The 72,089-nt window shown below is 42.1% G+C and overlaps 3 protein-coding genes and 1 pseudogene across 4 annotated transcripts; 2 read left to right on the top strand and 2 right to left on the bottom strand.

Annotated features, from left to right (window-relative positions):
* LOC102175203 (olfactory receptor 7D2) lies at positions 16,484-17,437 on the top strand. Its single transcript, XM_005682332.3, has one exon. The coding sequence runs from the start codon at positions 16,499-16,501 to the stop codon at positions 17,435-17,437; it is 939 nt and encodes a 312-aa protein (XP_005682389.2). The 5' UTR covers positions 16,484-16,498.
* LOC102179376 (olfactory receptor 7D4-like) lies at positions 29,931-30,869 on the top strand. Its single transcript, XM_005682435.2, has one exon. The coding sequence runs from the start codon at positions 29,931-29,933 to the stop codon at positions 30,867-30,869; it is 939 nt and encodes a 312-aa protein (XP_005682492.2).
* ZNF317 (zinc finger protein 317) lies at positions 42,585-56,158 on the bottom strand. 2 transcript variants are annotated; one of them, XM_005682330.3, is made up of 7 exons: positions 55,964-56,158; positions 48,556-48,675; positions 47,657-47,799; positions 47,108-47,234; positions 46,558-46,653; positions 45,999-46,081; positions 42,585-45,491 (listed from the first exon to the last, which is right to left on the bottom strand). In XM_005682330.3, exons 2-7 carry the CDS (start codon positions 48,653-48,655, stop codon positions 44,172-44,174), a joined length of 1,869 nt encoding a protein of 622 aa, XP_005682387.1. In that variant the 5' UTR covers positions 48,656-48,675; positions 55,964-56,158; the 3' UTR covers positions 42,585-44,171. The 2 variants fall into 2 exon arrangements, with proteins under 2 accessions (XP_005682387.1, XP_005682388.1); XM_005682331.3 differs by having other exon boundaries at positions 48,556-48,696; positions 55,964-56,136.
* Positions 70,443-71,350, bottom strand: LOC102180844 (annotated as a pseudogene).

The raw sequence follows: 72,089 nt of genomic DNA, 5'->3' as shown, positions 1-72,089 counted from the left end.
ATTGTTGGTGGGAATGCAAACTAGTAGAGCCACTATGGAGACCAGTGTGGAGATTCCTCAAAAAGCTGGAAATGGAACTGCCATACGACCCAGCAATCCCACTGCTGGGCATACACATCAAGGAAACCAGAATTGACCTTTATCCTGGAGCTGGTGGCGGGGCTTGGCGTCTCGCTCCTCTCCTTCCCCCGTTCACCCGGCCTTCAGAGGGGAACCTGCGCAGAAGTCTGAAAAATTCTTTTGCAGAGTTCTAGGATGGAGACTGAAGGGTATCCAGAGATGCAAAGAGATGGAGAAGTCCAGAATGATGAAATAAGTTCACCACCAAATGAGAGGATGGCTGAGGAGCCAGGAGGCATCCTGATTGTGCTGCTGTAGGTCTAGGTTCCACCAGAAAGCCTCGATGAGGACTCTGAAGATGGCCTGGAGACCATGCCCTGAAGGAGTCCTCTCAACCCTGCAGCCTCCAGGCAGAGGTTCTGGGAGTTCCACTATGAAGATGCAGCTGGGCCCAGGGATGTCCTGAGACATCTCCAGGAGCTTGCTGGACAGTGGCTGTGACCTGATATTCACATAAATGAGCAGCTTGTGGAAATGCTGGTGCAGGAGCAATTCCAGGCCGTCCTCCCTGAGGAGCTCAGAGCTTGGGCACTGAGGTGTCAGCCTGGGGTCAGAATCACTGGCTAAAATCTCACTGCTTCTTTTTCAACCTACATATGAGAAGTGACCAAAGGCTCTCTTTGTTGCAAATCCAACTACAGTCATGAGAAATCTGAACCTTGATTTTCTTTGAGCTTGCCTTTGCTAGCTGTAATAAGAATCAATGAAAGTCTTTTTTTTTTTTTGCCTGAAGCAGCTCTATTTCCTGGCACTGTGAACTCCAAAATGAGTTTCCCTTCCCTCTTGTAAGGACAGTCAGTCTGCTGCTTGTTTTTGCTCTGATGAATGCCTCCCTTTTTGCACTTTGTGACACGCTTTAATATATAGTTTTTATGTATCCAAAGAGATGATTGCTTCAACTTTAATATTCTTGATTCTCGCTGTGGTGGCTTGAATGGAAGCTTCTGTAACCCCCCCCCCCACACCCAGTAACTCAATTGGGGTGTCCTTGAAATATTAAAGTTTGATTCTTAATTTTAAAAAAAAGGAAACCAGAACTGAAAGAGACACAAGTATCCCAATGTTCATCGCAGCACTGTTTACAATAGGCAGGACATGGAAGCAACCTAGATGTCCATCAGCAGAGGAATTGATAAGAAAGCTGTGGTACATATACACAATGGAGTATTATTCAGCTATTAAAAAGAATACATTTGAATCAGTTCTAATGAGGTGGATGAAACTGGAGCCTATTATACAGAGCGAAGTAAGTCAGAAAGAAAAACACCAATACAGTATACTAATGTATATATATGGGATTTAGAAAGATGGTAACGATGACCCTATATCAGTTCAGTCGCTCAGTCATGTCCAACTCCTTGGGACCCCATGAACCACAGCACATCAGGCCTCCCTGTCCATCACCAACTCCCAGAGTTCACCCAAACCCATGTCCATCGAGTCAGTGATGCCATCCAACCATCTCATCCTCTGTCATCCCCTTCTCCTCCTGCCCTCAATCTTTCCCAACATCAGGGTCTTTTCCAATGAGTCAGTTCTTCTCATCAGGAGGCCAAAGTATTGGAGTTTCAGCTTCAACATCAGTCCTTCCAATGAACACCCAGGACTGATCTCCTTTAGAATGGACTGGTTGGATCTCCTTGCAGTCCAAGGGACTCTCAAGAGTCTTCTCCAACACCACAGTTCAAAAGCATCAATTCTTCAGTGCTCAGCTTTCTTCACAGTCCAACTCTCACATCCATACATGACCACAGGAAAAACCATAGCCTTGACTAGATGGACTTTTGTTGGCAAAGTAATGTCTCTGCTTTTTAATATGCTATCTAGGTTGGTCATAACTTTTCTCCCAAGGAGTAAGGGTCTTTTAATCATGGCTGTAATCACCATCTGCAGTGATTTTGGAGCCCAGAAAAATGAAATCAGTCACTGTTTCCACTGTTTCACCATCTATTTCCCATGAAGTGATGGGAGAGGATGCATGATCTTCATTTTCTGAATGTTGAGGTTTAAGCCGACTTTTTCACTCTCTTCTTTCACTTTCATCAAGAGGCTCTTTAGTTCCTCTTCACTTTCTGCCATAAGGGTGGTGTCATCTGCATATCTGAGGTGATTGATATTTCTCCCGGCAATCTTGATTTCAGCTTGTGTTTCTTCCAGCCCAGAGTTTCTCATGATGTACTCTGCATAGAAGTTAAATAAGCAGGGTGACAATATACAGCCTTGACATACTCCTTTTCCTATTTGGAACCAGTCTGTTGTTCCATGCCCAGTTCTAACTGTTGCTTCCTGACCTGCATACAGATTTCTCAAGAGGCAGGTCAGGTGGTCTGGTATTCCCATCTCTTTCAGAATTTTCCACAGTTGATTGTGATCCACACAGTCAAAGGCTTTGGCATAGTCAATAAAGCAGAAATAGATGTTTTTCTGGAACTCTCTTGCCTTTTCGATGACCCAGCGGATGTTGACAATTTGATCTCTGGTTCCTCTGCCTTTTCTAAAACCAGCTTGAACATCAGGAAGTTCACAGTTCATGTATTGCTGAAGCATGGCTGGGAGAATTTTAGGCATTACTTACTTTACTAGCATGTGAGATGAGCGCAATTGTGCGGTAGTTTGAGCATTCTTTGGCACTACCCTATATGCGAGACAGCAAAAGAGACACAGATGTAAAGAACAGACTGTTGGCCTCTGTGGGAGAAGGTGAGGGTGGGATGATTTGACAGAATAGCATTGAAACATGTATACTAACATATGTGAAATAGATCGCCAGTCCAGGTTCGATGCATGAGGCAGGGTGCTCAGGGCTGGTGCCTGGGATGACCCAGAGGGATGGGATGGGGAGGGAGGTGGGAGGGGGGTTCAGGACAGGGAACACATGTACACCCATGGCTGATTCATGTGAATGTATGGCAGAAACCACCACAATATTGTAAAGTAATTAGCCTCCAATTAAAATAAAAAGAAAAAAAAAGTGGCTAGGAATAGGAAAAAAGACAAATCACTGTTTTGCCTAATTAGGGCTTCTCTCATAGCCCAATTGGTAAAGAATCTGCCTGCATTGCAGGAGACCCCGGTTCAATTCCTGGGTCAGGAAGATCCACTGGAGAAGGGATAGGTTACCCACTCCAGTATTCTTGGGCTTCCCTTGTGGCTCAGCTGGTAAAGAATCTGCCTGCAATGGGGGAGATCTGGGTTTGGTCTCTGGGTTGGGAATGTCCCCTAAAGAAGAGAAAGGCTACCCACTTCAGTATTCTGGCCTCAAGAATTCCATGGACTGTATAGTCCATTGGGCCTAATAAAGATATGAAGAAAGGATATAAAGGTAGTTCAAAATACTCTATTCTCCATGGACTAAGACAAGTTTTTAACAGTCATTACTTTCTCATGTATTTAATCATTTACTTCATATCACCATAGTGAAGCCATTTACAGATTTATAACTGCTTCATGCTTTTCCCTCTTTTAAAAAATGGTCCAAGCTTAGAATATTTCTATTCAGCCAAACCCTCCTCTGTTCGAAAAATGTGTTTCAACAAACTTTCAAATTTTTATGTGCTCTAGGTGGTGAACTGTTCAAATCCAAAATGATTTCAAATAGTGAAATGCTTTTATTGTTTTCTCTTCACCTCTTTTTATTAGTTTGCTGTCACTGACCAATATAATGCTAAATATTGAAAAGCAGAGACATCACTTTGCCAACAAAGGTCCGTCTAGTCAAGGCTATGGTTTTTCTAGTGGTCATGTATGGATGTGAGAGTTGGACTGTGAAGAAAGCTGAGCACTGAAGAATTGATGCTTTTGAACTGTGGTGTCGGAGAAGACTCTTGAGAGTCCCTTGGACTGCAAGGAGATCCAACCAGTCCATTCTGAAGGAGATCAGGTCTGGGATTTCTTTGGAGGGAATGATGCTAAAGCTGAAACTTCAGTACTTTGGCCACCTCATGCGAAGAGTTGACTCATTGGAGAAGACACTGATGCTGGGAGGGATTGGGGGCAGGAGGAGAAGGGGATGACCGAGGATGAGATGACTGGATGGCATCACTGACTCGATGGACGTGAGTCTGAGTGAACTCCGGGAGTTAGTAACGGACAGGGAGGCCTGGCATGCTGTGATTCATGGGGTCGCAAAGAGTCGGACATGACTGAGCGACTGAACTGAACTTACGTGCTATGTGGTAAAATCTTTTTTTTTTTTTTTTCAAATAATACAGAAACTTTAAAGTAAAAGTCAAGGGAATTCTCTGGCAATCCAGTGACTTGGACTTGGTGCTTTAACTGCCATGCATGCTTGTGCACTAATTCACTTCAGTCGTGTCCAACTCTTTGCAGCTAGGTCCCAGCAGGCTCCTCTGTTCATTTATGGGATTCTCCAGGCAAGAATACTGGAGTGGGTTGCCATTTCCTTCTCCAGGGGATCTTCTCGACCCAGGGATTGAACATGCATCTGTTATGTCTTCTGCATTGGGAGGTGGGTTCTTTAACACTAGTGCCACCTGGGAAGCCCGTTAACTGCCATGCCTCTAGTCCAGTCCCTGCTTGGGAAACTAAGATCCTGCAAGTCACATAAAAAAAAAAAGTCAAGTGATCACCTCATCTTTTCCTCTCACTTTATTTGGTAAATAGTGTTAACATTTTGGTGAGTTTATTTCTAGATTATTCTTTCTAACTAGGCATTTCCTGCCATAAGGGATTAGAAACAAACAAACCCGAGTGACATTCATCTGGTGTGGAAAAGCACAGTGTCCCTATGCACCATAACACTTCCATATCTCTGGCAGATAGCAGCTGCCTGATGTACCCCATGTATTCCCAATGATCCAGAAACTAGAGGATTATTACCTGCAGCCTTCAGAACTTGGGCAAGCCTGTGTCTATGCTGCATTGTTAACTAGTTGAATATCATACCTTCTTAGTTTGGCACTTTGCTTTCTTGTGCTCCTCAGTGTAAATCCCAGATCACCACCAGCATGTTGAATGCCTCAAAGTCCTGCTTCTCAGGTTCTGCCTTAATACAGAGTATTTGGCAGGTCTGAGCAGAGTGGTGACCATAGATCCTAAAAGGAGAAGCACTTTCTCACTGAGTGCTTCTGCCTCCCTCACCACCCTCAGGTGAGTGGAGAGATGGAAGGAAAAGGGAAGCTTGGAGACTGCACTTCCAGGGCCACTTCTATGTGGCCAGGAAACAGCTCCTGAGGCTTCCTCTTGGCTGTCTCCCCTCAGGGATGCTCTAAGATGCTTTTTTCCCCTGTTCCAACCCCCTACCACAGTACCCTTGGCATTTCAGCACTTCTGGTCTCTAAATAATGGACAACTTGCTTCTTGTCTGACAACAACGATGGCTATTGAATATATCAGGCTATTGAATAGTATCAGGCACTCTAATTCACTTTCCTGATAGTACCTCATTTAATCCTTACCACAGCTCTAGGCAACCACTTTATCCTCCATTTTAATTGAGGTACAGGGAGGTCAGATGAATTCTCTAATGTCACACACCTGGTATGATACAGACTGGGGATCTGATGCTCAGCAACCTGGCTTGCACCTCCCATCAGTGGATATTCCAAAGTTCCACAAGTACTAAAACTTGAGCAGTTTTACTAAAAATGACAGTGAATATATGGGCTTCCCAGGTGACTCAATGATAAAGAATCCCCTGCCAAGTAGGAGATGTGGGTTCTATCCCTGGGTTGGGAAGATCCCCAGGAGAAGGCAATGGCAACCCACTCCAGTACTCTCGCCTAGAAAATCCCATGGACGGAGGCACCTGGTAGGCTGCAGTCCATGGAGTCTCTGAGAATCGGACACGACTGAATGTCTTCACTTTCACTTTTCACTTTCATGCATTGGAGAAGGAAATGGCAACCCACTCCAGTGTTCTTGCCTGGAGAATCCCAGGCACAGGGGAGCCTGGTAGGCTGAGGTCTGTGGGGTTGCAGAGTCAGACACGACTAAAGTGACTTAGCAGCAGCAGCAGCAGCATGAAGAAATAAGCCAGGAGAAAATTCCAGCCATAGGTTAAAATACATTCCATTGTTCATAATGTTCCATTTGAAGTGATTTTGTCCTTAGGGATACAACATTATCTAGAAGAAAGGAAGTCCTGGCCTTTGGAAACAATAACCCTTTTAGGTTATTCAAAATTACCAACGTGTCTGATTAAAAGTATTACTTGTCACATTTCTTGGGAGCACCTTAGAACTAACACCCCAAAAAGATGTCCTTTTCATTATAGGGGAATGGAATGCAAAAGTAGGAAGTCAAGAAACACCTGGAGTAACAGGCAAATTTGGCCTTGGAATGAGGAATGAAGCAGGGCAAAGACTCATAGAGTTTTGTCAAGAAAATGCACTGGTCATAGCAAACACCCTCTTCCAACAACACAAGAGAAGACTCTACACATGGACATCACCAGATGGTTAACAACGAAATCAGATTGATTATATTCTTTGTAGCCAAAGATGGAGAAGCTCTATACAGTCAACAAAAACAAGACCAGGAGCTGACTGTGGCTCAAATCAGGAACTCCTTATTGCCAAATTCAGACTTAAATTGAAGAAAGTAGGGAAAACCACTAGACCATTCAGGTATGACCTAAATCAAATCCCTTATGATTATACAGTGGAAGTGAAAAGTAGATTTAAGGGACTAGATCTGATAGAGTGCCTGATGAACTATGGAATGAGGTTCATGACATTGTACAGAAGACAGAGATCAAGACCATCCCCATGGAAAAGAAACGCAAAAAAGCAAAATAGCTGTGAAAAGAAGAGAGGTGAAAAGCAAAGGAGAAAAGGAAACATATAAGCATCTGAATGCAGAGTTCCAAAGAATAGCAAGAAGAGATAAGAAAGCCTTCTTCAGCGATCAATGCAAAGAAATAGAGGGAAACAACAGAATGGGAAAGACTAGAGATCTCTTCAAGAAAATTAGAGATACCAAGGGAACATTTCATGCAAACATGGGCTCGATAAAGGACAGAAATGGTATGGACCTAACAGAAGCAGAAGATATGAAGAAGAGGTAGCAAGAATACACGGAAGAACTGTACAAAAAAGATCTTCATGACCCAAATAATCATGATGATGTGATCACTAATCTAGAGCCAGACATCTTGGAATGTGAAGTCAAGTGGGCCTTAGAAAGCATCACTATGAACAAAGCTAGTGGAGGTGATGGAATTCCAGTTGAGCTGTTTGCAGTCCTGGAAGATGATGCTGTGAAAGTGCTGCACTCAATATGCCAGCAAATTTGGAAAACTCCTCAGTGGCCACAGGACTGGAAAAGGTCAGTTTTCATTCCAATCCCAAAGAAAGGCAATGCAAAAGAATGCTCAAACTACTGCACAATTGCACTCATCTCACATGCTAGTAAAGTAATGCTCAAAATTCTCCAAGCCAGGCTTCAGCAATACATGAACCGTGAACTCCCTGATGTTCAAGCTGGTTTTAGAAGGCAGAGGAACCAGCTGGATCATGGAAAAAGCAAGAGAGTTCCAGAAAAACCTCTATTTCTGCTTTGACTATGCCAAAGCCTTTGACTGTGTGGGTCACAATAAACTGTGGAAAATTCTGAGTGAGATGGGAATACCAGACCACCTGACCTGCCTCTTGAGAAATCTGTATGCAGGTCAGGAAGCAACAGTTAGAACTGGACATGGAACAACAGACTGGTTCCAAATAGGAAAAGGGGTACGTCAAGGCTGTATATTGGCACCCTGCTTATTTAACTTCTATGCAGAGTACATCATGAGAAACGCTGGACTGGAAGAAACACAAGCTGGAATCAAGATTGCCGGGAGAAATATCAATCACCTCAGATATGCAGATGACACTACCCTTATGGCAGAAAGTGAAGAGGAACAAAAGAGCCTCTTGATGAAAGTGAAAGAGGAGAGTGAAAAAGTTGGCTTAAAGCTCAACATTCAGAAAACGAAGATCATAGCATCCAGTCCCATCACTTCATGGCAAATAGATGGAGAAACAGTAGAAGCAGTGTCAGACTTCATTTTTTTGGCCTCCAATATCACTACAGATGGTGACTGCAGCCATGAAATTAAAAGACGCTTACTCCTTGGAAGAAAAGTTATGATCAACCTAGATAGTATATTCCAAAGCAGAGACATTACTTTGCCGACTAAGGTCCGTCTAGTCAAGACTATGGTTTTTTCTGTGGTCATGTATGGATGTGAGAGTTGGACTGTAAAGAAAGCTGAGTGCCAAAGAATTGATACCTTTGAACTGTGGTGTTGGAGAAGACTCTTGAGAGTCCCTTGGACTACAAGGAGATCCAACCAGTCCATTCTGAAGGAGACCAACCCTGGGATTTCTTTGCAAGGACTGATGCTAAAGCTGAAACTCCAGTACTTTGACCACCTCATGCAAAGAGTTCACTCATTGGAAAAGACTCTGATGCTGGGAGGGATTGGGGGCAGGAGGAGAAGGGGACGACAGAGGATGAGATGGCTGGATGGCATCACGGACTCGATGGACGTGAGTCTGAGTGAACTCCGGGAGTTGGTGATGGACAGACAGGCCTGGGGTGCTGCGATTCATGGGGTCGCAAAGAGTCGGACACGACTGAGCGACTGAACTGAACTGAACCACCACCTGACAGGTGTTTTCTGGCTGGTTATTTCACTCACTAGTAGTGAAGGGCTACACACTCCATGAATGATTTTTTAATGCAATAATGTAACATTATAATGTCTTTATATAAAGTACAAGTTACAGTGATATCATGTACACTGTAGTTGGTAATTACACTGAAACTATTATTTTAATTATAGTACATTTATTTTTCTAGTTTAGAAAATAAGTATGGGACTTCCCTGGTGGTCCAGTGTTTAAGAATTTGCCTGCTTAAAAAAATAAAAAATAAATTAAAATAAAATAATTAAGAAAAAAAAAAGAATTTGCCTGCTAATGCGGGGGGTACTAGTTCAATCTCCAGTCCAGGAATATCCCACATGCCTTGGGGCAACAAAGCCTGTATGCCACAACCACTGAAGCCCACGTGCCCTGGAGTCCATGTTCTGCAACAAGAGAAGCCACGTCAGTGAGAAGCCTGACCACCACTGAAACTAGAGAGTGGCCTGCTCACCAAAGCAATGAAGACCCAGCAGAACCAAAACCAAAATAAATTTTAAAACAAAACAAAAAAAATACAGTGATGGCAAAGATATTTTTGCCATAATGGAATTGTTGCTGTCTAAAACTATTTATTGAAAGGAATGAAGAAATTCCCTACATAATATTTTTTAACATAAATTTATTTATTTTAATTTGAGGTTAATTACTTTACAATATTGTATTGGTTTTGCCATACATCAACACGAATCCACCACAGGTATACACGTGTTCCCCATCCTGAACCCCTCTCCCTCCTCCCTCCCCATACCATCCCTCTGGGTCATCTCAGTGCACCAGCCCCAAGCATCCAGTAACATGCATCAAACCCAGACTGGCAATTCGTTTCATATATGATATTATACATATTTCAATGCCATTCTCTCAAATCATCCCACCCTCTCCCTCTCCCACAGAGTCCAAAAGACTGTTCTATACATCTGTGTCTCTTTTGCTGTCTCGCATATAGGGTTATCATTACTGTCTTTCTAAATTCCATATATATGCATTAATATACTGTATTGGTGTTTTTCTTTCTGGCTTACTTCACTCTGTATGATAGGCTCCAGTTTCATCGACCTCATTAGAACTGATTCAAATGTATTCTTTTGAATGGCTGAGTAATACTCCATTGTGTATATGTACCACAGCTTTCTTATCCATTCATCTGCTGATGGACATCTAGGTTGCTTCCATGTCCTGGCTATTATAAACAGTGCTGAGATGAACATTGGTGTACATATGTCTCTTTCAATTCTGGTTTCCTTGGTGTGTATGCCCAGAAGTGGGATTGCTGGGACATAAGGCAATTCTATTTCCAGTTTTTTAAGGAATCTCCACACTGTTCTCCATAGTGGCTGTCCTAGTTTGCATTCCCACCAACAGTGTAAGAGGGTTCCCTTTTCTCCACACCCTCTCCAGAATTTATTGCTTGTAGACTTTTGGATCTCAGCCATTCTGACTGGCATGAAATGGTACCTCAATGTGGTTTTGATTTGTATTTCTCTGTTAATGAGTGATGTTGAGCATCTTTTCACGTGTTTGTTAGCCATCTGTATGTCTTCTTTGGAGAAATGTCTATTTAGTTCTTTGGCCCATTTTTTGATTGGGTCATTTAATTTTTTGAAATTGAGCTGCAGGAGTTGCTTGTATATTTTTGAGATTAGTTCTTTGTCAGTTGCTCCATTTGCTATTATTTTCTCCCATTCTGAATATTGACATCTTGTATTTATAGTTCCAGTGGCTCTTGGGTTATACCATTGAGTTTACATATCTTTGTCAAGTGATATATATTGGGTTGGCCAATATATTCGTTCAGGTTTTTCCATTAAAATCTTACAGAATAAAGATCTTAAAACCCAATACACAGTAGAAAACTGATAATTCAATGATGGTATTCTTGGTGATGGGAGGTTACTTTAACCCATGAAACTTGTGATAACACCACATCTTTAATTTCACTGTTCTAGTTTTATTATCAACTGATTAAAGATGACTGATTACTTAGGGAACTCTGAGAGTTGGTGCCTGGTGTGCTGTGATTCATGGTGTTACAAAGAGTTGGACACAACTCTGAGCGACTGAACTGAACTGAACTGAACTGATTACTTAAAACTAAGATAATTTATAAAATAAATGATTCATTCACTTAGAAATATATCAGATATCATTTTCATTAAATGACAGAGTACCAATTTAATTTGCTACAGTCAAGTGAAGCATTTCTTTTGCCATCTAAATACTTTCTCAAGTCTGAAATGGAAAAAAAAAACCCCACCATATGAAACAATTGTCTCTTTCTTTCCCTTTACCACCAAAATTCTTGGCAGAATGTTTTAAACTCACAGGGTCAAATTCCTCATTGCCACATCACTCCCAAGCTCTGCAAACAGACCCCTCCCCAGCACTCTACCAAAATTGCTCTTTCCACTGTTTCCATGTCACTAAATCTACAGGCTATCATTCGCCTTTGTTCCTTGACCTCCATAGCATCATTTAACACAGTTGATGACCCTGTCTTGAAACCTGACTCTTGTCTACATTACAAATATCCAATGTCAGGAGGAATTCACTGAGACAGATGTGTCTGTTTTCTTCTGTATTACTTTGTGACCCTAAGTGGTGTGTCTACAGGGAGATCAGTCTTTACATCAGAGACACATTCCTGAGGGGGAACTTCTTTACCTCGAAGCCAAATCAAAAATTATGAAAGCTTTTCCAGGAAGGAAGAGGGTGGTAATGGGAGAGAGATCCATCCAGCCCCAAAGCTGCCTTCCTGGAGCACACACCATTCTGTTCTGCCATTTCCTCTCCACCCAGAGGGAGCTGAATAACTTCAAGAGCACAGCACCAGAGGAACAATTTCTTTAATGATGAGTGGTGAGAATTCTTCCCCCTGGGGCTGGAGAAACTGTAAATACCTCCCTAGCAGCCTCACCCTAGTTCAGTGATGCCTGACCAGGAGGAGACCACACGGGTAACTCCCACACTCATGGCTTTGTGACAGGTTCCATCTCCCTGGGAGAATCTGTCTTCAGCATCCAAGAGACAAGTGAAGAGGCTGCACGAGCATTTTGTTGAGCAATCCCAGCCAAGGGGATCATGCCATATGAGTGAGTGCTGCGTATAAAAAGGAGAATCAAAACAGTGGTGGTTCCCAGGAGGTAACAAAATAGATAATAACCCAAGATGGTTTCCTGTTAAATTTCTAGAATTTATTTTCCTGGCTATTTATGTCTTTTTTGATTCCATTACAATTGTTTTCCATCTGCCTCAGCCCCTCTAGAAACTAGTGACTTTCTCAGTATCAAGAATTGCCACTCTCTCAGACGTAATAAGTGTTTTCAATCCACCTGCTAATACCTTTTTTATTCTTCTCTACTACAGTAGCTCTCAGGCTTCCCTGATAGCTCAGTTGGTAAAGAATCTGCCTGCAATGCAGAAGACCCTGGTTTGATCCTTGGGTCAGGAAGATCCGCTGGAGAAGGGATAGGCTACCTATTCCAGTATTCTTGGGCTTCCCTTGTGGCTTAAAGTAAAGTGAAGTCTCTCAGTCCTGTCCAACTCAGCAACCCCATGGACTGTAGCCCACCCGGCTCCTCTATCCATGGAATTTTCCAGGCAAGAGTACTGGAGTGGGTTGCCATTTCTTTCTCCAGGGGATCTTCCTGACCCAGGGATCGAACCCGGGTCTCCTGCATTGCAGGCAAACGCTTTACCCTCTGAGCCACCAGGGAAGCCCTTGCGGCTTAGCTGGTAAAGAATCCACCTAAATGCGGGAGACCTGGGTTCAATCCCTGGGTTCGATCCTGGGGTTACAAAGATCCCCTGGAGAAGGGAAAGGCTACCCACTCCAGAATTCTGGCCTGGAGAATTCCATGACTATATAGACCATGGAGTTGTGACTTTCACTCACAGTAGCTCTGAAAGTGGGGCTCCTGGAGGAGCAGAATATCCCCAGGAATATGACAGAAATGCAGATTCTCAGACCCTGCTCAATCATAACGTCAGGAACTCATGGGAAGGGACCCAACAGTCCATTTTAACAAGCCCTCCAGGTGATTCTGATGCAGGCTTTCATTGAAGAATCTCTGCTTCAGCAAATATCTGCTTCTCTACCTCACCCCCATGGTCACTTGCTTTCTACTAGATTGTGTATACTCTTTAGGGCTTCCCACATAGCTCAGTGGTAAAGAATCCCAATGCAGGAGACACAGGAGACCTGCATTCAATCCCTGGGTTGGGAAGATCCCCTGGAGAAGGGAATGGTAACCCACTCCAGTATTCTTGCCTGGGAAATCCCATGGGCAGAGGAGTCTGGCAGGTTACTGCCCAAGGGGTCTCAAAGAGTCGGACATGACTGAGCGACTAAATAGCAGCAGCAGCATACACTCTTTGGTTTAACAAACATGCATCAAACCCCCTTTCTGTGCCAGGTGTGCCTATATGTCACTGCTATTATGAACAGTCACTCTTTTTCTCTTATCTTTTGTAATGATTATTTGCAAATCCAAGAAACCTGATGACACTGATTAGTTCAAATTCTATTTAAATTGACCTTCTTTGGTGTCTCAAGTAGGCAATCATATCAGCAACTGATAGTGACCAGTTTTGTTTTGATTTCCTAATATTATATCTTGTTTATTTTTTATGGTGTTTCTTCTGAATTAATAGAAACAATGTTAAATAGTTATAACAGTTGGCACAATTTCCCCTTCCTGCATTTTATTGGTTGGTTTTGTTTTTTTTTTTAAGTTTTAATGACTCTCAGACTCCCATGGTGGCTCAAACAGTAAAGAATCTGCCTGCAATATAGGAGACCCAGTTTCGATCCCTGGGTCAGGAAGATCCTCTGGAGAAGGGACGGCAACCCACTCCAGTATTCCTGCCTGGAGAATTCCAAGGACAGAGGAGCTTGGTGGGCTATGGTCCATGGGGTCTCAAAGAGTTAGACATGACTGAGTGACTAACACTTTCACTTTCTTGCACACTCAATTAACATAGTTGTACTTTATCATCTGCAGGCAGTACTCTTCTGTTCTTAGGTGACTGACGTTTTGCTCTGTTCCCTCCCCATCAATGACTTAAGTTTTGTTAAATGAAACTTGGTTTGAAACTTACCATTATTTTATGCATTGATCTATTGACATAAATACGTTGTTATCTGACTTACTAATATTAAATATTTTTGCACTCATCAGATGGATATTAATTCATAATGGGCTATGTTGGATTTTTTCAGATTAATTTTTAATGTATTTATTTTAATTGGAGGGTAGTTACTTTACAGTATTGTGGTGGTTTTTATCAGATAACTTCATACTACTCCTTTTTTACCTTGGTGCATCTACAGTCAATGTGAGGTTAACTTGTAGATTTCTCATTTCTGTTATATATAATGATATTTGTTTTCAACCTTCATTCAGTTTTCCATATTCTTTGATAACACAGCAATGAGGATACAAAGGTGAGTAACGTGTTATCTGAACTTGTGTGATTTATGATTCAGTAAGAGGAACAGCTCAATTAGTTCCATAAGTAAATGCAAAAACATAACTATGATTTGTTTAATGGAGAAAAATAGAAAGGGTTTTAAAGGCATGGACTAGTGAACTGCAGCTGGTGAGCAGGGAGGATTCATCTGAGAGATGAGGACAGGAGTCACCACAAGATGACTAAAGTAGGGAGGAGGATCTCATCAGAGAGGGCAGGACTTCCACAGGCATACCTGGGAGAAGAATTCTAGCATTTTTAAGACTCCTAAAGGCAAACATGTTGGGGCTTTGAGAGTGAAAGGCTGGCATGATGCTAAATAAGACTGGGAGGTTGGGAGGAGCAACGTGTACAGGAAAACCTGGAAAGAGTGTTAAAAGAAAGAAAAACTGCAGACCTTCTCCCTTCTGGAGACTGCAAAACCATCTCCCTTCTTGACATTGAGGAGAAGATCCTGGGATGAAAGCACTTTCCAGAGCAGATGTGTTTGCTTCTGCTTGGGACCTAGGGTACTGTTCATCGGGGACCATTTTAGATTAAGTTCCTCAGGCTGAGGTTTCTAGGAGAGTGTGACTGTGGGCTCCAAAATCTGTGAGTGGTGACCCCAGCTGCAGTGCTCTTTGAAAAGTGAAAGTGTTAGTAGCTCAGTTGTGTCTGACTGTTTGCAACCCCTTGGACTGTAGCCTGACAGGCTCCTCTGTCCATGGAATTCTCCAGGCAAGAATACTGGAGTGGGTTGCCATTCCATTCCCTTCTCTAGGGGATCTTCCCCACTGAGACTGATCCCTAGTCTCCTGCATTGCAGGTAGATTCTTTACCATCTGAGCTACGAGGGAGTCTAACTCTTCTGACTGTCTAACTCTTCTGACAGCATCTCACAAAGGGTTTTCTTCTTGTTTTTCTGCCCTGTACTACTGGGCATAATGTGAAGGGGATACTTTTTAACTTTTGATTTTAACCTCATTTAGATTTAGAGAGATTTAGAGAAAAGTTAAAAGAACAAATAGTTCTTATGTATATCTTCTATTGGATCTCCCCAATTTTAACACTTGACCATCTTTACTTTTTTTTTAATCCACTTTTCCTTCTTCCTTTTGTAAGGGTGTGTGTGTGCCTGTGTCTCTTGGTGAAATTTTTCAGAAGCACTTAAGAGAAAATAGAACTGTACATATGGGATCTCTTTATCTCTAAGTCTTCAAAATTCACTAGAAACAAGGGCATTGCCTCACACAGCCATAGCCCAATTATCAAAATAATGAAATTAACATTTATATACTATTATTAAATTTACAGAACTCATGTCTATGTCGACAGTTGTCCTAATAATTTCATCTACAGCAAAAGAACATCTATGATTACATTCAGCTGACATGTCTCTTTAATCTCCTTTAATCCAGAACAATTGCTGGAATTTATTTGAATTTGTTGGCATCTACATTTTTGAAAGGAGCAGGTCAGACATGGTGTAAAATGTCCTTCAACTTGAGTTTGTCTGATGTTCCCTAGTCTTTGTATTTTTTATTTCTGGTTGTGCTGGGGCTTTGTTGCTATGTGCAGGCTTTTCTGTTATGGTGAGTGGGGCTACTCTCTAGTTGCAGTGCATGGGCTTCTCCTTGCAGTGGCTTCTCTTGTTGCAGAGCATGGGCTCTAGGATACCCAGGTTTCAGTAGTTGCAGCTCCTGGGGTCTAGAGCACAGGCTCAGTAGTTGTGGTGCTGGAACTTAGTTGCTCTGCAGCATGTGGGATCTTCCCAGACCAGGAATCAAACCCATGTCTCCTGTATTGGCAGGCGGATTCTTTACCACTGAGCCACAGGGAAGCACCTAGTCTTTAGGCTGAAGTCCTGCACTTTTGGCAGGATCCCAAACGTGCAGGATTTCAATCCCACAGAAGCAACATTATTTCCATCGTGTTGATTTGTCCCCATTGTGAAGATCCATAACCGTCTGACAGGGTTGTTATAAAACAGATCCTTCAGATAAGCGGTCAGGAATGCCAGATTCCATTTTATAGGATTCTATTTTCATTTCGTTGTCATAAAATGGATACTTAATACAAGAAATTAGGATAAGATATAAGATAAAAACTGGTTTTTACTTTTGAGTGAACAAAGCTTCAATGCTTAGACAAAATGGCACACTTCATAAACATTAAAACTTCAGTGAAAGGCATGGTCAATATTTCTAATATGTGGAGGATGCCAGATTGCTGCTAATTCCTGCTGCTCTTGTCTCTTCCTTCATAGATATATCAGCTACATGGAAGCAGGAAACAGAACAGGAGTTTCAGAGTTTATCCTCCTTGGGTTCTCTGAGGACCCAGAACTGCAGCCCCTCATATTTGGGCTGTTCCTGTCCATGTACTTGGTCACTGTGCTTGGCAACCTGCTCATCATCTTGGCCATCATTTTCGACTCCCACCTCCACACCCCCATGTACTTCTTCCTCTCAAACCTGTCCTTGGTTGATATCTGTTTCAGCACCAGCATAGTCCCCAAGATGCTACTGAGCATCCACACAGAGAACAAAGCCATCTCCTACATGGACTGCCTCACTCAGGTGTATTTTTCCATGCTTTTTCCTATCCTGGACACTCTGCTCCTGACTGCCATGGCCTATGACCGGTTTGTGGCCATCTGTCACCCCCTGCACTACACGGTCATCATGAACCCACACCTCTGTGGTTGGCTGGTTTTTATTACCTGGCTCATTGGTGTCCTGACATCCCTCCTTCACATTTGTCTGATGAAGCACCTGACCTTCTGTAGAGATCTTGAAATTCCACATTTCTTCTGTGAACTGACACACATTCTTGAATTGGCCTGCTCTGATACCTTCCTGAACTGGACTTTGATATATTTTATGACTGGTGTGCTGGGTGTTTTCCCCCTCATTGGGATTCTTTTCTCCTACTCACGAATTGCTTTATCCATAAGGAAGATGTCCTCATCTGGGGGAAAGCAAAAAGCATTTTCCACCTGTGGGTCTCACCTCTCAGTTGTTTCTTTATTTTATGGGACAGGTGTGGGGGTTCATTTCACTTCTGCAGTGACTCACTCCCCCGAGAAAGTCTCAGTGGCCTCTGTGATGTACAGCGTGGTGACCCCCATGTTGAACCCCTTCATCTACAGCCTGAGGAACAAGGATGTGAAGGGAACCCTCAGAAGGCTCCTCAACAGAACAACCTCTTGTTTGTGATAATTCCGATGGCTTCAAGACTAACAGGTTCTGTGGGTTGTTGTTGTTCAGTCGTTAAGTCCTATCCAACTCTGCAGCCTCATGAACTGCAGCACACCAGACTTCCCTGTCCTCCACTATCTCCCAGAGTTTGCTCAAACTCATGTTCATTGAGTCGGTGATGACATTCTTACTCTTGGAACTTCCCTGGTGGACCAATGGTTAAGAATCCACCTTGCAATGCAGGGGACATGGGTTTAATTCCTGGCCCAGGAACTAAGATCCCACATGCCATGGGGCAACTAAGCCCATGCATCATAACTACTTTCAGGCCCAGATGCCCTAGAGCCTGTGCTCCAAAACAAAAGAATCCTGAGCACTGCAACTAGAGAGTAGCCTCCGCTTGCTGCAACTAGAGAAAAGCTCACATGCAGCAAAAAAGACCCAGCACAGCCAGCGAAAAAGGAAAGAATTACTCTTGCTTGTCTCAAATCATCTTGTTTTTTTTTTCACCCAATCCTGTAAGGTTTGTGATTTTCTTTTTCCTCTCCTAGTTTTTATTTATTAATTTATTTTTGGCGGTGTCTCATGGCCTGCAGGATCTTAGTTCCCTGACCAGGGATTGAACCTGAGCCATGGCAGTGAAAGTGCTGAGTCCCAACCACTGGACCACCAGGGAATTCCCTCTTCTAGGTTTTAAACCACATTCAAACAACCTCCCAGTAATTTCTGCCCCATCTGCTATCCAAAAAATTATGTCTTTGATCTTCTTACTTCCACACTGGTGAGTTCAAAACTTCGATTTGAAATTTACTATAGCTTTGTTATCTCCAATGTTGGCATAGCATGTTTAAACTCCTGATTGTTCACTTTATTTCTATGTGTTTGATTGTGGATTTGTGTTGTGTATATGTTTGTACCACCATCAGTGTTTTTTAAATTGGATAAAGTATGATTGAATACATATGAAAATATAATTGATGTTTGAGTGCTTATTTTATGGTAAGCCTATGCTAACTGCTCTCTGTTATCTCATGTAATCTTCCCAATAGGAATGAATCTATTCCCATTTTAAAGGTGAGACAGTTGAGATTCTAACAGCCAACAACACACACACACACACACACACACACACACACACACACACATAAAATGGGATATACACAAACACCAAACAGTTGTACCAACTAGATGACATTCAAGACACAGACACTGCAATACAACCGTTTCAATACTATGAAAGTGAAATGGAATCTCAACAAGAAAATAAAGTTGTGTGTGTGTGTGTTGTTGTTGTTCAGTTACTCAGGCATGTCCGACTCCTTGTGACCCCATGGATTGCAGCATGCCAGGCTTCCCTGTCCTTCACTGTCTCCCAGAATTTGCTCATTGACTCCATTGAGTCAATGATACCATCCAACTATCCCATTCTCTGTCGCCCCTTTCTCCTCCTGCCTTCAATCTTTCCCAGCATCAAGGTCTTTTCCAATGAACTGGCTCTTTGCAGCTGGTGGCCAAAGTATTGAAGTTTCAGCATCAGTCCTTCCAATGAATATCTATGGTATGTGCGTTACACATTTCCTTTGTCCATTCATATGTTTATGGACAGTTGTGTTCCTTCCCATCTTTTGGCTACTCTGAATAATGCTGCTATGAACATGGGTTTACCACCTACAGAAGTTTTAAAACTTTTTTAAAAACAGATATACATTTATAACTTTTGTCAGCTATAAAATGACTAGGATTCTTGCTCACAAAATAAACAAGAACATTTTCCCATCCATGATAAACTCAATTTTTGTCAGCTGAACAACAACTCTTCCTATGCTCTCTGCCTGTGATCACAGCAATTCCTCTTTAGTTGATGCATCAGGCGCCATCCACTGCTCCCCACTGTGGTCTCCCAGGAACCCCCAAAGGTAAAGCAGAGTGAGCAGGCAATCTCTTCCTGGAGTGTCCAGGAAGTGAAATGTCTAGTTGACAGAGGGAGAATACCATTCAGTATTGCCCTGTGCTGGGAGTCAGACGGCATGATTTAAACTTGGCTTCACACCTTTCTACTTCATGACTGGTACAAATTACGTAAAAATTCTTAGCTCCTTCTCTCTACTATAAAATAATGATAAAGCAGAAAAATAGGATCATAATATCACTTATACATGGAATCTTTAAATAAGTGAAGTTATTTTCAGAGCAGAGATAATCACAGAACAAACTTACGGATATCAAGGGGAGAAGGGGTAGGATGAATTGGGAGATTGGTATTGATACATACATACTACTGATATTCTGTTTAAAATAGAGAACCTACTGCAAAGCATAGGGAACTCTACTCAGTGCTCTGTGGACCTAAATGAGAAAGAAATCTAAAAGAGTGGATATATGTATATGTACAGTTGAATCATTTTGCTGCACAGCAGAAATCAACACAACATTGTAAATAATTATACTCCAATAAAAAGTTTAACAATAACAATAACAGAGCATGCACCTAGATTTTGAGGGTGATTATGCAGATGAAATGAAACAAGCTATATAAGCTCTGACTTGGGACACAGGATGCCCTCCACAAAGGTTCATAACACAGTTGCTGTCCTTCTTGTCTTCATTCTAATTATGACCTTCACCATCTTTTTGGAACACTTAGAGGACACTTGAGAGGCACCCATTTGCTGCTCATAGCTGAAATGCCTATGGGAGCTCAAATAGGTGTGGGAGAAAAGCAAAACTCTGAGGGAGACTCCTGGGACCCCTGTCAAAACAAAGAATACAAACTGCAGTCCTTGGAGCAGAAATCTTGCATATTGTTACCCTAGCATCTGTCTGTCCCAGCTGTCCTGTTTGTCTTGACGATGAGGAAATACTGCTCCCAGCAGTCCTTCCCATTCACCCCATGGACCTCCAGACCCACACAAATCCAATGGACCTCTTTAAAGATGGATTGTGGACTTCCCTCATGGTCCAATGGTTAAGAATCCATCTGCCAATGCAGGGGACACGGGTTCAACACTTGATCTGGGAAGATCCCACATGCCAAGGGGCAAGTAAGGCCATGCACCACACTACTGAGCTCAAAAGCCGCAACTACTGAGCTCACGTGCTGCAGCTACTGAAGCCTGTGTGTCAGAGAGTCTGTGACTTACAATAAGAGAAGCCACTGAAATGAGAAGCCTGCACACTGCAACTAGAGAGTAGCCCCTGCTCGCTGCAACTAGAGAAAGTCTGCACACAGCAAAAAAAAAAAACCCAGTACAGCCAAAAATAAAATAATAAATAATTTAAAAGGTGCATCGTTTCCCATCATGAAAACCTGATATCAGACCTAGAAGAAGAGAAGGTTTACTATGGGGTGACAGGCTGGCAAGTTGGCACTTCCATCTTTTTCTTTAAGTGGTTGGCATTTTCCTGTGGCCTAGGCATTTCATACTGTTCATAAGGTTCTCTAGGCAAGAACACTGGAGTGGGTTGCCATTTCCTCCTCCTCTGTTACTGAAGTTGAAGCTCCAATACTTTGGCCAGATGACGTGATGAGCCAACTCATTGGAACAGACCCTGATGCAAAAAATTAAAGGCAAAAGGAGAAGAAGGCAGTAGAGCATCAGATGGTGGGACAGTGTCACTGACTCAATGGACATGAATTTGAGCAAACTCTGAGAGATAGTGGAGGACAGTAGAGCCTGGCGTGCTACAGTCTCTGGAGTCACAAAAGAGTTGGGCATGACTGAGTGATTAAACAACAAGGCATTTCATAATCTTGGAAAAATTTTTGTTCTCCCTTTGGGATGATCAGATGAGAATTAAACTAACTGAAAATATATAAGATAGATAGACTGATCAGAATAAAAATATCCTAAAGAGTAATGATAATTGTTGCCATCACTCCCCCAGATGGTCTCCATGTCTCTTCATTGGTCTCCCTAATTCCAGTCCAGCCCAGCTACAGCCCAATCTCTACACAGCAGCCAGAGAAAATTTAGAAATCAAAAAAGGACATCACATCACATCATTTTTGCTACAAAGCATTGCAGTGTCTTCCCATCTCTAAGATTAAAACACTAACTTCTCAAATGGGTCTATAAAGCTCTGAATGACCAGGGCCCTAACATTTGGCCATACCCATCTCACATATTTTCCATGTTGGCTTCTGAAACACTGGCCTGTGACAAAAATATCAAACCAATTGCTGTCTCGGGGCTTTTGCATATGTGCTTTCCTCTCCTAAGAGTGCTGAGTATGCTTTTTCCCCCTTGCCTTTTGCCTGGCTCCAGGTCTTTTCCGAATATTTCCATCTTAGTTCCAAATGTCACCTCCTCTGAGAAGCCTCAGGCTCACTCTAGCCCATAGCCCTACTTCATTAACATTTTAAATCATATACATCATAATCTATTTACATAATTACATCATTGTCTATATATATTATTTTCTATTTACCTGTTTATTTATCCTTTGTCTCCTTGGATAACCTCAATGGATTGTACAAGCACAAGGAAATCCCATGAGACTTACTCTGACTTGTTTATCACATCATCAAAACTGGAAGGTGCTCCAGGGAACTCCTCTCAGTGCCATGTGGCAGCCTGGATGGGAGGGCAGTTTGGAGGAGGATGCATACCCGTATATGTATGGCTGAATCCTTTCACTGTCCACTTGAAAGTATCACTACATTGTTAATCAGCTATACTCCAATATAAAATTTAAAAAAGAAGGGGCTTTAAAAGGGTTTATAAGTTGAATGAACAGAGGGCATCAACTAGGCTGACTACAAAGCAGACCACAGGGCTCTGTGAAGGTCCTGACATCCCCATCACTCAGTTACCCCTGACTTCCAACTTAACTCTCCAGACACACAGTATCAAGTTGCCTCATGTCTGTTTGGGCCTGGGAATGGCCTAGGTCATTGTCCTGTTACTGTGGTGACTCTTGAAAGCTTGTCCTCCTGTCCACTGCTTTTTTTTTTTTTTTTTTTTTTTACTTTTTGGCTGCACCCAAATAGCTGTGAAAAGAAGAGAAGTGAAGCAAAGGAGAAAAGGAAAGATATTCCCATTTGAATGCAGAGTTCCAAAGAATAAGGAGAGATAAGAAAGCCTTCCTCAGTGATCAATGTAAAGAAATAGAGGAAAACAACAGAATGGGAAAGACTAGAGATCTCTTCAAGAAGATTAGAGATACCAAGGGAACATTTCATGCAAAGATGGGCTCGATAAAGGACAGAAATGGTATGGACCTAACAGAAGCAGAAGATATTAAGAAGAGGTGGCAAGAATACACAGAAGAACTGTACAAAAAAGATCTTCATGACCCGGATAATCACGATGATGTGATCACTCACCTAGAGCCAGAAATCCTGGAATGTGAAGTCAAGTGGGCCTTAGAAAGCATCACTATGAACAAAGCTAGTGGAGGTGATGGAATTCTAGTTGAGCTACTTCAAATCCTGAAAGATGATGCTGTGAAAGTGCCACACTCAATACGCCAGCAAATTTGGAAAACTCCGCAGTGGCCACAGGACTGGAAAAGGTCAGTTTTCATTTCAATCCCAAAGAAAGGCAATGCCAAAGAATGCTCAATCTACTGCACAATTGCATTCATCTCACACGCCAGTAAAGTAATGCTCAAAATTCTCCAAACCAGGCTTCAGCAGTACATGAACCGTGAACTTCCAGATGTTCAAGCTGATTTTAGAAAAGGCAGAGGAACCAGAGATCGCATTGCCAACATCCGCTGGATCATAGAAAAAGCAAGAGAGTTCCAGAAAAACATCTATTTCTGCTTTATTGACTATGCCAAAGCCTTTGACTGTGTGGATCACAATCAACTGTGGAAAATTCTGAAAGAGATGGGAATACCAGACCACTTGACCTGCCTCTTGAGAAATCTGTATGCAGGTCAGGAAGCAACAGTTAGAACTGGACATGGAACAACAGACTGGTTCCAAATAGGAAAAGGAGTACGTCAAGGCTGTGTATTGTCACCTGCTTATTTAACTTCTATGCAGAGTACATCATGAGAAACGCTGGACTGGAAGAAGCACAAGCTGGAATCAAGATTGCCAGGAGAAATATCAATAACCTCATATATGCAGATGACACCACCCTTATGGTAGAAAGTGAAGAGGAGCTAAAAAGCCTCTTGATGAAAGTAAAAGAGGATAGTGAAAAAGTTGGCTTAAAGCTCAACATTCAGAAAATGAAGATCATGGCATCTGGTCCCATCACTTCATGGGAAATAGATGGAGAAACAGTAGAAACAGTGTCAGACTTTATTTTGGGGGGCTCCAAAATCACTGAAAATGGTTATTGCAGCCATGAAATTAAAAGACGCTTACTCCTTTGCCAGGGGCCAGCGTGAAGAACTCCGCCCATGGCAAAGGTCATGAGGAACGAGGCTTGGCATATGCAAAGGCGTGATCAAGCCTCAGGAAACCCCCTGTTCCCAAGCATCTAACCCCAAAACCAGATTCTGTTTTATGCTCACACCTACACCTCTGACTTTATGGGGGCTCTCCCCCATAACCATTTCTGTCAGAGAAGGAGTAAACCTGCAGCTCCAAGGCAATAAAAATTCCTGGGTGTGACATGAGTGTTTCAGCTTACAGACTCCTCTGGTTATCTAGCCCACCTGTATAGGTTCGTCTGGCCACATGTGATTGTTTACAGCCTCCCAACCTGAGAGGCATGAGATGTTTTAGACTTACTAAAGGCAAATTCTTTTGGGGAGTTGGAAATTATTAGTATAGTGGGTTGGTTAGGAATTATATTGGTGAAGGGTTTTTCATTTGTTGTGTAATATCCCTAAGACCTTTTTTATACATTTATGTGAAGCACCTGATCTTGATAAAAGTCAGGACTGCTGACCCCCGCGTGACTCTGTATCCATCCCTATGTGTAACAAAAGGTATATAAGCAAACCCCAAAATAAAGAAATCAGATCAGTTTCCGGAAAGACTGATTCCCTCATGTCGTTCTTTTCTGCTCCCTGTTTTTCTGCTTGAATTCCCATCTGGAGTGTGGGTGCCCTCCAAGTCTACTTATTTGCCCCAGTTTTCAAGCCCACGCGAGAAGGAGCTCAAGGAGGGGCATCTTCTGATATTCAAGTGGCACCAGTGGCCCAACGTAGATGGTGCAAATTCCTTGTCTTGGAATTTTATTGGTATCCCGCGTAAACCAAGTTATTCAGCCCCTTTTTCTCTCCTACTATTTTCTGGCCGAATTCCCATCTGCTGCATGGGTAACCACCAAGCCTATGAATTTTGCCTGGGCTTCTAAGATCAGACCAGGGGCCTCAGTGCCTCCTCTCCTTCGGGAGAATGGGAAGATGCCTGCGGCCTGTGTAGGTGATGATTGGTATTCCATGTGAACCAAGTTATTCAGCCTCTTTCTCTGCTAATCTTCTAATCCCTCTCTATCTGTAATTAAATAAGTTATTTCCAAAGATGCCGATGTCGTCCCCACCTTCGAATTCCCTGGATCCACCGGGGCTGGACCCCGGCACTCCTTGGAAAATTATGACCAACCTAGACAGCATATTCAAAAGCAGAGACATTACTTTGCCAACAAAGGTCCGCCTAGTTAAGGCTATGGTTTTTCTAGTGGTCATGTATGGATGTGAAAGTTGGACTGTGAAGAAAGCTGAGCACCGAAGAATTGATGCTTTTGAACTGTGGTGTTGGAGAAGACTCTTGAGAGTCCCTTGGACTGCAAGGACATCCAACCAGTCCATTCTAAAGGAGATCAGTCCTGGGTGTTCTTTGGAACGACTGATGCTAACGCTGAAACTCCGGTACTTTGGCCACCTCATGTGAAGAGTTGACTCATTGGAAAAGACCCTGATGCTAGGAGGGATTGGGGGCAGGAGGAGAAGGGGACAACAGAGGATGAGATGACTGGATGGCATCACCGACTCCATGGACATGAGTTTGGGTGAACTCCAGGAGTTGGTGATGGACAGGGAGGCCTGGCATGCTGTGATTCATGGGGTCACAAAGAGTAGGACACAGCTGAGCAACTGAACTGAAATGAACTGAACTGAACTGAACTGAATCTTAGTTGCAGCACATGGGATCTTTGATCTTTGCTGAACCACGTGGAATCTGTAGCTGCAACATGCAAACTCTCAGTTGCGGCACATGAGATCTTTTAGTTGGTCATGTGAACTCAGTTTGCAGCATGTGGGCTCTAGCTCCCTGACCAGAGATTGAACCCAGGCCCCCCGCATTGGGAGCATGGAGTCTTGCCACTGGACCACCAGGGAAATCCCTCTACTGCTTTCATATCTGTCCCAAAGAGTGGTCCACAGGTGTCCCCAGGATCTTGAAGAAGACTTCACCCAAGATGTTTCTTAATCTGTAGACTTGTAATTGAACTGGAGTTGGAGTAAGATGCTCCCTAAGGTAAGCTGGGTACCCTAGAGGCCATACCCGAGGAGAAAAATTGCTTCAGGAAGAGAAGGGGCTAATGAGGGCTGAGGTATGGAGTTGTAGGACTTGGGGATGAGGGGATAGCAGACCCCACGTGTGGCTCCAGTTCTGCTCCCCAGTGGGTGGATGTGGCAGAGCAGGTTACTGCCCGGACCCTCGAGGGGGGAACTCTCCAGAAACAGACCACAAAAGCAGCCAATCATTCAGTAGGAAGTGAGGGGATTCAGCCCCATGTAATCCTCCTGTGCTCTTCTCCTCTGGCTCACCTATCCCACGGCAGGAGGAAACGCTCTGTGCCACACCAGGTCTCAGTCTAGCCCTGAGTCCCAGACTCAGCTCTTTGTCTCTGATCTCTGTCCTTGTTTGTCCTCCACTGAGAGGCAAAGATCATAGAGCCCAGAGCTTTAGAAATTGTACTGTGATGCCTTATGTTGCTCAGAGACAGCTGTGGTAAAGAGGTAAGAAGGAACCAAATATTTCCCTTGCACATTTTCCTGGCACACAGGTAGGTATGTACGGGGAAGAGGTGTTAGTCGCTCAGCTGTGTCTCTTTGTGACCCCATGGACTGTAGCCCACCAGCCTCCTCTGTCCATGCAATTCTCCAGGAAAGAATACTGCAATGGGTTGCCATTCCCTTCTCCAGGGGATCTTCACCACCTAGGGATCAAACCCAGGTCTCCTGCGTTGCAGGCAGATTTTTTTTTTTCCCAGGCAGATTTTTTTTTTTTTTTCCCCGACTGAGCCACCAGGGGAAGAAAAGCCTACCAAAATCAAGGAAATGTCCCTGGTGCTGGACAGAGCTCTCCAAGCCCCACTACACTCTGTGTTCTCTCACCTCTATTTCTAGGTCAACTCTCCTTTAAGTGTCCCTCAGTTTTGGCCCACCCCCTCATAACCCACTCTATGTGTGTATGTGTTAGTCCCTTGGTTGTGTTCAACTCTTTTCAACCCCATGAGTCAGCCATAGACCGCCAGGCTCCTCTTTCCATGGAATTCCCCAGGCAAGAATACTGGAGTGGGCAGCCATTCCCTTCTCCAGGGGATCTTCCCAAGCCAGGATTGAACCTGGGTCTCTCGCACAGCAGGTGGATTCTTTGCCATCTGAACCACCAGGGAAGACTACTCTGTACCCACCTGAATAATTTTCTACCATTTTTTCATTCAAAAGGACATTTTTACATCTACAGAGCTTCTCCTCTATGCCTAACACTGAGCTGGGTACTGCACATAAAGAGGTAACTACAATATGTTGCTCTCCAGGTAAGATGTAAAAACCCAGAAATGAACACATGGATGCAATGTGATAGCTTGCTTCAGTGTGGTCGTTTCAACAAGGTACAGAGAAGGTCCAAAGAAAGTATGCCCGTTGCTGCCTGGCAATGCCAATGAAGATTTCAGGACAGAGTATGGAAGGGGGGATATGACTTTTCCAGGTGAGAGGGGACTCCCAATGAGAGGGGCAAAGGTCCAAAGCTATGAAATTGTACAGGATGTTCCTACAATTATAAAATGTTGAGTTAGTTGAGTATCTAATATCAAAGCATTATTTTCCAATAAATAAAAGTGTGACTCTCATATATATAGTGTTGCTCATGCTCACTTGCTCAGTCACATCAAACTCTTTGTGACCCCATGGACTGCAGCCCCCCCAAGGTCCTCTGTCCTTGGAATTTTAGGGACAAGAATAGTCAGGCCCTTCTCCAGAGGATCTGCCAGGTCCAGGGATCGAACCCAGATCTCCTGCATTGGTAGGCAGATTCTTTAATCACCACCAGGGAAGCCCAATATTATCTATATTACAAACTAAATTCTCCCATTGGCTAATAACTGTTTCCTGACTGTCTAGTCTGTCCCATTGATATTTCTGTATTTATGTCATCTCACTGTTTTAAAAGTTGCCTGTCCTCATTCATCTTCTTTCACAAACTTTCTTGGGTTTTCAACTAAGTTCCTTACATTTGACCTGTTAATACTCCTACTAACCACTTTCTTTGAGTGGCTGGATCATCAGAGTCTTAATCAGAATAATGACCTTAGAGGAGTCAAAGGCAGTAACATTTCTGTAACACTCAGTGCTACAGAATAGCAGAGCCCATGTCTCTTACCTTTCATACTTGGCTCTAACCCAGTGCCTGGCATACAGTAGGCACTCAAATAACTGTGAAATCAATGAAAGATGAGGAGACTCAGAATCATTTAAATGTCTGCAAACATCTAAAGTTATCATGGCAAAAAGAAATGATCTTCAGAGAGGGGAACTAAAACCATGTAAGTTATAAAGACACATTTCAGCTCAAAGGAAGTAACCTTTGCTTAAATGCATATAAAATTGAGGACAACTGTTCTCAGTTTAGACATTCCCTCCTGTGGCAGGGGTGCAACATTCAAAGAGAAACCAAGGCTTTTTTTTTTTTCTTTTTTTTTTAAATTTTAAGGAATGCAATAAAAGACAGAAGGCTCTCATTCTCTTTATTTTCAATTTTTAAAAGTTCATAATAAATAGTCTCTTTGTTCTTAGTCAAAAGATTTTATGATAGGGAATTGCCTCTACTCTACCCTGACAATTTCTGTTATTCATTCAACAAATATTTATAGAGCACCTATTATATCCCAGATGGCTCGGTGGGGAAAGAATCCACCTGCAATGCAGGAGACACAGAGTTTGACCCCTGGGCTGGAAAGATCCCCTGGAGGAGGGCATGGAGGCAAACCACTCCAATATTCTTGCCGGGAGAATCCCATGGAAGAGGAGCATGGTGGGCTTCAGTCCATAGCGTCGAAAAGAGTCAGACATGACTGCAGCTACTAAGCACACACACATATTATATACCAAGTACTATACTAAGTGCTTAGGTTATGAAATGGCAATGCAACAGAAAAGGCATAGTCCTCTCAACCTGAAGAAATGTAAAGAACACAAACCTGCTGGGAACAATTATGGTGGGGGCTCTGATTTTGCCTTTGGAATTAGGGTGCATTATGCCACATTGATCATTATGACAACAATAGAGGGATCAATTGGGAAGGTAATAGAGAAGCTACTATATGATAATAGAGGAATTATCTATAAAGCTTTTTCATGATATCCTTTTCCAAGTCAAACTTGAGACAGAGAATGATCTGCTTAAAGATCCTGTTTCAAGCAAATGACATGAGGATTAGAAAATATCATTTAATTTTGTAATTCCCAATGATCACCTCTCCACCTTTCCCTGGGACTTGAAGAGACCACCACTGCAAGGCAGGAAGGAGGTGGTCATGAGGCTGGTACTTTCACAGAAATTCGGGAGCAAAGGAACAGTCGTGAGTCAGGGAAGATGAAAGAAAGCCCTGCATGGTGTAGAACATTCATGTTTTTAAATATGTATGTATTTATTTATTGGCTGTGTTTGGTCTTAGTTGTGGCACACTGGATCTTTTGTTGCAACACCTGGGCTCTTGTGGCACACGGGCTGTTGCGTTGTGGCATGTGGGCTCTATAGTCCACACTCCATGCCATGTGGGACCTTAGTTCCCCAATCTGGGATCAAACCTGCATCCCCCACATTGGAAGGCAGACTCTGAACCACTGGACCACCAGTGAATTCCTAGAACATTCATTTTTTAAAATTTATTAATTTATTCTTGGCTACACTGGGTCTTTGCTGCCACATGCAGGCTTTCTGTAATTGCAGCAGGCTGAGGTTCCTCTCTAGTTGCAGTGTGTAGGCTTCTCGTTGCAGTGACTTCTCTTGTTGCAGAGCAGGGCCTCTAGTGTGCATGGGCTTCATTAGTTGTGGCTCAAGGACCTAGTTGATCCATGGCACGTGGAACCCTCCTGGACCAGGGGTCAAACCCATGTCCCCTGGATTGGCAGGCAGATTCTAAACCACTGGACCCCCAGGGAAGTCCTGGAACGTTCAATTTTTAAAGAGGTGTTCCAAGGAGTAGAGGTCAAAACAAGGAAGGTATTATTGAGATCTTGGTCAACTAAAGAAAACTCATAGATAAGACATAAGACTTGAGTGAATGAGTTTCAAGTATATGGCACATTCCTGTTTTGTCATTGTTTGAACACTATTCTTGCCTCTTTCTATAAGGCAATTTCCATAACTTATATGGAAACAGAGAACCAGACAGTTATTTCAAAATTCATCCTTCTGGGGCTCTCGGATGATGTGGACCTTCAGCCCCTCCTCACTGGACTGTTCCTGTCCATGTACCTGGTCTGTGTTACAGGGAACCTGCTCATCATCCTGGCCATCATCTCTGAGTCCAACCTCCACACCCCCATGTACTTCTTCCTCTCCAACCTGTCCTTCACTGACATCTGTTTCACCTCCACCACAGTCCCCAAGATGTTAGTGAATATCCAGAAGCAGAACAAAGGCATCACGTATGAAGGATGCCTTACCCAGATGTATTTTTTCATGATCTTTGCTGGGCTAGATAATTTGCTACTGACAGTGATGGCCTATGACCGGTTCGTGGCCATCTGTCATCCCCTGCACTACACAGTCATCATGAACCCTCATCTTTGTGGTCTCCTGCTTCTGCTTTCTTGGCTGATCTGCCTGACATATTCTTTGTTGCAAAGTTTGATGGTTTTGAGGGTATCTTTCTGCAAAGAGACAGAAATCCCCCACTTCTTCTGTGAACTTACTCAAATTCTCAAGCTTGCCTGCTCTGACACCCTTGTCAATGACATTGTGCTGTATTTTGTAACTGGCTTGCTGGGTATTATTCCCCTGATTGGGATCCTTTTATCTTATTCTAGAATTATCTTCTCCATAATGGGCATTTCATCTTCTGGGAAAAAGTATAAAGCCTTTTCCACCTGTGGGTCTCACCTCTCAGTTGTCTCCTTGTTCTATGGCGCAGGCCTTGGGGTCTACCTCACTTCAGGAACAGCCCATCCCTCCAGAAAGGGTTCAATAGCCTCGGTGATATACACAGTAGTCACCCCCATGCTGAATCCCTTCATCTACACTCTGAGGAACAGGGACATGAAGGGGGCTCTAAGGAGAGTTTTCACTAGAGGAACATACTCTCAGTGAGATAATGGAAGTTAAGGGCAGGCAACGGAGATCCCAAGTGCTGATAACTGGTGTCCATGAAGGTGCAATCTGAAGACACAGAAAAGAAACACTACTGATGATATACTAGAAGAAAATATGTCTGAGCCAAAGACAAACTTGAAGCAGCACACGAAAATGCTCACCATCTACCAAGGAAAAAGAATGACCAATCAATAAACTTCTCATGGAAACAAATCATTCCAAGGATTGATTCCTATAAGCATCAAGGGAGGAAAAAGCAAGTCAAGAAATGCAGATGAGACAAGAATGACCACAAAAATTTACACATTGGCTCACCTTTAAACCCTCACAGTTATGTTCAAACTTCTAGCACCATGCCTGCTGGACTATGCTTTTCCCTAGTCTTGGTCTGAAAACCATGGTTTGGACTGTCTCATACCAACCTCCCTCACCCTGTAAGATTTTACCCTTAGTGAGTCATGCGTTGGTGTTGGCCATTGACCTATACTCGGGACTTTAATGAGAAACTTCTTTAGGACTCTCTGCAGTTTATACTTTCAGAAAAAGGAAACTCTGGTCTCTGTTGACCCATTTGATCTAAAATAAAGGTCCAAAACATTCTACTCACTGTCTTCCTTCGCTGGTCCACACTTCCCTGAATTGTCACATGCTAGGCTTCAAATAGAAACTGTCAGCTCTTCAGAGAGCCCAAACCTGACCACCGTCCTTCTGTTCATTCATTTCCATAGCACTTATATTTTGAGGTGGGGCAGATCACAGAGGTCAAGAGGGCTCTGGGTTAATCTCTCTTCATCATTCACTAAGGGTGCAATCTCATGCAGGTTACTTAAACCTTTTTGTGTCTCTCTGCACCATATTTCCTTAAGAGTTCCAATGGAGACTAAACATTATACATAGGAGAATTCAGAACAGTGTCTGGCATTAAGTATCAGAAGATCCATGAGGGTCATCTAGGTCCACATTCATCATGGTAAAGGTACAAAGGGATCCATTATCATCAGACCAGGTGGAAAAGCTGTAGAGGGTTGATCACGCTACGGGTTTAGAAGAGGCTGAGTGAATTCCCAGAGCTGACTCACAGCACTGAGGACATCATGTAGGAGCAGCAGCCTGTCCAAGGCCCAGTCCAGAGCACCCCGTGCTAAAGATCAGATCTGCAGAGTCCAAGAGAGAACTTCCCTGGATCTAGAGACTAAGGATTGGACCAGGACCCCCTGCAACAGTTAACTGGGAAGGCAGAGCATCCTTTATACAGTTCAGCCCCAAGGGGAGATTCTCTTGAAATGAGGGTAAAAAAATTAAAACCTGCCTTGGGTTGACCTGAGGAATGTTGAACCCTCTTGGTGAATACCTGGTTTGGATCCTGGCAGACTCCAATGGTTGAATTATAACTTTCTCACTTACTCTTGGACAGAGGAGCCTGGCAGGCTATACAGTCAATAGGGTTGCAAAAGTTGGACATAACTAAAGCAATTTATAAGCAGTCTGTTTATAAGCAGTCTCAGATTCTTCATTGGTATTAAATAATTGCTGGGTGATTATAGAAAATTAACATCAAATGCACACATTTGCAAAAAGCAGTGGCTACCATATTTATGAACATATTTATTTATGCCCCCATCTTGTACCAAAAGAGGTACACCTATCGGCAGGATCCTGGACTCCAGAAAGCTCTGCACAGCTGCATTCTTCCCCAGCAGGGGTCTGAGGCTGAGATACAAATTGATTGCTACTGGTGAAAAAAAAAATCACTTTATTCAATACAACGTTTTAGCTTCCAATCATTCTATGGAACCTCTGGCCCTGGTGACCTGGAGAATTAGAATAAGATGAAGCCAAGACAGTACCATCCTAATAAGCCTGGAACAGTATGACTGTCCTCTGTCTTTCAATTAGTTACAAGTGTAGAGACATTTACTATATCACAGTAGTTTTCAACCTGGCTACTGTTAAAATTTGGGGCCAGATAATTCTTGGGACAGAGGGTGAGGGAGGAGCAGGGGCACTGCCCTATACATTGTAGGGTGCTTAGCAGCATTTGTGGCCTTATACACTAGACACCACTAGCTTCCCCCACTCTCACATCCCACTCAAAAAAGATTTTTAAAAAATTTCCAGACATTGCCAAATATCCCTTAAGAACAAAATCACTCCTGAATGAAAATCAGTGATTTACCATGACTCAGACAACTGATGAAAGGAAAATGAAGAGGAAAAAAATAAGTGAGGGTTAGACCCTGGTTTTCCTAAGGCCCCAAATAGCACAGACTTAAGATACGAGCCTCTTCTTACAGGAAGAATGGGGCCTTAGGTCTGGTACAGAAGCATTAATGGACATTTGTTGAACTGATGAACAAATTTTAGTTCCAGACGACAAGAACTTTGTCTGTTCACTGGTTGCCTGGAGAATGATGGGGAAGCATTAAAAGGGACATGAGGAAACATTTGGGGGCATCACCATCTTGACTATGTGACGGTTTCACAAGTGTATATATAGGTCAAATATTATAGGTCAATATTATCTCAGTATATATTTTAAGAATGTGCAGCTTCATATATGTCGATTTTTTAAAGACTTATTTTGGCTGCGCTGGGTCTTCATTGCTCCATGAGGGCTTTCTGTAGTTGCGGAAAGCAGGAGCTACTCTTCATTGTGATGCATGGGCTTCTCATGCAGTGGCTTCTCTTTTTGCACAGCACAGGCTCCAGAATGCACGCTCAGTAGTTGTGGTGCATGGGCTTAGTTGTTCAGCAGCTTGTGTGATCTTCCCATACCAGGGAATCGAACCCATGTCCCCTGCATTGCAAGGTGGATTCTTAGCCACTCGACCACCAGGAAAGCCCCTTCCCTATATGTTCACTACATTTATATAAAGTTATCCTCTCTCATTTGAAATCCTTGCACTATAACACTGGGCTTGTGGTGACTGCAAAAACAGGTACCATTTCTTCCCTTTCCTGTACCCACTTCCCTTCTTTGTAGCTCTGAGGATTCTTCCACCCTGGGCTCACCCACGTGACCAGCACTAGGGAATGGGGTGCAGGCAAACACGACACATACAGGCACTTGAAAAGCACCTGTACAGTGGAGCTTGTGCTCTTCTAGAACCTTCCAGCATCATATGTACAAAGCCCCATCTCACAAGGCCCCATCTAGACTGTTGGAGGATGAGACCAGAATGAGGAGCAAGTAACCCCCAAGCCAAACCAGCAGTCGACTGCAAGCACCTTAGCCCAACTGTCAGCCAACAGAACTGTAAACTAAACAAGTGGTGGTTGTTTTACACCACTGTGTTTCAGGTAGTTTATTATGCAGCAGTTATGAACAGGCTCCCTTCAATTCCATTCTACTAAAAAGCATGCACAGGCTACTTTTCTAAACTGAATCTCACCAAATGTCAACATATTTCTATCAACTTCAATTAACATTGAAACTGAGATTGATAAAGTCCTGATGTATGTGTTATATAATATCCCATGTTACCCCTCTAGTTTTATCTTCTACTTCCAAGACTGTCCTTTTTTACATGTCAGAGAATGTGATGCATGATTTTCTTTGCCTTTGCACTCATGATTGACATGCTTACTCAAATCTGATTCTGAACACTATAAGTAAGCCTTCTAAGCTTAGCTTGTGTCATCTCTTCAATACAGCTCTCTTTGAACTCCAACAGTTCAACATACCTCCTGGGGTCCTTGCTAATGGATTAACAGGCCATATTAGCTATCTTATTTATTGTTTATACCCATCTCTCCTCTTAGATCTTTACTCCTTTAGGGACAGCATCATGTCTTTCTTCCCAGAGCCTAATCCAGTATAAGGCCCTTAATCGATATTCACTGGTTCTTTAGAGAGGAAAAAATCCATAGTGGGTTGGAGTTACCCAGATATTACACAAGATAGAACTGGTTCCTGTAGGAGAAGCCCCAAGAACTCAGGCCATAATGAGACATGAAGACTGAGTAAGAATATAATTAGAAGTCCCCTCCAGAGAGACTATGTAAGGTAGCAGGTCTGTCCCAAGAACTGGCAGAAAAGTGCAATGACATGCAAGAGCTCTGGGGCACTTAGGTGCAGGTGGGAATTCAGTTTCCTTCTGCCCTGTTAACTGACATGATGTTGGAACTGGGCTCATGGAGTAGCTGTGTTGGATTCCCAGGGCTCCTAATTAAAGAAACAGTCTTACATTAGTCAATGCTGAGAAAAAGTACTCTTCTCCCCTTGGGCCTGGCCTCTAGAGTACATTTTTTTTCCCTCCAAATCTAGGCAAGAGCTCGTCAATAATTGCTATTCCTTCACTAGTGAGCTGAGGAAAACTTTTGATCTGCAAAACACTCAGCACCTTCACTCACCGATGCACAATTACCAACACCAAGGACCCAGAGACCTGCATGGAGCACTGCAAGTAGTAAGGGTGCAGGAAAGGAGAAACGCCCATCGAATGTGATGGTCACTCGTGAAGACCATGGAATCAAAAAATATTTTTAAATCATATGACCATTTTACTGACCTCTATGCTAGATGAAATGAGCTATTCCCCAGGAAAATACAGATTACCAATGCTGACTCCATTCAGGTTAGAAAACTTAACACAGACTAACTTCCATAAAAAAAATAGAATTCCTAAGAAAATATACCACTAAAAAACAATTCACCCAGATGGTTTCACAGGGAATTCTACCTCATTTTTCAAAAACCACATAGTCCTAATGCTGTACAAACTATTCCAGAGTACTGAAAAAGAGGAAAAAATTTCTAAGTCCTCTCATGAAGCAGCCATAATACTAAAACCCAAACCAGAAAGACAGTTCTAAGAAACCATGTATCAATTACTCATGAATACCAATGCAAAATTCTCAGCAAAACACTAGCAAGCAATCCAACAACACATTAAGAAAATAATATACCATGGCCAGTGACATTCATTCTCAGGACACAAAATTTATTGTGTTGAAAAAATTTATTAATATATTAATAAATCAGAGGAAGAGAATCACATTCCTCCTCACAGATGTTCAGAAAAACTCTGACAAAATACAGTACACATCTATGATAAAATATTTAAGAACATAGAATACCTTCTCAATATGATAAAATATTGATCCTTGAATAACATGAGTTTGAATTGCAGGAGTCCACCTACACATGGATTTTTTTTTTTTTTTTTTTTTTTCAAAAAATACATATTGCAGTACTACACAATCTGCAACTGAATCCTTGGATGTGGAATCATGGATATGGAGGACCAAAAAAGTTATACACGGATTTTTTACTATGTGGAATGTCAGTGTCCCTAACCCCCATGTTGTTCAAGGGTCAACTGTATACTTCATTCTAAAAGACATTTTTCTTAATCAATGGGAAAACAGGGTATTACCCCTAGAACAATATAAAAATGCCCTCTATTATCATACTAGAGGTATTAGCCAATGCAACCACACAGGCAAAAAAAATTAGAGGCTTAAGAACTGACAAACAGGGACTTCCTTGATGGTCCAATGGGTAAGCCTCCATGTTCCCAATGCAGAGGGCCCAGGTTTTGATCCTTGGCTGGGGAACTAGATCTCATATGCATGCTGTAACCAAGAGTCTGCATGCTGAAACTAAGAGTTCAAAACCACAACCTAAGACAGCACAGCAAAAATAAATAAGTATTTTTTTAAAAGACTGATAAACAAGCAAAGCTCACTCAATCTGTAGATGATAATACAGTAGTATGCCTGGAATATCACAGAAAATAAATAATAAAATGAACTCAAAAAAATGAAAGAATTCAGTGAAGCAGCAAATTATAAAATCAAGATACAGTATTAGTAGCTCTCACATACAAAAGCTGTGAAGACATAATGGTTGAGAAATTTTAATTAACAATGTAAGATTAAATACTTACGGAAAACCTAATGAGACTAGAATACTTGTAAAAGAAAATTTTTAAACATTCCTGACAAACACTAAAGTAGACTTGAACAAATGGGAAAACATCCCTTGTTCTTGGATAAGACAACTTAACATTGTAGACATATTAATTCCTCACCAAGTTAACTTACAAATTCAAGGCAATGCCAATAAAAATACCAACAAGCTAGTATTATGGAGATGGACAAGTTAACAGACAAGTACACATAACCTCCCCCAAACACACATACACAATACCTAGGAAAAGACTGAAAAAGAAAAACCATGAGGGGAAAGTAGTCCATCCAGATATCGAGACTTATTTATAATTTAAACACTGTGACATGGTGTGTGAACAAATAGAACAGTAGAATAGAATTAAGCCTAAATTTAGACCCAATGCATATGGAATTCAGTATACAACAAAGGTGGAAAATTCCTGGGGTGAAGATATACTTTTAAAATAAATGATGTTGGGCTAATATGGAAAAAATAAAACTTAATCCTACTTCACACTCTAACACAAAAAATCAGTACCAAGATACAGATCTAAATGTATACACAAAAACAATAAAACTTATAGAAAAAAAAATGTGGAATATCTTCTTGCCCTCAGGGCAGGTTAATGTTTCTTACACAAGAGGAGCATGCCCATAAAGATTAGAAGACATTAAAATTAAGAACTTATTTCATCAAAAGATAACAATTAAAACACTGAAAAGACAAGTCAGAATGGGGAAAATTACTTGCAAAACATATCCAGCCATAAGGCCCACATCTGGAATATATCAGTATGAAAAAGGCAGGCAAATTTGGTATCATCTGATCCAATTCCATAAAAGAGCCTGTTGGAAAACTGTCTACAAACACTTTGGAAAGCTGGCATCATTTGTGAAATATGCATCACATATGACCCAGTGATATTAGTCCAGGGTATAAACCCAACAGAAACTCACACATTTATGCACTATCAGAAATATTAAAATATGCTCACAGCAGCGTTATTTACAATAGCCTCAAACTGAGAAGTCAAACATCCACCAACACAAACTGCTTAATAAACTGGAATATTCAAACAATGGAACACAATAAAATGAACTACTATCTAGAGGAACTCAAAACAATATGGATCAGTTTCACAAAAATTTTGAGTCAATTAAGATAGACACTAAAGAACGTATACTGTTCGGCTCCATTTGTATAGGGTCCAAAAATAAACATCCAAGCCATGTTGTCAGAGCCAGAACACGGGTCATTTGTGGGGAGTAAGGCAAGGTTTGTTATTTGGTGAGAAGGAGTTATTAGGAATGTTAAAACATGTAAAACATTTTTCTTGCCTGCTTACATGGATGAGCTCACGTGACAATTTAGCGGTACATGAGTTAAGGCTTCCCTGGTGGCTCAATGGCAAAAAAACCTGTCTACCAATGTAGGAGACGTGGGTTTGATCACTGGTTTGGAAAGATGCCCCGGAGAAGAAAATGGCAACCCAGTATTCTTGCCTGGGAAATCGAAATCCCATGGGCAGAAGAGCCAGGCTGTTCACAGTCCCTTGGGTTGCAAAAAAGTCAGATATGACTTAGCAAGTAAACAACAACAAAGTATGAGTTAAACACTTTTCTGAAGTTCAGCAACACCTGTTTTAAATGATACCACACACAAACCATTACACACTTAGAAACACCTTTGGCATTAAGATAAACTGAACATACAAAGACCTTACAACCTAACAATTTCACACTCCTGGAATAACTCACCAACACTCCAGAAAGTGTGTTATACATTTTCTTACAACAGCATTGTTCTTAATCGGGGAAAGTGGAAACAGTCCAGGAACTGTACATCAGCTGTTGTTAAACAAATTGTGGGAACCACTTATCCGAAGTGAAAATGAAACTACAGCCACATTCAATGTGACTGTCGAAATACCCTTGCTAGTTAGCCAAAAAGTTCATTTGGCTTTTTCCTGAGATCTTACAGAAAGACCCAAGTGAATTTTTCGGCCAACCCAATACTAATACTGTTACTTTTTTATTTTCAAACTCTAAACTTTTTATTTTGTATTGGGCTACAGGTGATTAACAACATTGTGGTAATTTTACGTAAACAGTGAAGGGATTCAGCCATACATATACATGGATGCATTCTCCCCTAAACTCTCCTCCCATCCAAGATGCCACATAACATTGAGCAGAGTTCCATGTGCTATACAGTAAGTCCTTGTTAGTTATCCATTTTAAATACAGCAACTGGACACTGTTGTACTTAACTTGAACTCAGCAATGAACTTCTAACAGATTTCTGTTTTTGTATCCTATCCCTCTACTCAGCCAACCAACCCAGAAGACAATATGATTCTTTAAAACAGAGATGGAATAGTTGTTACAGAACCCTCCACTGACCTTCCACAGAGAATAAAAGCTGACCCACAAGATGCCTCTGTGAAAAGGATCCCAATCCAGCTCTGACCTTACCACCTTCTGTGACTCCTAAGCTTGCCAGACTCCAGCCACACTGGCCCTAGCAAGCAAAATTCTTTTTTCATGACCTCTGAACTGCCTCAGGTGCTCTTGCCCACATTAGAATGTGGCACACACTTGCAGGGAATTTACATCTCTGCTCTATAATGTCCCTTTAAGCAATAGTTTCCCCTGTCCATAAAACAGATTCATTGAACCCCCACATCCCTGTCATCATCACCATGCTTAAATTTTGGGGCACTGAACTGACTGCCGATATACCACATATTTATTCATTTGTTTATCACGTGCCTTCATCCCATGTAGAATGTGATCACCATAAAGGCAAAAATCCTGATTCACTGCTATAGACTCAGGGCACAGAACAGGGCCTGACATAAGAATGAACTTAATAGATGGAGAAATATACCATGTTCATGGATCGGAAGAATCAATATAGTGAAAATGAGTATACTACCCAAAGCAATTTACAAATTCAATGCAATCCCTATCAAGCTACCAGCCATATTTTTCACAGAACTAGAACAAATAATTTCAAGATTTGTATGGAAATACAAAAAACCTCGAATAGCCAAAGCAATCGTGAGAAAGAAGAATGGAACTGGAGGAATCAACTTGCCTGATTTCAGGCTCTACTACAAAGCCACAGTCATCAAGACAGTATGGTACTGGCACAAAGACAGACATATAGATCAATGGAACAAAATAGAAAGCCCAGAGATAAATCCACACACATATGGACACCTTATCTTTGACAAAGGAGGCAAGAATATACAATGGAGTAAAGACAATCTCTTTCACAAGTGGTGCTGGGAAAACTGGTCAACCACTTGTAAAAGAATGAAACTAGATCACTTTCTAACACCGCACACAAAAATAAACTCAAAATGGATTAAAGATCTAAATGTAAGACCAGAAACTATAAAACTCCTAGAAGAGAACATAGGCAAAACACTCTCAGACATGAATCACAGCAGGATCCTCTATGATCCACCTCCCAGAATTCTGGAAATAAAAGCAAAAATAAACAAATGGGATCTAATTAAAATTAAATGCTTCTGCACAACAAAGGAAAATATAAGCAAGGTGAAAAGACAGCCTTCTGAATGGGAGAAAATAACAGCAAATGAATCAACTGACAAACAACTAATCTCAAAAATATACAAGCAACTCCTGCAGCTCAATTCCAGAAAAATAAATGACCCAATCAAAAAATGGGCCAAAAAACTAAATAGACATTTCTCCAAAGAAGACATACAGATGGCTAACAAACACATGAAAAGATGCTCAACATCACTCATTATTAGAGAAATGCAAATCAAAACCACAATGAGGTACCACTTCACACCAGTCAGAATGTCTGCAATCCAAAAATCTGCAAGCAATAAATGCTGGAGAGGGTGTGGAGAAAAAGGAACCCTCCTACACTGTTGGTGGGAATGCAAACTAGTACAACCACTATGGAGAACAGTGTGGAGATTCCTTAAAAAATTGCAAATAGAACTGCCATATGACCCAGCAATCCCACTGCTGGGCATACACACCAAGGAAACCAGAATTGAAAGAGACACATGTACCCCAATGTTCATCGCAGCACTGTTTATAATAGCCAGGTCATGGAAACAACCTAGATGTCCATCAGCAGATGAATGGATAAGAAAGCTGTGGTACATATACACAATGGAGTATTACTCAGCCATTAGAAAGAATACATTTGAATCAGTTCTGATGAGATGGATGAAACTGGAGCCGATTATACAGAGTGAAGTAAGCCAGAAAGAAAAACACCAATACAGTATACTAACACATATATATGGAATTTAGAAAGATGGTAATGATGACCCTGTATGCAAGACAGCAAAAAAGACACAGATGTGTAGAGCGGACTTTTGGACTCAGAGGGAGAGGGAGAGGGTGGGATGATTTGGGAGAATGGCATTGAAACATGTATACTATCATATAAGAATTGAATCACCAGTCTATGTCCGATGCAGGATACAGCATGCTTGGGGTTGGTGCACGGGGACGACCCAGAGGGATGTTGTGAGGAGGGAGGTGGGAGGGGGGTTCATGTTTAGGATCGCATGTACACCCGTGGTGGATTCATGTCAATGTATGGCAAAACCAATACAGCATTGTAAAGTAAAATAAAGTAAAAATAAAAATTTAAGAAAGTTAAAAAAAAAAAAAAAGAATGAACTTGAAACACGGCACAGGAACCTCCCTGGTGGTCCAGTGGATAAGACTTGTGTTCCCAAAGCAGGGGGCCCAGGTTCCATCCCTGGTCAGGGAACTAGAGTCCACATAATGCAACTAAAAAAGATCCTGTATGCTGTATCTAAGACCCGGCACAGCCAAATAAATAAATATTTTAAACAAATAAACAACAATAAAGGCATTACAACTTGTTAATGAGCTGACCTCAAACAAGTAACATTAAACTTCCTTACCTCAGACTGCCCATATGCAAAAGGGTGTTATTGGCAGTACCTATTTCTTAGGGCTTTTGTGAAAACCAATACACTTACTTCAACACAAGTCAAGAAATAATGCTTAAGCACACCAGAGACATGAAATACAATTTTTAAAACAGGGGTACAAGGATTTTTGTTGTTTAGTCACTAAGTCATGTTTGACTCTTTAGCGACCCCATGGACTGTAGCCTGCCAGGCTCCTCTGTCCATAAGATTTCCCAGGCAAGAATAATGAAGTGGGTTGCTACCTCCTTCTTCAAGGGATCTTCCCAACCCAGGGATGGAACCCAGGTCTCCAGCACTGCAGGTGGATTCTTTACCACTGAGCCACCAGGGATGCCCTTAAGGATTTTTAAAAACCCAAATCCAACAATTATAAGCAGATTATACCAACATGTATAGGAACAGCTACCCAACCCCACTAATGACTTGATGCATGGGTAATGGACAACATCCAATCTGGTACAGTAGAACATTCCCACCACCAATAAAACAATTATTAAATAGATTAAACAATGAAATATCCAAAGCAGCTTAAACCAATAACCAGTTTTATTTTTTCTCATGTAATAGTAAGTCTGGAAATAACAAATCCAGGGCTAGTACAGACACTCAAAGAGGCCACCGAGGAAGCCAAGATTATTGTGATTTTTCTGCAGTAAACTGCCCCAACCCTCTTGCTTAGCCTGTGGCATGCATCTTCATGGTCATAAGATGGATCTTTAACACTAGGTACTGGATCCCTTCTCAAGGTGAGAAGTAAGGGGAAGAACCAGTTGGGGGCAGGGCAGGAGTAGGGGATGTAGAGAGGAATCCAGGTAAGACAGACTCTTAAGTGCTTTCTCACAGCCTGTATCTGCTCTTTTTTTTTGTCAATGGCCAGGCTGTGGACATGGACTCCACTAGTTGCAGGAAAACCTGTAAGAGATTTTCTAAAATAGTATACCTTACTAATCAGAACTTGGATCTTTCTGATATGAAAAAAAGATACTAAAGATGCAACTACAAGTTTAGGTTACTTATGGCTGTACAGGAGGCCAAAAACATTTCAAAGGACCAATCTGATGATGACATCCTGCTCTGATCACAACTTATTTGAATTAGATATTTGTAACAAACAGGTACTAAAAATACCCACATGTTACACAGCACATGACACTATTCTAAACAAACAAACAAAAAACCCCACTGTTTAAAGTAAGTTGTCCAAAAGGAAATAAACACATATCACAAATCAAATTATAGTAGAATACTATGTACAAACCTTCTGTGATGAGGCATGAGGGTTATTTGCAAGAGCATAACATTAAAATTAAATACTGAAAAATTAATGAGCTGGGGTCCATTTTTGTGATAGAAGACTGACTGATAAGTGCAATTCCACAGGTACTGAGAAATCCTAATGAGGAGAGAATTCTCATACACACACGTGAGAGGGCTGTGGATGAAACTCCACAGAGGGACTGTCTGCAGTGTGGGTTCTCATGTGATTCCTAAAACAATTACACTGAGTATAGTTTTGAAGCTGTAAATAGGAATTTCTCATAATGTGAGTACCCACGTGTTTCATAAAAACATGAGGAATTGTTGGTTAAAATTTCTCAACCTTAGCAATACTGACATTCTGGGGCACATACTTTCTCCCTCTTGAGGAAAGCCCCTGTGCATTGTAGGATATTTAGCAGCATCCTTGGTGTCTTCCAAAACATGCCAGTGGCAACCTCCCTCCACTTTTAAAGACTGACTATGTCTCTAGACTTTGCCAAATGTCCCCCAGGGAGCAAAATTATCCCCACTGCTGTAGATCAAGTATTGGCATTCTTTTTTCTGTAAAGGGCCAGAGAGTTGAGTATTTTAGGCTTTGTGGGCCAAAAGTGGTCTCCATCAATTTTTTTCTTCTTTAAAAACACAACCACTATTCTAAACTTGCCAGCTGCATTAAAATAGACAGCTGGCTATAGCCTGCCAACCTGTTACTGGCTTCCCTGCGGTCCTTATTTCATAGATTTTTCTCTTTAGTGTGATTTCTCTCATGAGGGATACAATCAGACCAGGAAAGGTTTGTCCAGTCATGGAATTTACAGAGATCCTCCAGGATGAGCTTGTTCTTGTGCCCAGAAGGTACAAGCTGGTACTAAAGTCATTCTGACACTAAATACCAGGTTAGGGGTTCCCTCTCAAAGTTCTCCTGTTTTTTGAGAGCTACACGTACACTGACGGCTTCCTCACACCTCAGATACACGTTTTCTCAACCACTGTGAGTTCTTACATAGTTCCAATGTGACGTGGAAACACCCAAGTCTTTCCACAGCTTTTATATAAACTGAATTTCTCCCAAGTTAACAATTTATGCCCAGTGAGATGAGTTCCTCAAAGCTTCCTGCCTTCCTGACACCTGTCAGGTTCCCTGCCAATCTGAGTTCTCCTGTTTTTCTTTAAAAAAGATGTGTCACTGGAGTCTTTTCCACACTGATGACACAAAAAGCTTCTCACCCCGGTGAGTTTTCACATGGCTCCTGAGGGATGAATGGTCACTGAAGGCTTTCCCGCAGGCCAGGCACTCATAGGGCTTCTCCCCAGTGTGTATCCTTCTGTGCACATTGAGGTTCGAGCCGATGCTGAAGGCCTTCCCACAGTGGTCGCACTCATAGGGCTTCTCTCCTGTGTGACTTCTCATGTGTGTCTTGAGGGTTGACTGGTTTCTGAAGGCTTTCCCACACTGTCTGCATTCAACACGTTTCTTCACGAGATGAATGCTCATGTGCCTCCTCCGGGATAAATAGTCTCCAAAGACCTTCCCGCAAGCAGCACACTCATAGCGCCTCTCTTGGGTGTGGATCTTCCTGTGCGCAGTTAGGTTGGAGCTGGCACTGAAGGCTTTCCCGCAGAGGTCACACCTATACGGCTTCTCTCCAGTATGGGAATTCATGTGCGTCTTGAGGATGGACTGGTTCCTGAATGCCTTCCCGCACTGTCTGCACTCGACAGGCTTCTTTACAATGTGAATTCTCATGTGTTTCCTCCGGGACAGGAGGTCCCCGAAAGATTTCCCACACTCTTTACACTCGTAGGTTTTCTCTACTGTGTGGTTCTTCTTGTGCAAGTTAAAGTTTGACTTCCACCGGAAGGCTTTCCCACACTGCGTGCACTCGTAGGGCTTCTCCCCAGTGTGATTCCTAACGTGTTCTTTGAGATGGGAGGGGTGCTGGAAAGCCTTGCCACAATCATGACACTCATAGGGTCTCTCCCCAGTGTGTGTTCTCCTGTGGGCAATGAGGTGGCAGCTCCGGCCATAAGCCTTCCCACACTCGTCACACTTGTATGGCCGCTCCCCAGTGTGGACTCTCATGTGTATCTTCAGGGAGGAGAGGGTGCGGAAGGCATTCCCACATTGAGTACAGTCGAAGGGTTTCTCTGTGAGATGAGTTCTTGCGTGACTCCTGAGGGCTGAGGGGTCATTGAAAGCCTTCCCACAGGCACTGCACTCGTAGGGCTTCTCCCCAGTATGTATTCTCCTGTGCCGTGTGAGGGAAGCACTTGTGGTGAAGGCTTTCTGGCACTGATGACATTCGTGCATCTTCCTCCCGTTGTAAACGCTCATGTGTTGGGTTACATGGGACCTGTTCCTGAAAGTCACCCCACAGTCCCGGCGGTGATACGGTCTCTTGCCAGTGTGCCTTCCCAACTGCTGAGTGAGATGAGCGCCTATGCTAAAGACGTCAAACAGGTTAGTGTACTCCGCGGACTTCTCTCCAAGCTGACTGTTTTCCTGTTGATGGAGAGGGATCACTAAGGCATTTAGGAAATGACTAAGGCATATCCTATGTTTGTTACATTCCTAAGACTATCCCCACATAAACTGGTATAAGTAGAAGTATATTGCAATTACTAATGATGTCACAATCTGCAAAGCAAAAATATTGCTCCTGCCCTGTATGGACTCCATCAAAAAAGAAAATAAATGAATGCCATGAATGTAACTTTCACAAAGCTTCTTGCATATACACGTTGTTAACTGTTTAAAACTAAATTAAGCCAACACTCAACATCTGAGATGTAGTTATAGAAATAATTACTCAATAGGACTTTAAGAAAAGTCTGGGGCCAAATTCAAGGTTTTCCCCAAACTGGTAATACTATCTCTATCACTGTTTGCTCTTGGGGGTGGCTGAGGGGTGTGGGGGACCTGCCTGGTTTTGAGAAGCTTTTCTAACTCAGGCTAACCCCTGTCCTCTCCCAATATGGAAGATTCACAATTATTCCAAGGAAATCTTACCACTGTCACACCATTAGATGTTTCCTTCCCAAAAATATCTTCCACAAGAATTGACCATTTGGTTTTAGATGGCGTCGCCCAATCTGAAACAAATTGGGAAAATATCAACCTGCTGGCGAAGAAAAATGATGGGATGACGGTGACAAAAATAGAGGTGGCTTTCTTTGCAGATACAAATCATAAAGAAGAGAAGGGAATGTGAGAGGGGAGTGGTAAAAAGGACTGAGAAATCTGGAAGTGTGAGACATTTGGCAATGAAGGGGGTAGAAATTTAAGTTGACTCACTAAGAATTAACTCTTCAAATACTAACATTGATAATGATATTAAGAGTATGACCAAGAATGTTGAATAGGAAAGAATGAGACAAAGAGCCCACATGGCCACTTCAAATTTAAAGATGAAGGGACACCAAAACCAAAAGACTTTTGAGAGGATGGAGGTGTAGTCAAAGAGAAAGCGCATTTTCAACCTGGGTGAGGTTTCCCAATGAAACTCCATTCATCCCCATCGCTGGCAAGAGCAGATTCTCAGCAGCACTTGTGTCTGCCTGGTGCTTACCGGGACAAGGGCCTCGGTGAAGTTCCCGATCCTCTGTCCTCAGCTCCTCTTCTTGCTCCAAGTGGGAGATGAGGCTGGGTTTGCCCATCTGGCACCCTACTCACGGGAAAAGACATATGTTGAGGGAAGATTGTGCAGAGGACCACCCCTTCCAATAGTCTGGGGTCAGTGTTTTGGTCTTCAGTGTTCTGAGGATGGACAAGTCTGACTTTAGGAGCAGAAAAATGGCGGTGCCACATTTCTAAGGAACACAGTGAAAGGCTTTCATAAAACAAAAACCCCCAAATATTCCCACACATTTTGCCATTCAAAAGAATGAGGATTTCTTAACTCAGAAAACTATGCCCAAGCTCAGACACACATAACCTCCAAGGTCAATGCAGTGGACAGATCTCAATATCCAAAGGGAGATACCACTAGGGCAGGGACCAGGTCAACTTGTCCGTAACTGTATTCTAAATCCCCACACAGTTCCTGAGCCACAGCAAGCACTTGTAACAAGGACATTTGATTCATGAATGAACGAATGAAGAAATGACACCAGCCTTACCCACTGAGGCAAGGTTACTATAGTTCTCCAGCATCACATCTTTGTACAGTTTTCTCTGAGTAGAGTCCAGCAAGGGCCACTCCTTCTCAGTGAAGTCCACAGCAACATCCTGGAAAGTCACTGATTCCTGAAACACCACACACATTTGGAGTCAGTGAGAACCCAGCCTGTGTTAAAAGATGGCTGAGGATAAAGACTACGTGTGAGAGACTCTAAACACAGGATTTTCAATACAGGGCTCTGAGGTCTGAACATTTACTTTAGAAGACAGTCCTTAGATGTCTTCTCTTCCTTATGAGATAATTTCATCCTATCTCATTGCTTCAAATGCATCTGACGTGGGATCAAACCTCCTTTCACTTCCAGCCTGGCCTGAGAGCTTTGAGCTGTATGATGAAAAAACAACTTGTTACATGTCATTTTCCCTAACATCCCTGATACCAGCCTCACAACCTTCTCTGCTTCTTCCTCTTGCACTCTGATCAGGCATCCATCAGCCTAGATGAAGACCCTCCCCCACCTTCAGGGGTCTTAAAGAGCTTGGTATACCTGGGATGGTTCAACACTGGTTGATGTATGAGGTTCCAGGCCATTGCATGCAAACAGGTCAACATCCTGGGGACAGGAAGGGTCTTTTGAAGAAAGAAGAATTTCTGACTCATGGATACAGGCAGGCTCCTGGCTGGTCATAGCTAGAGAAGAGAGAACCCATGAGGATTAAAGCCCACCTGACACTCGCAAATCAGGAAATGATCCCATACTAATTATGTGTGTGTGCAGTGCACATGCCCCAATCACAATCACACACACACACATACACAAGTTGTGTAACAAGCCAGAGCAGCCCTGCTCCACTCAAGGATAGGAAAAAGGGTGGTGAGCCTACATAGCCATAAAGAAAATGACACACAGCCTTAAAAAATAAAAAAGAAAGAAACTAATATATATTCTCATTCTCAATTTATGAGTGAAAAAATGAAAGCTCTAAGAGATGGAGCTATTACTTTGCTCAGATTTATTAAAATAATAAGTAAAGTAAGTAAGTAAGGTCGCTCAGTCGTGTCCGACTCTTTGCGACCCTATGGACTATAACCTACCAGACTCCTCCCTCCATGGGATTCTCCGAGCAAGAGTACTGGAGTGGGTTGCCATTTCCTTCTCCAATGGGTTATCAATTACCTGTAGCCTTCTTTGCTCACCAACTACAAACACTCCCTGCCTCACCCAAACTCACAAAGACCCTGAATCAGACAGTTGCCAGGGGAGCTTTCAGGACTTTGCCCCACCCACTTCAGTTCACGCATGCCCCACTCACTTCAGTTCACGCATCCCCCACCATTTTTGACCTGGCAGCCCTCCCACTAGCTATGCACATCCTTGCCCTCAGTGAAGTGGCAGGAGCCATGGAAGCTTGATTTCTGAGGGCATTCAACACCCGAAGAACTTACCCCATGTGGGAGCCAGGCCAAGAGCTGCCATCTTACGAGAATGACAGTAAATCTGCCTGAAGAGCAGGGCCTGGGACCAGGAAGCCACTTTCTCTCTCATGGGTCTCCTGGAGTGGACATCTGTAGGAAACGAGAGAAAGACTACTAGGTGTAACCAAAGGTTTTCTGTCTCTCCCACTCACACGACAATTCTGACTTTTGTTTTTCAGCATTTCCTCTTTTGAGAAGCAAGTTCTGTCTCATCCTGGGCCTTAACCTTGCTTAGGTAAAACCTCCAGGCAACATGGTGGAGGTCCTGGACCCACCTCAACTAAGACTCAGAGTCACTCTCTCAAGTAATGTGTCACCAATTATTATTCAGTCGCTAAGCCATGTCCAACTCTTTGCAACTCCACGGACCATAGCCCACCAGGCTCCTTTGTCCATGAAATTTCCCAGGCAAGAATACTGGAGTGGTTCCCATTTCCTACTCCAGGGGACTGTCCCAACCCAGTGATCAAACCCGCATCTCCTGCTTGGCAAGCAGACTCTTTACCACTGAGCCACATGAAAAGTCCATGTTACCAATTCACTCACTAAACACTTAGGCTCCAGACTTATTCAAGGCTCATCCTGGCTTATGATGGTTCAAGTAACCAAGAGGAGGATCCATCTAGGACCATGTGTTCCGATCTCCAATGCCTTTGGCCCCATACTCTATGAACTGTGGGCTACAGCTCAGGGCTTGTCATCACTAGAATCAGGTTCGCCTCACTAACAATGATTCAAAAATTTGCTCTCTGGACAAAATCTCCTACACAATATGTACCCTGTTAGACAAGAAGTGCCAGGAAGACAAAGATTTGTCACGTCTTTGTTTTGTTCACTGCTGCAGTGTCTGAAGGGCTTCCCCAGGTGGCTCAGTGGGTAAAAGAACCCACCTGCCAATGCAGGAGACATAAGAGATGCAGGTTCGATCCCTGAGTCAGGAAGATCCCCTGGAGAAGGAAATAGCAACCCACTCTCCAGTACTGTGTCTGGAAAATGCAATGGACAGAGGAGCCTGGTGGGCTACAGTCTATGGGGTCACAAAGAGTTGGACATGACTAAGCAACTGAGTATGCAGTGTCTGGAACAGTACCTCAAATAATAAACAGGTTAAAAGTGAGTGAAACAATGAATGGTGACAAATAAGCTGACCCACATTTCTCTTCATACTGAGATGACATCCTTGGGCCTTGGGGTCTTGGAAAGATCACAAGGGATGGAACTTGGAGGGGAGGGGGGTCCTGTCCAGATCCTATGAGATATATGTATGTTGACACAGCCATGTGGCTTAGGCACGCCTTGGCCCTCACTGTTCACCATCTGCAATATGGGGCAAGGTACACAAGTGGTTCAAGCCTGGATGCAGAATGCACTCACATCAATTTCAAATCTGTGGGATATTTTCCAAGTCTCATGGTAATGTAAACTATAGACCAGAGCAAGGTTCTGGAGTATTTCTCATTTGAGCAATTATACCACTTGTTGAGCTAGAATTGGTGACCCTAGATACAGATCTCAGCATCACACAAGCACAGAGTTAATGCCACCATTTATTCTGCATGCTCACATGCATTTCTCCCTCACCCTAATCTCACCACTGCTCCTCAAATTACAAAAGACCTACCTTCATCGTTTTTCAGTCCAAAACACATTTTATCCTTTACGATTGTTCTATTATGATTTCTCCTTTTGTGGCCATAATTCCTCCAATATTTGATTTAAAATCCCCATATTCAATTTTGTAATACAACCCAGAGATATTCAGAATTTGCAGGTGGAACTACTATAGAGAGAATAATCTTTTTGTTACTTTTATTGAGTGGTATTTCTGCCCCTGCTAGAATTGTCTCTACCAGTCATTCCTGTAGGCCCAAAGAAACAATAGTTTTGAGACTACTGCAAGCCATTTTTTTTACTCCAGAAATGTGTTACACTCATAAATTAACATCTCTATACTTCACTATCTGTAAGCTTTCAACCAATCAGATGAAATGTCCCAGGGGATAAAAGGACAGATTAATACTTCTGTTTCCAACAGGCAATCTACATATACTGGTTAAATCTCCCATTCAAAACTATTTTGAGCACAATACAAAATAAACACAGGTATTTTTAAAAATCATTCACACGCTGGTAATAAATACACAGAAATTTTAAAATGCGTAATTTCTAAAAGGACAATTACAATTGTTAAAATAAAGGCAAAATGTTGAAATAAAGAGTTTCATCAGATTACACAGTCCCCCTCTCAAAACAAACAAACAAACCCATTTTTCAGAGTCTCACACAAAGTCTGGTCCTCAAGCCAGCTGCATAAACATCACCTAGAGAACTTTAATAATTCTGCTTCCCAGTTCATATCCAAGCCCAATTAAAGGAGAGTTTTGAAGTAGACTGATGAATCTATTTTATTAATAATAAGCACTATAGGTGACTTTTACACAGGCTTAAATTTTAAAACCACTTCTAGAGAATAAACATGAGGGCACACAGATAAAGAGATGATAAGCATAAAGAGCCATGGGAGACAGAGGAAGATGGCTGAACTGATTCTAAACAGAATTCTAAAAGGAGAAGGAAGGAGTCCAGGCAATTATTGCAGAACACAGTAGCTGTGAATTTCTCATTTCAGAAGGCAAATATAAAGACACTGAAGATAAAAACAGATCACAGTTAGGTACAATTAAACTGAACCAGAGAACAAAAATGGCAGAAGAATATCTGAATAGCAGCCTGGGAGGAAAATAATGCAGGTTACCTTTAAAGCAATGGGATGCAACTTCTAGTTGCATCTCAGTCACCTGGAGAGCTTGTTAAAACTGGAAATGTATTTTTAAAAACTCACATTGCTAGGCCCTAGCCCCAGTTTTTGACTCCGAAGATATGGGGTGTGAAATGCAAGAATATGCGTTTATAACAAATTCCCAGGTGATGCTGATGCTGTTGGTCTGAAGAACACACTTTAAGAATCACTGCTTTAAAAAAGTAAAACATTAGGCTGACACCTGACTACTGGCCAGCAACAATGGGAGCCAGAAGATAGTGGAACATCTTCATGGCTCTGGAATATACTTTAAAAATTAAAATGTCCATTAAGATGGCAAAATAACATCATATTTGAACTTGCCACTCACAGAAAAGAGAAATTCTAAAACAAATACTTTAGGGAGAATGGAAAATTCAAGGAAGCAAAGACTGTTAAGAACTTACACCAAAGGGTCCAAGAACCAAAGAAAGAACACAACAAGGAAAATGTGTGGGTATACTGAAACTAAACATGACTATACACGATAATCTCTTTCGAGTTTAAAAAAAAAGACAAAATTAGAATGCAAGACCAGTGGCATGATCTGATGGTCCAGTGGCTAAAATTCTGCTCGCAATGCAGGGGGACCAGGTTCAATCCCTGATCAGGGAACATGACCCTGCATGCCACAAAATAAAGATGAAGATTCAAGATCTTGTTTGCCACAATTAAGACCAGGTACAACCAAATAATTAACTAAATATTTTTAAAAAATAATAAAATGGATGATCACAAAACCAGGAGAGTGATGTAAATGAGGAGAGTGATAAGGTATCAAAAATCTAAATTTCATGAACAAACAAGGATAAGAATTCTCCAAGACAACTACTAAGATAATACGTATAAATAAATTCTACATATATATATACACACATAGATAAATTCAAAACATGCAAAGAAAAATGTGGAGTGAACAAAATTCTCAAATCAAAAGCTAGAGGGCAGGAAAAAAAAAAAAAAAAAAGCTATAAAAAAGCTGACCAAACGCTTCAACTACAGTAGAAAGATTCTCAAAATGGAGTAAAAACAATCCAGTTATATGGTGCTTGCAAGAACATCTGAAAAATAAGGATATAGCAAGAATGGAAAGGTAAATGGGCTTCCCTTGTGGCTCAGCTGGTAAAGAATCTGCATACAATGCGGGTAGACCTGCGTTCAATCCCTGGGTTGGGAAGATCCCCTAGAGAAGGGAAAGGCTACCCACTCCAGTATTCTGGCCTGGAAAATTCCATGGACTGTACACCCCATGGAGTCACAAAGAGTCGGACATGACTGAATGCCTTTTGCTTCACATACAAGGTAAATACTTTTTTAAAAATCTGGTTTAAATATTTTAATACCAGAATGAATTAAACCAAAAAGGCTAAGAGTAAAAACTGAGGAACTGCATAATGAAAAAAGGTATAACCCCTGAAAAAGCTATAACTGTTTTAGCTATATACTATATATGTTTTAGCCTCAAAAATACAGGGGGAGGGTGGTAGGTCTCTAAGGAGAATGGACAAAGCCACTACCAGAGCTCTCAATAATACGTTCAAGCAGACAACTCAATAACTATATGCAGACTGCACAAGATGAAACAGTATTTCCTAACTATAAAATCCAACCACACATGGGGTACAACGTGTGTCTCAGAAAATGGCATCAAGCTGACTACAGTGTTAAGTTAGCAAACAATAACCAAAAACCAGGAAAAGGTCACAGAAATTGAAACTAAAAGTCCTAAATAACTTTCATGTCAAAGAAGTCATAGTATTTGATAATACTTAGAACTGAAATACAATAGAATATTCACTACAGTCCTTTGGGATGTGCAGGTATCCAATGTAAGAAACTGTAAAGAAACGTGCCAAGAAAGTAAAAGAAGAAAATTATGAAGAACACAAAGTTATGAAACAGAAAACATGCATATTATAAAGTGGTTCAATCAAGCCAAAAGTTTTAAGAGAAAAAGAAAATTGACACAATTCTGACAGGACTTATTTAAAATAAAGGAAAGAACATATAAATACAAGAATGAAAAACTGGTAACATCACACATATATCAAGCACTAAAAACACAGTATGAGATGACTTCATGGCAAACAGATGGGGAAACAATGGAAACAGTGACAGACTTTATTTTTGGGGGGCTCCCAAATCACTGCAGATGGTGACTGCAGCCATGAAATTAAAAGACACTTGCTCCTTGGAAGAAGAGCTATGACCAACTTAGACTGCATATTAAAAAGCAGAGACAAAGGTCTGTCTAGTCAAAGCTATGGTTTTTCCAGTAGTCATGTATCGATGTGAGAGTTGGACTATAAAGAAAGCTGAGTGCGGAAGAATTGATGCTTTTGAGCTGTGGTATTGGAGAAGACTCTTGAGAGTTCCTTGGACTGCAAGGAGATCCAACCAGTCCATCCTAAAGGAAATCAGTCCTGAATATTCATTGGAAGGACTGATGCTAAAGCTGAAACTCCAATACTTTGGCCACCTGATGTGAAGAACCACTCATTGGAAAAGACCTTAATGCTGCAAAAGATTGAAGGCAGGAGAAGGGAACGACAGAGAATGAGATGGTTGGATGGCATCACTGACATGATGGACATGAGTTTGAGTAGGCTCCGGGAGTTGGTGATGGACAGGGAAGCCTGGCATGCTGCAGTTCATGGGGTCACAAAGAGTCGGACACGACTGAGCGACTGAACTGAACTGAATTCAAGACCATATTTTAACAACTTTGATTATACAATTTAGCTTTAGATGGAATGAATAAGTTCCTAAAGAAATTTTATTTACCATAATTAAATAGAGAACTTGGATGCCCTTTGACTCTTAGAGAACTGAAACAACAGCTTTAGGGAAAAAAAAAAAAAACTCCAGATCCCAGCGGTTTTTCCTGGTACAATTCCCTTGTAAAGAAAAAGTGAGTCTATTCTTAGGTAAAATATTCCAGAGTTTAGAAAAAAAGAGAACACTCCCACCCCATTTTATGAGGCTGGCATAAATGTGAAACAGAAAAGGAAAATTACAAGCCAATTTCACTCAAATGTAGATTGGTTTAATTCTGTAATTGGTTTAATACCATTACCAGGTAAATAAGATAATCATATTTTTCACTTATTCCTTTAAAACACAAACAGAACTAGAACCTACAGATCAGGCATAGTTTGAGATGACTTAAGTACATCAACACATCAAAGTAGATGCTGGGAAAAAAAAAATCACTCGGTGAGTGATTTTTCATAACAAAAAACTCTTAGATTAGGAAAAAGGAGCTTCCTTTACCTAACACTTTTTTTTTTTTTTTTTTAAGCCTTCAGCTAACACTCAAGTTAATTCCCCTTAAGGTCAGAAAGAAAACAGGACTGCCTCAAGTTGGCTTTTCGAACTCCATTCAATACTACTGGAAGTCCAGCAAAGAAAGTAAATAATAAAAATAAACGTGTGATACGAAAGAAAAACATAAATATACATCAGTACTTTCCAAAGAATAAAACTAACAATAACAAAAACCATTATATCTTTCTTGCTGATACTCATAAAACTTGACTGAAAAGCATTATAGAAGATGTAAAATTCAATGGCACAATAATGCCAATATTCTCAAAATTTATACACACGCACAGGTGTGTGCGTGTATAAAACACAATTTGCAAGTAAAACCACAGTATATGGAGCTTTGTAAACTGACTAAAATTTAAGTCACTATGTATCTAAAAAAGAATGGTAGGCGCATGCCTCTGAAAATACTTGGGTGCATGTAATTCATCGTAAGTAATTATCAAAATTAGGAAATACATTTTTAAGAAAACATACAAGCAGTAAAATCCAGGGAAAAAACCATGGAGAAGGAGGTGGATGCAGTTCAGAAGAATACAGGTTTTTGAGTTTTCATAATCTTATTTTTCTTGTCCTAGTTTGAGGAATCACTTTATTCTTCTTTTAATTTTGTGTGTTTTCATACTTTGCGGGGGGCATATATGTCTTATATTCTAATAAAAAAATTATTCGAAGGGAAACTAGAAAGCACCAAATAAGATGGCAAAAGTCAATGCAAAATATTAGTAATCATATTAAATATTAATGGACTAGTTCTCAAGTTAAACAGCAACGCTGAAGTGCATTTTTAGATCTAGTTATAGACTATTTACACGACAGTCACCTAAAGTAAATAAGAGAAGTTTAAGTGTAAAAAAGCATTCAAGACAAATGTTAACTGAAAGAAAACCAGTGTGCTGCTATTAATATTAGACAAAAATGACCACAAAGCAAAAGGTAGGTAGTTTATCCTTGGGTCTCCAATTCCTGACTCACATATCCACCTCAATAACGTCCTGAACTCATCTGGAATGGGCTTTTCTGTCCCCACCCCAAGATGTCAATTTTTTTGGACCACAATACTGGTGCCTCAGCAGGGTCCTAAACTTCATCACCAGCACTTCATACCGCTTATCACAGGGTCTAAAACACATTCCTGCCTGGCTTCCCAGTCCCAGGTCCTGTCCCCTGTTAACTCTGCCGTCCTTCTGGGCTTCCCGGGTTCTCATGAAGGGCAAGAGTAAAGGGTTAAGTGAGGAAAGCGGGACTTACATCACCGACAGTAGAATCATGGGAAGCAAAGGTCAAGGAAGCTGCAGCCGAAGGGATGACAAGTTCATACGGAAAGTCCGATAGGCCGCGGGGACCAAGAGCTTGTAAGAAGCCACGGTGGACCACTCCTCTTCCCATGTGTATAGCAGCACTCTCCTCCCAAGAGTAATGGCTTCCGCTTCACTTCCGCCTTCTAAGTGTCGCGGGACTTCAAATCTGGACGCGAACAAGGAAGCACAGAGCGGAAAGGATTCTGGGAAATGTAGTTTGGGAATTAAAGCTGGCTTGAGGCAGTTGCCTAGGTGTAATCTACGAATCAGCCACATTTTCTCCAACTTATACTCCTTGGAAGAAAAGTTACGACCAACCTAGATAGCATATTCAAAAGCAGAGACATTTCTTTGCCGACTAAGGTCCGTCTAGTCAAGGCTATGGTTTTTTCAGTGGTCATGTATGGATGTGAGAGTTGGACTGTGAAGAAGGCTGAGTGCCGAAGAATTGATGCTTTTGCACTGTGGTGTTGGAGAAGACTCTTGAGAGTCCCTTGGACTGCAAGGAGATCCAACCAGTCCATTCTGAAGGAGATCAGCCCTGGGTGTTCTTTGGAAGGAATGATGCTGAAGCTGAAACTCCAGTACTTTGGCCACCTCATGCGAAGAGTTGACTCATTGCAAAAGACTTTAATGCTGGGAGGGATTGGGGCCCCGAGGAGAAGGGGACGACAGAGAATGAGATGGCTGGATGGCATCAGTGACTTGATGGACGTGAGTCTGAGTGAAGTCCGGGAGTTGGTGATGGACAGGGAGGCCTGGCGTGCTGCGATTTATGGGGTGGCAAAGAGTGGGACACGACTGAGCGACTGAACTGAACTGAACTGATAATTGTTCAAGTGCCCCGGTAATCAGTTTTCAGGCCTCTTTTCGTCCTATGTCTGTTAGCACTGAATCTTACCATTTTAAGTAAACACTGCTTTTAGTAGATATATTAAAATGCCACAAATCAAACTCCTGACTCCATCTTATCAACATCAAATAATAGCAACCCGATTTTTCCACATTTCCATTATAAACTTGACAACAGGCTGGACTCTTCTCCCTCCAACAGGGGATGCTCAGTTCTAGTTTGAGCATCAGCCACGAATCTTACTGCTTTGCAAGAAATATTTTTCCGGTTTCTGAGTCAAGAAAGGTAACAGCAGCACTTGAAACCAAGCAGGATCCACCTTATCCTCTGTTGCCCTCTTCTCCTGCCTTCAGTCTTTCCCAGAATCAGGGTCTTTTCCAATGACGGTTCTTCCAATCAGGTGGCCAGAGTTACTGGAGCTTCAGCTTCAGCATCAGTCCTTCCATTAGTATTCACAGCTGATTTCCTTTAGGATTGACAGATTTGATCTCCTTGCTGTCCTAGGGACTCTCAAGAGTCTTCTCCAGCACCACAGTGTGAGAGCATCAATTCTTTGGCTCTCAGCACTCACATCTGTGCAGCTTCCCTGATGGTTCAGAGGGCAAAGAATCTGCCTGCAATGCAGGAGACCCAGGTTCAATACCCCGGTCAGAAAGATACTCTGGGGAAGGAAAAGGGAACCGACGCTGGAAGTTGGCTGGAGAAGCACATGGACAGAGGAGTCTGGTGGGCTACAGTCCATGGGGTCACAGAGATTCGGACAGGACTGAGGACCTAACACTTTCACTTACATTTTCTCACATCCTTACATGACTAGTGGAAAAACCAGTTTGACTATACAGACCTTTGTTGACAAAGTGATGGCTCTACATTTTAATATGCCCTCTAGGTTGTAGGCAAGAATCCCTTAGAAGAAATTGAGGAGAAACAAGAGTCTGAAATGCAGTCCTTGAATGCAATCTCAAAAACGACTGAATGATATTTGTTCATTTCCAAGGCAAACCATTCAATATCACAGTAACCCAAGTCTATGCCCCAACCAGTAATACTGAAGAAGCTGAAGTTGAATGGTTTTATGAAGACCTACAAGACGTTTTAGAACTAACACCCAAAAAAGATGTCCTTTTCATTATATAGAACTGGAATGCAAAAGTAGGAAGTCAAGAAACACCTGGAGTAACAGGTAAATTTGGCCTTGGTGTACAGAATGAAGCATGGCAAAGGCTAATAGAGTTTTGCCAAGAGAATGCACTGGTCATAGCAGTCACTCTCTTTCAACAACACACAATCACCCTCTTCCAACAACACAAGAGAAGACTCTACACATGGACATCATCAGATAGTCAATACTGAAATCAGATTGATTATATTCTTTGCAGCCAAAGATGGAGAAGCTCTGTGCAGTCAGCAAAAACAAGACTGGGAACTGACTGTGGTTCAGATCATGAACTCCTTATTGCCAAATTCAGACTGAAATTGAAGAGAGTGGGGAAAGCCACTAGACCATTCAGGAATGACCTAAATCAAATCCCTTACAATTATACAGTGGAAGTAAGAAATAGATTCAAGGGACTATATCTGATAGATAGTTCAGTTCAGTCACTCAGTCATGTCCGACTCTTTGTGACCCCATGGACTGCAGCACAGCAGGCCTCCCTGTCCATCACCAACTCCCGGAGTTCACCCAAACTCATGTCCATTGAGTCGGTGATGCCATCTAACCATCTCATCCTCTGTCCACCCTGTCTCTTCCTGCCTTCAATCTTTCCCAACATCAAGGTCTTTTCAAATGAGTCAGCTCTTTGCATCAGGTGGCCAAAATGTTGGAGACAGAGTACCTGATAAACTATGAATGGAGGTTCATAACATTGTATGGGAAACAGGGATCAAGACCATCCCCAAGAAAAAGAAATGCAAAAAAGGCAAAATGGCTGTCTGAGGAGGACTTACAAATAGCTGAAGAAATAAGAGAAGTGAAAAGCAAAGGATAAAAGGAAAGATATACCCTTTTGAATGCAGAATTCCAAAGAATAGCAAGGAGAGATAAGAAAGCCTACCAGTGATCAGTGCAAAGAAATAGAGGAAAGCAATAGAATGGGAAAGACTAGAGATCTCTTCAAGAAAATTAGAGATACCAAGGGAACATTTCATGCAAAGATGGGCTCAATAAAGGACAGAAACGGTATGGACCTACCAAAAGCAGAAGATATTAAGAAGAGGTGGCAAGAATACACAGAAGAAATATATAAGAAAGATCTTCACAACCCAGATAATCATGATGGTATGATCACTCACCTAGAACCAGACATTCTGGAGCATGAAGTCAAGTGGGCCTTAGGAAGCATCACTAGGAACAAACTAGTGGAGGTGATGGAATTCCAATTGAGCTATTTCAAATTCTGAAAGATGATCTGTGAAAGTGCTGCACTCAATATACCAGCAAATTTGGAAAACTCAGCAGTGGCCACTCAGCAGTGGCCACAGAACTGGAAAAGGTCAGTTTTCATTCCAATCTCAAAGAAAAGCAATGCCAAAGAATGCTCAAACTACTCCACAATTGCACTTATGTCACACGCTAGCAACGTAATGCTCAAAATTCTCCAAGTCAGGCTTCATGGTACATGAACCATGAAATTCCAGATGTTCAAGCTGGATTTAGAAAAGGCAGTGGAACCAGAGATCAAATTGCCAACATCTGCTGGATCATCAAAAAAGCAAGAGAATTTTAAAAAAAAAATCTATTTCACTGACTGCACCAAAGCCTTTGACTGTGTGAATCACAACAGACTATGGAAAATTCTTCAAGAGATGGGGCCTCCTGAGAAACCTGTATGCAGGTCAAAAAGCAACAGTTAGAACCAGACATGGAACAACAGATTGGTTACAAATTTGGAAAGGCTGTATATTGTCACCCTGTTTATTTAACTTATATGCAGAGTACATCATGCAAAATGCCAGACTGGATAAAGCACAGCTGGAATCAAGATTGCAGGGAGAAATATCAATAAGTTCAGATATGCATATGACACCACCCTTATGGCAGAAAGCAAAGAGGAACTAAAGAGCCACTTGATGAAAGTCAAAGAGGAGAGTGAAAAAAGTGGTTTAAAACTCAACATTCAAAAAATGAAGGTGATGGTATCTGGTACCATCACTTCATGGCATATGGATGGGGAAACAATGGAAAAAGTGACCAACTTTATTTTGGGGGGCTCCAAAATGAAGATTGTGACTGCAGCCATGAAATTAAAAGACACTTGCTCCTTGGAAGAATAGCTATGACAAGCCTTAGTTTAGTCACTCAGTCATGTCTGACTCTTTGCGACCCCATGAACTGCAGCATGCTAGGCCTCCCTGTCCATCACCAACTCCTGGAGCTTACCAAAACTCATGTCTATTGAGTCAGTGATACCATCCAACCATCTCATCCTCTGTCGTCCCCTTCTCCTCCTGCCTTCAATCTTTCCCAGCATCATGGTCTTTTCAAATGAATCAGCTCTTCAAATCAGGTGGCAAAAGTATCGGAGTTTCAGCTTCAGCATCAGTCCTTCCAATGAATATGCAGGATGGATTTCCTTTAGGATTGACTGGTTGGATCTCCTTGCAGTCCAAGGGATTCTCGAGAGTCTTCAACACCACAGTTCAAAGGCATAAATTCTTTGGCACTCAGCTTTCTTTATAGTCCAACTCTCACATCCATACATAACTACTGGAAAAACCATAGCTTGGACTAGACAGACCTTTGTTGGCAAAGTAATGTCTCTGCTTTTTAATATGCTGTCTAGGTTGATCATTTCCTTCCAAGGAGTAAGTGTCTTTTAATTTCATGGCTGCAGTCACCATCTGCAGTGATTTTGGAGCCCAAAAGTAAAATCAGCCTCTGTTTCCACTGTTTCCCTATCTATTTGCCATGAAGTGATGGGGCCAGATGCCATGATCTTCGTTTTCTGAATGTTGAGCTTTAAGTCAACTTTTTCACTCTCCTCTTTCACTTTCATCAAGAAGCTCTTTAGTTCTTCTTCACTTTCTGCCGTAAGGGTAGTGTCATCTTCATATCTGAGGTTATTGATATTTCTCCCAGCAATCTTGATTCCAGCTTGTGCTTCATCCAGCCCAGTCTGTCTCTTGATGTATTCTGCATGTAAGTTAAATAAGCAGGTGACAATATACAGCCTTGATGTACTCCTTTCCCTATTTGGAACCAGTCTGTTGTTCCATGTCCAGTTCTAACTATTGCTTCCTGAAAATCCTAGACAGCATATTAAAAAGCAGTGACATTACTTTGCCAACAAAGGCCCATCTAGTCAAAGCTATGGTTTTTCCAGTAGTCATATATGGATGTGAAATTTGGACCTTAAAGGCTGAGCACTAAAGAATTAATGCTTTTGAACTATGGTTTTGAAGAAGACTCTTGAGAGTCCCTTGGATTGCAAGGAGACCCAACCAGTCAATCCTAAAAGAAATCAATCCTGAATATTCATTGGAAGAACTGATGCTGAAGCTGAAACTCCAATACTTTCGCCACCTGATGCGAAGAGCTGACTCATTGGAAAAGATCATGATGCTGGGAAAGATTGAAGGCGGGAAGAGAAGGGGACGACAAAGGATGACATGTTTGGATGGCATCACCGACTCAATGGACATGAGTTTGAGTAAGGTCCAGGAGTTAGTGATAGTCAGGGAAGCCTGGTGTGTTGCAGTCCATGGAGTCACAAAAAGTCGGACACGACTGAGCAACTGAACTGAACTGGAGATTTTTGTAAAATGGCACAACCGGGTTTGGGTGGAGTGCTACTGGCATCTAGTGGTGTCATCTGGGGGTGCAGCTAAACATCTCAAAATGCACAGAATAATCTCCCAGAAAAGACTTTATCTGGTGCCAAAGGTGAATAGAATGAAGATTGGAAGCGGAGTCAGGGTGTGGTGATAGGGTAATGGTAAAATAGCAGCACACCTTTTGAGAATCAGTCTGACTAATTGGTTATACATTTGAGGGGACTTATAGAAGTCCCCTCAAAGCCGTCCTTGATTTGCTCAATTTGCTAGAGTAGCTTGCAGAACTCAGGAAAATAAGTCACTAGAACACTTCTTTATTACAAAGGATACTAAAGAATACGAATGTACAGTCAGATAGATATATACACAGGTCAGGGTCCAGAGGGTCTTCAGCACAGGAGATTCTGTCCTCTGAGAGTTCAGGGAGCTCCACTGTCAGAGCACATAGATGAGTTCTTGCGTTCCAACCTGGAAGCTCCCTGAAACACAACCTATTAGGTTTGAGGCAAGAAATAAATGGACTCCAGTTGAACATTTAAAATCAGCCAGCCTCCTCTTTAACCTCAGATACGCAGATGAAACCACACTTATGTCAGAAAGCAAAGAGGAACTAAAGAGCCTCTTGATGAAGGTCAAAGAAGAGAGTGAAAAAGCTGGCTTAAAACTCAGCATTCACAGTTCTGATGAGATGGATGAAACTGGAGCCGATTATACAGAGTGAAATAAGCCAGAAAGAAAAACACCAATACAGTATACTAACACATATATATGGAATTTAGAAAGATGGCAATGATGACCCTGTATGCAAGACAGCAAAAAAGACACAGATGTGTATAGCAGACTTTTGGACTCAGAGGGAGAGGGAGAGGGAGAGTGTGGGATGATTTGGCAGAATGGCATTGAAACATGTATACTATCATGTAAGAATCGAATCGCCAGTCTATGTCTGATGCAGGATACAGCATGCTTGGGGCTGGTGCACGGGGATGACCCAGAGGGATGTTGTGGGGAGGGAGGTGGGAGGGGGGTTCATGTTTAGGATCGCATGTACACCCGTGGTGGATTCATGTCAATGTATGGCAAAACCAATACAGTATTGTAAAGTAAAATAAAGTAAAAATAAAAATTAAAAAAAAAGAAAGAAAATGGGCTGATGCACACAAAAAAACCCCTCAGCATTAAACAAATGAAGGTCATGGCATCCAGACTCATCACTTCATGGCAAATAGATAGGGAAACAATGGAAACAGTGACAGACTTTATTTGGGGGGCTCCAAAATCACTGCAGATGGTGAGTGCAGCCATGAAATTAAAAGACAATTGCTCCTTGGAAAAAAAACTATGACAAACCTAGACAGCATATTAAAAAGCAGAGACATTACTTTGCCAACAAAGCACTGTATAGTCACAGCTATGCTTTTTCTAGTAGTCATGTTTGTATGTGACAGTTGGACCATAAAGAAGGCTGAGCACTGAAAAATTAATGCTTTTGAACTGTGGTGTTGGAGAAGACTCTTGAGAGTCCCTTGGACTGCAAGGAGATCAAACCAGTCAATCCTAAAAGAAATCAGTTCTGAATATTCATTTGAAGGACTGATGATGAAGCTGAAGTTCCAATACTCTGGCCACCTGATGCGAAGCACTGACTCATTAGAAAAGACCCATTGCAGCACTGTTTATAATAGCCAGGACATGGAAACAACCTAGATGTCCATCAGCAGATGAATGGATAAGAAAGCTGTGGTACATATACACAATGGAGTATTACTCAGCCATTAAAAAGAATACATTTGAATCAGTTCTAATGAGATGGATGAAACTCGAGCCGATTATACAGAGTGAAGTAAGCCAGAAAGAAAAACACCAATACAGTATACTGACACATATATATGGAATTTAGAATGATGGTAATGATGACCCTGTATGCGAGACAGCAAAAGAGACACAGATGTATAGAACGGACTTTCGGACTCTGAGGGAGAGGGAGAGGGTGGGATGATTTGGGAGAATGGCATTGAAACATGTATACTGTCATGTACGAAACGAAGTGCCAGTCTATGTTCGATACAGGATACAGGATGCTTGGGGCTGGTGCAGGGGGATGATCCAGAGAGATGATATGGGGTGGGAGGTGGGAGGGGGATTCAGGATTGGGAGCTCGTATACACCCATGGTGGATTCATGTCAATGTATGGCAAAACAAATACAGTATTGTAAAGTAAAATAAAGTAAAAATAAAATTTTTTAAAAAGAGAAAAGAAAAGACCCTGATGCTGGGAAGGATTGGAGGCAGGAGGAGAAGGGGATGACAGAGGACAAGATGGTTGGATGGCTTCACCAACTCAATGGATATGAGTTTGAGCAAGCTCTGGGAAATAGTGAAGGACAGGGAAGCCTGGTGTGCTACAGTCCATGGGGTTGCAAAGTCGGACAGGACTGAGCAACTGAACAATAAGCCTCCGCTTTGGATTTCCTGAGTCAAGAGATAGGTGGGCTCCAGTTGAGGAATTTACAAACAGCCCCCTGTTTGATCTCAGAAATGAAAGTAACAATGGAAACAGGGTAAATAGTCAATTTTTGTCTCCTGTAAACACCTCAAGGGAATAACCATGGCAAGGACAAAGAGAAGCAAAATCCCGGTCTGAGTAAAGGATAAGGGAGACACTGCTGCTACTGCTAAGTCACTTCTGTTGTGTCCGACTCTGTGCGACCCCATAGACGGCAGCCCACCAGGCTCCCTCGTCTCTGGGATTCTCCAGGCAAGAACACGAGTGGGTTTCCATTTCCTTCTCCAATGCATGAAAGTGAAAAGTGAAAGTGAAGTCACTCAGTCATGTCTGACTCTTTGCGACCCCATGGACTGCAGCCCACCAGGCTCCTCCATCCATGGGATTTTCCAGGCAAGAGTACTGGAGTGGGGTGTCATTGCCTTCCCCCAAGGGAGACACTACACATGGCAAAAAGTCTCCTTGAAGTCAAAAGTCAAAGGGTAATTCCAGGCAATAATGAGTCTTGCTCCTCCCAGAAGGCTTCACTTGTGAAATTTCCCTGTTAGTCCCATGGTTAAGACTCTGTGCTTCCAATGCAGAGGGACAAGTGTTCCACCCTGGTCAGGGAACTAAGATTCCACATGATACAGCATGTCAGCATCTTCTCAGCATTTTCCAGAGGCACAGGTAAAATTTGCCATTATCACTCCCTTTTATATGTTAATATTTGAGCCATGCATGTAAATGCCTAGTTTACTATAAGATACCATTGTGTGTGTGCGCAGTTGCTCAGTCATGTCTGACCCTTCGTGATCCCATGGACTGTAACCTGCCAGGCTCCTCTGTCCATGGGATTCTCCAGGCAAGAATATTGTAGTGGGTTGCCATTTCTTCCTCTAGGGGATCTTCCCAATCCAGGGATCAAACCTATGTCTCTATGTCTCCTGCATTGGCAGGCGGTTCTTTACCTCTAGGGCAAACTGGCAAACCCGCATGCTACAGGGTGTGGCCAAAACAACAAAGAACAGCAAAAGCAAAAGTTTATCAACCCCTTCTTAGAGTAATTTATATTTATATGCATTTCATAGTTTAGTATTTTTATGCATTTAATAAAATACATAGAATTATAGAGGAAACAAATTATATTAAAATATTAAGGGAAGCAAAAAATGTGTTTTATACTTGAAATTTGCTAAGAAAGTAAATCATAAATGTTCTTACTACAAAAAAAATGTGGTAATTATGTGGCATGGTAGAGATGATGGCTAATACAATGAATGTAACCGTTTTGCAAGATATAAGCATTTTGCAAATTAATACCTTGATGCACTCAATATGCCAGCAAGTTTGGAAAACTCAGCAGTGGCCACAGGACTGGAAAAGGTCAGTTTTCATTCCAGTTCCAAAGAGAGGCAATGCCAAAGAATGCTCAAACTACCACACAATTGCACACATCTCGCATGCTCAAAATTCTCCAAGCCAGACTTCAGCAATACGTGAACCGTGAATTCCCTGATGTTCAAGCTGATTTTAGAAAAGGCAGAGGAACCAGAGATCAAATTGCCAACATCTGCTGGGTCATGAAAAAAGCAAGAGAGTTCCAGAAACACATCTATTTCTGCTTTATTGACTATCCCAAAGCCTTTGACTGTGTGGATCACAATAAACTATGGAAAATTCTGAAAGAGGTGGGAATACCAGACCACCTGACCTGCCTCTTGAGAAATCTGTATGCAGGTCAAGAAGCAACAGTGAGAACTGGACATGGAACAACAGACTGGTTCCAAATAGGAAAAGGAGTATGTCAAGGCTGTATATTGTTACCCGGCTTATTTAACTTCTATGCAGAGTACATCATGAGAAACGCTGGACTGGAAGAAACACAAGCTGGAATCAAGATTGCTGGGAGAAATATCAATAACCTCAGATATGCAGATGACACCACCCTTATGGCAGAAAGTGAAGAGGAGCTAAAAAGCCTCGTGATGAAAGTGAAAGTGGAGAGTGGAAAAAGTTGGCTTAAAGCTCAACATTCAGAAAACGAAGATCATGGCATCTGGTCCCATCACTTCATGGGAAATAGATGGGGAAACAGTAGAAACAGTGTCAGACTTTATTTTTTGGGGCTCCAAGATCACTGCAGATGGTGACTGCAGCCATGAAATTAAAAGACACTTACTCCTTGGAAGAAAAGTTATGATCAACCTAGATAGTATACTCAAAAGCAGAGACATTACTTTGCCGACTAAGGTCCATCTAGTCAAGGCTATGGTTTTTCCTGTGGTCATGTATGGATGTAAGATTTGGACTGTGAAGAAGGCTGAGCGCTGAAGAATTGATGCGTTTGAACTGTGGTGTTGGAGAAGACTCTTGAGAGTCCCTTGGACTGCAAGGAGATCCAACCAGTCCATTCTGAAGGAGATCAACCCTAGGATTTCTTTGGAAGGAATGATGCTAAAGCTGAAACTCCAGTACTTTGGCCACCTCATGAGAAGAGTTGACTCATTGGAAAAGACTCTGATGCTGGGAGGGATTGGGGGCAGGAGGAGAAGGGGACAACCAAGGATGAGATGGCTGGATGGCATCACTGACTCGATGGACGTGAGTCTGAGTGAATTCCGGGAGTTGGTGATGGACAGGGAGGCCTGGCGTGCTGCGATTCATGGGGTCGCAAAGAGTTGGACACGACTGAGCGACTAAACTGAACTGAACTGACACATTAAATTTACACACACACACACACACACACACACACACACACACAAATGCTGCATGTGTACTAGGAGAGGAAAGGGCTCCAGGGTAGTGAGTCAGACACTGGTGCTGGTTTTACCCTTGAGGTGGTCTACAAGGGAAGCTGAGGAACCAGTATGAGCTTTAAATTCTGCAGGATCAGGGGTGAACAGTGAGGGTAAGGATCTTCCTTTAGACTAGCACCCCAAAGGAATGTCTCTGGGGAATAGGGAGGAACTGAAAGCAAACCAGTATGAGCTACAGCCAGGTTGCCCACCACCTGTGAGATGCCAGAAAAACCTTGGGTAACTATGGTCCATTACTATCTCAGATGGTGAAGACTCTGCCTGCAATATAGTAGACCCAGGTTCAAACTCCACACCAGTAAAATCCCTTGGAGAAGTGAAGTGAAAATCACTCTGTCGTGTCCGACTCTTTGCAACCCCATGGACTATACAGCCCATGGAATTCTCCAGGCCAGAATACTGGAGTGGGTAGCCTTTCCCTTCTCCAGGAGATCTTTCCAACCCAGGGATTGAACCCAGGTCTCCCGCATTGCAGGTGGATTCTTTACCAGCTGAGCCACTAGGGAAGCCCAGGAAATGCCAAAGGGAGGAATAATAACATCAACCAGATAAGGAAAAGCAATTGGGCAATCTTGGGGTGGCTGGGGATACGAGGCCTTAAGGAAGCCCATGGCTTCCATGGAAACTGTCCCTAGACCAGCCATGACTTTGATCCTTGTGCATCCATCTATTTTGACCATGTGTGGATAGGAGTCTTGTTCTCTCCAACCGCTGCTAAAGGCATTCATTCTGTTGATTTCACATTGTGACCCTGCCACTGCTTCAACTGCTGGGATTTCAAGCATCAAGCCTGTTCAAAGCAAGAATGCATGAGTCACTTGGAGCAAGATGCACTAGAAGAGGAGAGAACTGGTACCTGTTCAAGCACACTACACAGAATACAGGGGCGATAGGCAATGCCTAGACTATGACATGCATGTGTGTGTGCTAAGTCGCTTTAGTTGTGTCTGACTCTTTGTGACCCCATGTACTGTAGCCCATCAGGCTCTTCTGTTCATGGGATTTCCCAGGCAAGAAAACTGGAGTGGGTTGTCATTTCCTTCTCCATATTGTGGAACATCTTGAACACAAAGAGGGCAGGAGCCTAATATAATAAACATCCATGTCCCACCTTTCTGGGCTTCCCAGGTAGTGCTAATGATAAAAGACCACCTGCTCATGCAGGAGACATAAGAGACCTGGGTTTGATCCTTGGGTTGGGAAGATCCCCTGGAGGAGGGCATAGCAACCCACTCCAGTATGCTGGCCTGGAGAATCCACCTTTCTGAATTAACTTCTGGACTGGGAATTAATACTAATACTAATTAATACCAATACTAATTTATGTAAACTTTTAAATTTATCAACCTTGCTAGAGATTGCTTTATTAGTATTTTTTCAAGAAACCAAATTTCAGTTTTTTTCTCTCTACTACTCCACTTCTTCAAAATTAATTTACTTTGTTCTTTTGTGATCATTATTTCCTGCTTTAATCTTTGAGTTTGCTGCGTTTATTCTTATTAATACCTTACTATGTTAAAATAGTAAGGTATTAAATAATATTTCAAGCTTTAACACACTTTTTAAGGCTACAATTTTTTCTCTAAAATTTTTTCTCTTGGAGAAGGAAATGGCAAATCACTCCAGGATTCTTGCCTGGAGAATTCCATGGACAAAGGAGCCTGGTGGTCTATAGTCCATGGGGCTGCAAAGAGTCAAATACAACTGACCAACTAACATTTTGATTTTCACTTTTCACTATCAGACAAAGTAGATTTTAATGCTATAATACACCCAGAGATAACAAAGGTAGCTTCATAAAGATAAAAGACTGAATGCACCAGAAAGATATAACAATTCTGAATTTGTACTCTGTATCTAATGATTGAACTAGGAGCAGAAATAGTCAAATTCAGTGTGTGTGTGTTGGGGGGTGGGAGGTGGTGATTTGGCTCAAGAAGGAGGGGATATATGTATACTTATATCTGCCTCTGGGAGATAGTAAAGGACAAGGAAGCCTGGGGCACTGCAGTCCATGGGGTTGCAAAGCATGTCTGATGTTCACTTAGCACCTGAACAACAACAAATAGCTGATTCACCCTATGAACCAATATGACATTGTAAAGCGATTATCCTCCAATTAAAAATAAAATTAAAAAAAAAAGAAACAGTCAAATTCAATATCACACTGGCTGATTTTAACATATATCACTCCATGATTGATACAACAAGGAGACGAAAAAGTCGGATTTCAACAGGTTTGACCTAATGGGTGGGCATATACAGAAAATGCACTTGATCACTGCCGAAATGATCTTTAAGCACAAACAGATCATCTACTAAGTTTGACCACAACTGCTACATTCCACACTTAAATTTCAAAGAACTTAAATTGTGCTGAGTATGTTCATTCCACACTTAAATTTCAAAGAATTTAAATTGTGCCGAGTATGTTCTCTAGCCGTAATGCAATGATACTAAAAGCCACTGACAAAGGCATAAAAATAGGTCCTCCACATATTTGAAAATGAAGAAACGCACTTCTATATAACTCATGGATGGAGAAAAAAAAAACTCTCAACTGACTTTATTCTAATCAATTTCTCTGTATAGATTCCAGCAGAAATGAGGAAAATGAAGATGACTCAAAAGAAAGAGGATGAAATGAGAATTGGTTTATCAACATATAATGCTAAAGAAAATGTATGTTCACAAGTACACAAACACATGAACTGCACACCCGATAATAATAATTTTTTCCTCCAGCTTTATGGAGATTAATTGACTTCTCTTAGCACCTAATACCACTCCAGTACTCTTGCCTGGAAAATCCCATGGGCGGAGGAGCCTGGTGGGCTGCAGTCGATGGGGTCACAAAGAGTCAGACACGAGCGAATTCACTTTCACTTTTCACTTTCATGCATTGGAGAAGGAAATGGCAACCCACTCCAGTGTTCTTGCCTGGAGAATCCCAGGGACGAGGGAGCCTGGTGGGCTGCCGTCTATGGGGTCGCACAGAGTCGGACACGACTGGAGTGACTTAGCAGCAGCAGCAGCACCTGATAATTACACATTTGATTTTACTAGTGCTTAATCTAGATAAATTTCTGTATACAAATATTTCCTGTTTCACTATTAAGTATGTAATATTTTGCCTATTTTATAGATATCAAACTGAACTCGGTTAAGTTGCTTGATAAATGACAGGTAGTAAAACACAAGATAGAAGGATTTTGGGGGGAATGTGCATTGCAGCAAACTGGGAGATCTTAGTTCCCCGATCAGGGATCAAACCCATTCCCCTTGAAGTGGAAGCATGGAGTCCTAACCACTGGACTGCTAGGGAATTCCCAGGATAGTAGGATTTAATACAAAGATACTTGACTTGAAAACTCATGATTAATCACTTTACTAAGAGAATTAAATTTTGAAAGAGCCAGAAATTCTGGCACACCCAATATTTCATTCCCTTTGACTCATTCTAGAACCCCACACCAAAAGTTGATGACACAATCATGGAAAAGAAAACGTTCTGGAGACGGATTTCCTCAAGGCTATCTTTATGTCTCTGTTCCTCAGGTTGTAGATGAAGGGGTTCATCATTGGAGTAATCACAGTGTACATCACACTGCCCTCCTCCTCGGGGAGAGAGAGTAGCTGCAGAACTAAGGTAGATACCAACACAGGTCCCATAATTTAAGAAAATGACAGAGAGGTGAGACCCACAGGTGGAAAAAGCTTTATACCTCTCACCAATGGATGGCATTCTCTGGATGAAGGAGACAATCCGTGTGTAAGAGAAAATTACGCCTGAGAGAGGACCAACACGTAACAGCTTAGTCGCCAGATACACCAGGATGCCATTGATAAGGGTATCAGAACAGGCAAGTTTGAGGATCTGAGCAAGTTCACAGAAGTGGGGGATTTTCAAGTCTGTGCAGAAAGACAGCTGCAACACCATCAGACTGTGGATCAGGGCATTCAGAATGCTAACGAACAAAGAGAGAAGCAGCCGCAGACCACAGAGACAGGGGTTCATGACCACGTACAGTGGGTGGCAGATGGCCATGATGGTCAGGAGTAAACTGTCCGTACAAATGAAAACCATGAAAAAATACACCTGAGTGAGGCAGCCTGCATAGGTGATGGCTTTGTTCTCTGTCTGGATGCTCGACAGCATCTTGGGGACTATAGTGGAGATGAAAGAGATGTCAACAAGGGATGTGGGAGAGGAAGAAGTACATGGGAGTGTGGAAGTGGAGGTCAGAGCTGACAGCCAGGATGATGAGCAGATTCCCAAGCATGGTGACCAGGTACATGGACAGGAAGAGCCCAAACAGGAGGGGCTGCAGGTCTGCATTATCAGAGAGGCCCAGGAGGAGGAATTCTGAGACGTCTGTCTGGTTTTCTGATTCCATGTTGTTGATATGTGTACTGGAAAATATAGACATGAGTTACTCTGAAATGGATACTCAGACATCATTTGTTTGAGAGAAATTTTTCTTCTATGCCTTAAATTCTAAAAATATTTAGGGACCTCCCTGGTGGTCCAGGAATTAAGACTCCATGCTTCCACTGCAAGGCGCACAGATTCGACCCCTGGTCAGGGAACTAGGAATCTGCGTGCTGGGTGAGGCAGTCAAAAAAAATTTTTTTAATGTAAGTAATTCTTTCCTTCAAGTTTATCTACTCATTTCCTCCTTCTCCAAGTAATTTTTGAATAACTTCTAAATACTGTATTTTTTTTCCAATACTAAAATTAAAGAATGAAAACAAGTGCTATTGTTTTTTTCTAGGAACCATCATGGGCTTCTCAGGTGGTGCTGGTGGTAAAGAACTCACTCGCCAATGCAGGAAATGTCAGAGATGTGGGTTTGATCCCTGGGTCAGGAAGATCCCCTGGAGGAGGGCATGGCAACCCACTCCAGTATTCTTGCCGGGAGAATCTCATAGACTAAGGAGCCTGGCAGGCTACAGTCCATAGGGACACAAACAGTCGGACACGACGGAAACAACTTAGCACACATGCGTACATCATGCCTCCAGCACTTGATTTTCTTAGTTTTAATTGATTTATTTTATTTATTTATTTGGCTGCATCGGGTCTTAGTTGCAGCACTAGGGATCTTTAGTTGTGACATGCAAACTCTTAGTTGAACT

This window comes from Capra hircus, chromosome 7, assembly GCF_001704415.2.
Source record: "Capra hircus breed San Clemente chromosome 7, ASM170441v1, whole genome shotgun sequence".
NCBI classification, from domain to species: Eukaryota; Metazoa; Chordata; class Mammalia; order Artiodactyla; family Bovidae; genus Capra; species Capra hircus.
Note: the sequence above shows the minus strand (reverse complement) of the source record. Positions and strands in the feature narration are given on the sequence as shown.

Excerpts from the sequence above, each read along its gene's own strand:
- ZNF317 (XM_005682330.3), bottom strand. The coding sequence starts at position 48,655 with ATGAGAGAGAAAGTGGCTTCCTGGTCCCAGGCCCTGCTCTTCAGGCAG. Across the intron at positions 46,654-47,107 it reads TAGTAACCTTGCCTCAGTGG|GGTGCCAGATGGGCAAACCC; the intron begins GTAAGGCTGGTG and ends TCCCGTGAGTAG. Across the intron at positions 45,492-45,998 it reads CATCTAATGGTGTGACAGTG|GAAAACAGTCAGCTTGGAGA; the intron begins GTAAGATTTCCT and ends CTCCATCAACAG.
- LOC102179376 (XM_005682435.2), top strand. The coding sequence starts at position 29,931 with ATGGAAACAGAGAACCAGACAGTTATTTCAAAATTCATCCTTCTGGGG.
- LOC102175203 (XM_005682332.3), top strand. The coding sequence starts at position 16,499 with ATGGAAGCAGGAAACAGAACAGGAGTTTCAGAGTTTATCCTCCTTGGG.